The sequence below is a fragment of the Urtica dioica genome, chromosome 12, assembly GCF_054948205.1.
Source record: "Urtica dioica subsp. dioica isolate 48M chromosome 12, U.dioica_male_clone48M_v1_H2, whole genome shotgun sequence".
Classification (NCBI taxonomy): Eukaryota; Viridiplantae; Streptophyta; class Magnoliopsida; order Rosales; family Urticaceae; genus Urtica; species Urtica dioica.
Window position 1 is genome coordinate 19,258,119 of NC_142767.1, and position 70,643 is coordinate 19,328,761.

The window sequence follows — 70,643 nt, forward strand, 5'->3', positions numbered from 1 at the left end:
GCTCCGATGGTTTTTATGATCGGGAAAAATCCCACATAACACGTTTCTTTCTCAATCTCTAGTCTCACCAGTTCAATATCTAGTCTAGTCCATGTATATAGAAATGTATAAACATGCAATTCCGGATTCATAACAAACAAGATTATCAATCTCTTTAATATTTTCTATAAATTGGAATGATGCGCATTTTACATTTCATGACATGTCATGACGGAGTTAGAAATTGTTTTCAAAGGGGTAAATTTATAAGATATTCAAAGGGGCAAAATAAAATAAAATTCATATAAATTTTGGGATACAAATAAAAAAAAAAATTGATAAAATTTTAAAGGTAAATAATTAAAAAAAAAATTAAAAGTTTAGGGTAAATTTCCTCCCCTTTCTCCTTAGCTTGCTCCACCAATTGTGACATGTGTCATTCCAATTTTTTAGTAACCATCTCGTAAGGTAAGGATTTGGACGACTGTTTCTCAAAAACTCTCTTGTTGAAACCTCATAAATTAATTTGGATGACGGTTAATTCTCATATTATTTATTTTGGACTGTCTTTTATAAAAACCGATGTCTAAACATGTTCGTTTTTGGAGATGAGGAGAGAATTAACGGCGATAATTGAAGAACAATAAAATGATTTCAACACGGAAAAACTCATAGGATTCTGGAGTTCGACATGGAAAAACCCCAGCGGCTTCGAAGGGTTCTGTGATTGATCTCTTGCATCCACTTCTAGTCAGTAATAATCGCTTCTAGTTTAAATACTTTTGTGTATTGAATCTTTGGTCTTTGTGTTTAACTAATTTATATAATGCCCACGTTCCTAGTGTGGTCATTCTATATTTCTTGGTTTGATTCGTTGCACTCTATTCAATAATAAGTTGTTTATGTTCAAGTTTATTTGGTTTTAAAACCGTTTTGGATTGAAAAAATTATCCTTCAAACGTTGGACGTGATTTCTTACCGTCGTCAAACCCTCTAACTCAAATTTGTATCTTCATTAGCCGTAGCTCAGCCACAGCTAAAGCTCAGAGCCTGCTATTTTGGCTGACAAGCTTTAGAGGAACCATACCTCAGCCCAAGCCCACTTATCAGTTCAGAAACAGGCCAAATATAAAAAGGATTATTCCAAATATGACCAATATTTTTTTTTTGGGTATCAAAATCCATTAATTGTTTCTAATTCCGAAACTATGCCAAAAATTTTCAATTAACACAGTTATTTATTGACATATTTGTCAATAGAGATAGTTATGTATTGACTAGTTTGCTCATAGTTTAGATTTTTGTCAAAAAAAATATTTAAGTGGTCATAGTTCCAATTAAATTAGTGGCTGCTATCCGCGCTTATAGCCACTTATCTTCAAAGTTCAAACAAATTGGTTATAAATGTGTGTGTGTGTGTGTGTGTGTGTGTGTGTGTGTGTGTGTGTGTGTGTATGTGTAATGGTATACATATCGTTGTCTTTTTTTCGAAGAAAATAATTCAGTGTCTTATATGTACGTTAAAAAGTATGGGTGAACACATGGTTCGGTTCCAAATCGGAGTGGAACATTTTAAATAGTTTGAAAAATAAAATTAGATCGCACTAAGCTAAATATAAGATAAATAAACAATATGAGACCAAACCTTTTTAGGTTATTGGTTCAGTACAGTACTAGTTTGATCCAATTTTTTACCGTTATAATAATACAACTACATTTCTTCTCCAATTTAATGCAAGTTGTATTGTATATGAACGTTGAATTATGAGCTTTAGTTGCATAGTGGTTGTTTATGGTTATGAATCACACATGTTAGAAGATAAAAGTAGAACTAACAAAGTTTATAAGGTCATGTGTGATTATTATTATTATTATTATTGTCACCTAATTTGATATAGAACTCCATAATATTGTATATGGTACGAAAGCTTAACGAAATTCAAACCCGATCCACTTGTTGAAATTTGGTCCCAAAGTGAATGAACGAAAAAAAAAAAAAAAACTACCTTAATAGCGAGTAGCGACATGTTAGAAATCTCATATTAAACAGAAAGGAAAACGAATAAATTTATATTATGATGTTATTTTTCATTCTTAATTAATTTTGAGATGAAATATCATGATACCAATCATAAACATATCAAAATTTTAACGCAGACAACAAAAGGCTCTCTTACGCTATTGCTAGCTAGGTATTATAAGAAAATGACACGTAAATAGATTAGCATAATAATAATAATATATCTAGGGTGGAGATCGATAATCAAGCAAGCAACATTTAGTTTCGTGTGCGGACAAACAAAATATCGCGACTTTTTACGTACGGTTCAGTAAGCACATGTACGTAGCTTTGAAATGAACAATAATTAACCACACAAACATATGCCAAACGATCAATTATGTGGCCTAGCAAACTGTAAAATATACATTTTTGTAATGTAAAGAACGTGCGAGAGAGAAGGTGGTGAGAAATTAGGATTGTGTACTTAATGGCATACATTTTATGGGCAAGTTGTGGGTCTTCAGATTCTGTTTTGGCATGTTTTGCATCCTCTTGAGGGGACATCACAGCTGTACTAAATGGGTCACTACACTTTCTTTTTTTTTACAAATTAATTATAATAGTATATAAATGTATATGTATATGTATAGACTATGATCACACGTATGGTCTTTATATAGTATATATGCGCATATATTTTTTGTGTTTTTCTCTTGACTTTGAATGAATCTTGTATGTTTATGTGTATATGAATCTTCACGTGTGCATGTGTATAGATATGCGTTGGCGAATATTGAAGTTTGAAAGATGGTATATGATTGATTTGGAAACAAATGAGTATGTTATGATTACATTGATAATCCCCTAAAAATGCAATTTATGATGTACACATCATATATGTCGTATGCAACTGTTTGTTATATATAATGTTTTATATTAATGAAACAAATTCAGAATCTGTTAAAAAGAAATTGGAGATATTTGGTAGGTATAGTTTGTTGAAAACTTGGAATTGAATGTTATATCTTTGGTGGGTTTTGTCTGTTCGATTTCTTAATTTTTAACCTTTAAAATATTTTAACATTTACATTGTGAACAATCAAAATTCGAATAATCTCCAATAACAAACATATCGCTGATAGGTGTTGTAATATTGATATAAATGATAAAAGTTTCACATCAATGGGCCTCTCCTTTTAAAATGTTATCTTTATTTGCGGTTTAATTATTTGGCATATTAGTTTTGTTTGCTACTAATCCGCAATTAAAGTAATTAAGAAGAGTAGTTGTTCATCAAATCAGTCCTTGATCATCTATAGTTTTCGGTAGTGGTGGCAGCTCATCTTCTTGGAAAATTACTTTTTTCTCTTTATAATTTATAACCTATTTTTTACGTTATCTCTAGATTCTTTTTATTATGATATTCGTAGCCCTTTTTTTTTTTTTTTTTTTTTGAAAATTTGAAGATAAAATTATTTGTTTGATTTAAGAATTTTCAGTACGTATTTAATATCTTTAATGATTTTATAAAATTTAAACTATGTATTTAGAATATTATTTAATAATTTAAATGAGTTTTATTTGTAATAAATAATGTTAACAACAATGACATAATAATAATTAAATACGTATATAAGTAGAAATTAATTACATTTCGATTTTCATATATAGTACGATCTAACTCTTTGTACAATTTCATCACATGCTTCGGTAGAGATTCTTTGTCTCTCTACAACACCACATGTGTGTATATATATATATATATATATATATATATATATATATATATATATATATATATTAACATCCCAAAAACCAGCTCAGCAACATGATTCACCATTTTTGCAACAAACCCCAAAACTAAAACGAGATGAGATGAGACCAGCTAATTAATACTTAACCCCTAACATATAAATAAATAAAAAACAATCCTATGCCCTAATCTGCGTTCCACGTGGCGATCTGACCCTGAACACATGCTCTTCACCGGTACATTTGTCCACTCTCACAACCCAACTATGAGAACCGGACGATGATCTGATCTTTCCATTTTTATTATTACCAGCCCCACTAATCACCCTTGTGGCTTGATTATTATTATTGTTAATCCTAGTCACCAAAAGGCCTTCTCCGATGGGCAAAAGCTGAGTCCTCCAACCCAAGACGGTGTTATTGCACCTCCAAAGGCCTCTTCTCATGGCGTTGTGTCCGACGACTACGGTGACAGCGCTGTCACTCTTGGCCATCTGAACCGCCCTAATGATCCGCTCGTGGTTGTCCAGGTGGCAGTCGACGAGGACGAAGTCGGCGTCCCCGTAGTGGGTCAGGAGGAGCGTCTGGGCGTCGCCGATGACGAACTCCACGTGGCACACTCCCAGGCCCAGAATGAGCTCCTCGGACCGGTCAAGCTCGTCGGAGCCGCGGAGAATGCACACCACGCGCCCTCCGGTCTGCTGGGCCGCCGCGACCAGGCCCAGTGCTGTGGGGTCCACCGCACCGGAACAAGCCGCCACCATCAGCTGAGCGTTGTTCCCGGCGGCTAAAGCCGATATGAACTCCACTTCGTCTGGCTCGTTTTGTTTGTTTCCCTATTCAGAAAAAGAAAGAAAAAAAAAAGATTAGCAAAAAGCTATACATAAATAAAAATAATAATAATGTAGGGTTTTATTGTACGTGACGAGCTAGAATATAATAAGAGAGAGACTTACCATTTTTAGGGTTCTGAGGTAGGCCTTTGTGGCATTCTCGGCAGACCATAAACCAGCCATTTTAGATATATGTATTTCTCTTTTCTTTTTTTAGATTTCTTCTTGTTTTTGGAATGAGAGAGATGTAACAATGAAATGTGTGGATTTTCTCTTTGAGTATGTGCTTATTACTTTCTTAGCTTTGTTTGTTTGGTTTGGTTTGGTTTTCTTCTCGGAGAGAATGGGGTTTATATATATGTGTGCGTAAAGCTATTAGACAATCAAATGACGGATTGATGGAATTTGTTTTTAGAAACGACACCAAGCAAGCTGTCTCAATCCAACTTGGCCATGTTTTATTAATAATTTTATAAGTGAACCCCATTTCAACTAGCTAGATATGACAATACAATATTTTTTTAATTATTATTAGTTTTTATATAAATATATTTTATTCTAAAAAAATGGAAAATTATTAAAATACGGATTACACTTTACCTGGAGCTCTAAATATTTTTACATTTCTGGACAAATTTCAATTCTATGCGAGCTTCCAGGAAACACAATAGCGTATTATTATTTTTAATTATCGAAAAGTACTTTTGTGCTATTTTATTCGTAAACTAATTATTGAGATATCATTCAAACTGGTATAAGTTTAGCTAGAAAGGTACCGTATGAAGGCTCCACGCAATTAGTAAGCAGTAATAAGTCAGCAAAGATAAGCTGTACTTGTCCAAATAGTTAATGACAACGTCGTATAATCAAGTCATTACTGTTTTATAGACAAATAAATCAGGCCCGCTTGTTAGTTGAGGAACACCCAACAAACTTGTACTATATAATTCTTAATAAAATGAAAATGAGAGAAAAAAAAAATAATTTAGATTAGGAGTTAGTCACGCGTATATATTATTATATATATAAAGAGAAAAAAAATTACACACATATATTGAATTTTGGTTTTCTGCTTTTTTTTTAAGGAGGACTTCTGCTTATATATATATATATATATATATATATATATATATATATATATATGTGTGTGTGTGTGTGTGTGTGTGTGTGTGTGTGTGTGTGTAGGAAAGAATCATTAATAAGTGAGAAAAAGATAACCATTATTAGCCGTTACACAAAATTTATAAATGGGACATATATATTTCTTTCAGCTAAATATTATAATGACCTTAATATTTAATTTGTCTCAAGCTGTATTATGTGTCATGCAGTAAAATTTTCAATATATGGCACGAATTTTTTAGTTTTTTAATAATGTAAGAGTATAATTTGCACAAATAAAAACTATTATTCGCTTATAAATTCAAAATGTTTAGTATTATCTTGCGGAAAGTATTAACTTTAAGAAAAATGAACGTACAAGATCTTTTTGTGTAGTTTACCCATTTTATATAAATACAACTCTTGCAAAGAGTCGTTATCAGCACTAAGTACATTCTTGCACAGCTGGTTGAAATTCAATAATGATAATAATAGCTATAATGCATTATTAATCGTAATATTTAAGTTGTTAAGATATGTTTTGGTGCATTATATGAATACGATGTTAATTAGCTGGTTACAATATTTTAACTTCTGAGATTGCAAGGTCTCATCTTTGCCTCCTAAAAGATTAGCACAGATCTAGATCCGATCCCAGCTTTGTATAAAACTTAAACGCATAGAGACACGAAAAGACACGATACATTAATACATTTGTCCCACGGTCTCTCACTTGTGCATTAATATAATGTGTCCCATTTTCTCAAATAATTATTGTTATTATTATTGAGTTATCAAATTAAGCAAGTTGGTCCAAACCCATTGACGTCCCACTAATCTCGCATCTTGATTATTACGTGTCTTGTAGCTTTCATAGTTCCTCTTTTATCCATTGGATGAATTTGATCACTTTGCATAAAAAAAGAAAAAAAAAAGCCACGAACAAAACTGAGAGAGATAATAACGAACGAAAAGGAAATGAGTAATAGGGAATGTACGACATCGAAAGAACAAGTTGTGGGCCTTTAGATTTTATGTTGGTTGAATATATAGGTTCTATTCTTTGCATGCAAATTTTCTTATCCTCTTTTTTTTCTTCTTCTTCTTTCTTTCTGTGATATGAAGAAGATTTTCAAGGATGGTTTAAACTTATCCCTTTGTGATCAACAAAGACTGAACATTATGTTCGACCATACCTTGACATTTATTGTACAAAGTTCCAAAACAAGAACAGTGTGTTTTTTTTCTCTCCGTGATTCATGCATGCATGAGTGGACTAAAATATCAGTATATATATATATATATATATATATATAATTGGCGAAAATTTAGGTAGTATATTAATGCTTGTCTAATAATGTAGATGTAATGGCGTTTTCGCTATAATAATATTGCTTTTGATATACGATGTTACATTGTGTACTAAGTTCTACTTTTTACGTATAACATAACGCCATTGATCACCATGTGCTTCTGTGTATTAACGCAAAAAATATCTCAGACTCAGATATATAATTGCATAAGCGAGAGGGGCTTCATCTATCTGATCAATATATTATATACTGACAAAGTTGGTTCGCAATAATGTTACAATAATTGCTCGATAAAAAAAAAATAAATAAATAAAAAAAAACCCACTGTAGCCGAGAAAAAATGTTTTAGTTATGTGAAAATTTTAGATCGAGCTCTCTGTTAACAGAAGAATATACCTTAGACATAAAATAAGTCTAGAATCGATGTCGATAAGTGAGAATTTCTAATGACTAATTGTGACTAAGAGCATCTATTTTTCTTCGCGTGATTTGTTTTTATAGTGGTGATTAATCGTGGATTGATATCCACCGTGGTTCCAAGCTTGATCTAGTAATAATTTCATAGCCCCACAATATGAGGTCGTGGGTTCAAATCTTCAAACTCCTTATTAACCTAAAAGTACCAATGTCTTATGGTTTTTTTGCGAGGTAATTGTCGAGCTCATACCTTTGCGCGATTTCTTTCTTTTGCGAGAACATTCTTTGAGTAATTTTGTTTAACCGCCACCTCTCCTTATCACAAAGACTTTGATTTATGGTCTAGGTCAACAAAGAATATTTTGATCTCCAATCTATGTTCGTAGATTTTGGCCGAGTTCATCCAAATTTTTTTCTAAACTATATATTTGTGGCCATCATTAATTAATTTGGTACTTAAACCAGCCATCATCGTCTCCACCACTGCGAGTCTGTCTTTATTGTGTGAATCAGCATCGATCTACCGCGTCTCTAAGTAAAATATCTTCTTCCTTTTTCTTCTATTTTTTTTTTCTTGTTATTCTGTATTTAATAATCCAAATTTAGATAATTTTTACTGCCGACCCTTTGGTGTAGTTTTAGTTCTATCCTTTAGACCGATAAGTTCAAAATTATTATTATAATTATGATTATGTTTGTGAACCCAAATTTTTTTTTATATATATAGTGGTGATTAATTTTCCTTATTAATGATGGTTGATAAAAATCCACTACTACTTGTCGAGTTTGTGACTTCAAGTTATTTTTTTCTTTTATGGTCACATACATTGACTAGTATTGTTTAACTGGCGTCTCCCCAGTTCTCGTTCTCGGAGACTCATCTAGACCAACAAAAACACACAACTTGTAGGAAAGTATTGTTTTTTCCTTTCTCTGTTTTTGTAGGTTTTGGCATGAGTTCATAACTCTTTGCCGTTATTATCCGAAAATTAGAGCCATCGTTGTTCCCACCACTACTAACCTGTCTTCGTCGTGCGGATAGTACAATTCGAAATTGAAGTCACATGGGGCAAATTTGAAAACCAAAATTCAGACTCGGCAAATTTAAAATAATTATATAAATTTGGTCTAAAAATATAAAAAATGATAAATAATTTAGGGTATCACATAGCTCCGCCCTTGGACGTAGGAAGCATTCAGCACACTAAGTCACTAGTAGGTGGGTTTTTTCTCCATCTTTTTTCTTTTTTTTTTTCTCTTGTAGTTTTGTCTTTCAATAATCGAAATTTATATATGGATTTGATCGATGTAGATCTAGTTCCATTCTTTACATCTAATCTCGGATCGGAGAAATGGATTCTTTTTTACGTGTGTGCAGGGGCCGGCCCTGACCTAAGGCCGGTAAGGCTTGTGCCTTGGGTCCCAAAAAACAATTATTTTACACTTTTTGTTTATTTTTAAGAAAATTTACATTTTTTATTCTAAAAATTTACATTTTTGGCCCATTTTCTAACAAATTTACATTTTTTATCCTGAAAATCTAAATTTTTATCAGTATTATAGGGCCCCAAAATATTGAATCGGCCTAGAGCCCCAGTGAGTTTGGGCCAGCATAGATCATACTCTTAAAAGTTTCACAGCAACACAATCGCAACATCTAAGGCATAAATGTTTATACGTGTTATTTGAAAGATTTGTAATCAATAATATGTTTGTTGTAATAAAGATTTTTGAAGTACTTTTCTTCTTTTTTATTGAGTTTTTTTTTTTATTCTCTTTTAAATATATATGGTTCATTTTTAGTTTTTATTAGTGTATTCTCCAACTTTTATTAAGAAAACATACAGTTATATATATATACAAATATATATACTTTTTTTTTTTAAGATTCATATATGCTTACGATGGAGATATTGCTATCGATCGGAATGAGATTTGATGGGAGATATTGATACGTGTGAGAAATTGGATCAATATCAGATGAAGAAGGGAAATGGCCCCAACTAGTGATTTGGAAAGTTTGGACCAAAATGTTGTGGTCCATGTTTTTGGACAATTATAGTACCAATACGAGGAGAGATAAATCTTTGTTACCCTCTTTGCCCTTTAATTTTTAATTTTGTTCATTTTAATCCAAAACTTGCTCATAAAGCCAAAAAAGTTCTCACCTCTCACAGCTCTCTCTCTCTCTCTCTCCTCTGTTTTTCTCTCTCGTTCAGGTATGTGTCGTTCTAGGTTTGTTGGTGCCATTACCCGCCGTCTCTGTGTTGTTTGTTGCTGGGTTTGTTTGTGTGTTGTTCTTCGTGTTTTTGGACATTTGAGTTTTTTCTGCATTCTTGAATTGTAGATATACATGTCTACAATCTCTGAAATTGTAGACTGTCCCCATCATACGTCGTTATTGTAATTGTAGATATACATGTCTACAATTCTTGTAATTGTAGACATATAGGTCTACACCTTCAGCTGTTGTAGACTTATTAATCTATAACTGCTGAAAGTGTAGACCTATATGTCTACAATTACAAGAATTGTAGACATGTATATCTACAATTGGTGTAAATTGTAGACATTGATGTCTACAATTTTAGTGATTGTAGATATTGATGACTACAATTGTGGTGATTGTAGATATCTACTGTTTACAATCGGTCCACAACTATAGACACAGCCATATCAAAACAAAACCATACAAAAATATAAACCAAAATATATAGCAGTTTTAGGTTCGTTAACACGTCCTGAAGCGTTAACACTTCCCGAGACTCTACACGTCCTGAAGCGTCGAGAAACTAAAACCTGAAGTTGAAATCTCATTAGTCAATGATTCGGGAGAAGCTGACGAGCTTGATTCACTGCGAGTCGGTTCAGGGGTTCGAGAATTTAACGAGTCTTAAATAAATTAAATGAATAATCCGAAAAATCATACAAACCGAGAATTCTGAATTAATTAACCAGAATTTAAATTCTCGAACATTCTTAAATAAATAATTAATAATCCCTGAATACAATCTCAAATCCAAAAATTAAAACTCGAGTCTAACGCTATAAAGCGATAAACGACTCACGAGTGAGATCGAGCTTTAAAATCTTTTTCTGAATTCACTACTCTTCGGCTTCGACGCGCTCAGTTTCCGCCGATTTTCGCTCGCTTTGACTTGATCTGCGAGCTGTGAAATTCAGAAATGAACATCGAGTCAATTTCTAAATTACTTAACTCGTCATAAAAACCACATTTCAATATCAGAATTAACTAACAGAAACCTGAGCCCGAACGAAATATCAAATCTCAAATTTCAGAATTCCCGAGGCTCGGATTTTCTATCACAAGACACTAAACAACAACAACAACAACACATTTCAGAATTCCTAGCCAAAAGAACCACATGGCCAAAAACAAGCAAACCAAGCTCACGGCCAAAAACACACAAGCAAACCAAGCTCACGGCCAAGACCCAATCCAAAACAACACTCGTCCAAAACCAAGAACAAACCCATAATCACAAGAATCATCACCGAAAGCAATTCAAATCTTCAACTAAAATCATCAAAACACATTCACAACCAAAACCCCCAAATCAAAACCTAACCCTAATCAACATGGATTCCGATCTGAAGAAATCTCCTCACCTCTCTATGTTCCTGAAATCCGGCCTCCTCCACAAGCTCTATCTCCCTCCCGGCGTTTCTCCTAGCTCGCGGCGGCGCACACTTCACGGCGGTCGAGCGCTCGAGGAGACTCGGTGGTCGCGCGCCTGGGCTCGTTCCTTGGCAGCGATCCACGCGAGAGAGCTAAGCAAGGAGAAGATGATCGGAGTGGTCGAGGTGCGCGTCCAAGCTGGGCCTCGGCGGCAGCGGCGTTCTCCCTTCTCTCGGCCGGCGCGCGCACGGTGGAGGATCGGTGGCTGTGAGTCGCGCGATGGAGGAGACTCGGTGGTGGCGCGCGAGAATAGGAAATGAATAAGGAAGGCGAGGAAAGGTGACGGTGATGATTTTGGGTGGCCGGCCGGGAAGAGAGCTTGGATGATGTGGTCTGGAATTTTTTTTTCCCTTGCTCTGTTTGCTCTCCAATGTCACGCGGGTGAGGAGAGAAGAAGAAGAAGATAATGTGAAGAATGAAGAAGAAGGGCAAATATGTACTTGCTCACTTAAGCAACTACTAAAAGTGTCCAAAACAAGAAACCCTATTTTGGTCCAAATCATTGAATTGAGTAGTAGATCCGACTATTTCCCGATGAAGAATTGGGCTGGTGCAAAAACCCATTAAGAAAGGACAGAGGTTCCTTCAATCCGTAGTTATTAAATAGTGAAAATTGCTTTTGGTAGCCATTTTTTGTACTTTATCCAAAAAATAACGTGTTTTCGTAATTTTTTAGTTATACATAGTTAATTTTCTTGATGTTGAGAGTGTTGCACTATCGTCCCCGATAAAAATGAGTGAGCATTCACAGATCTCATCCCATTAGACATAGGACGATGAGAAATAAGATCCTCGTCTAAACACTGGTTAATGCCCTCGTTGCTCGAGAAAAACTTAAAAATTTACCAACATGTTTACGAACACGCGGGAGATCTTGACCGACGATCAACATGCTCAACTAAGCAATTCGATATTATTTTCGCAATGAAAGAAGTGAAAATTATGCTAAAAGAGGTGAAAATTATGCGAGTTAGCTTGCTTTTGAAAAAAAATAACTTAATAATACATAGAATATCTTGTTTTAGGTGTGCATTTTTATTAAGGTGATATAACTAAATAGTCAATTTAAAAGTTATGAATTTGTAAAATAGTCATGGTTTATATTAATTGAATGAAATAAACAAAATGTGCAGAAAATTAGTTTCAAAAAAAATTTTGAATCCAATATTAATTTTTTTTAAAGTAATAAATTGCTTATAATAATTGTAAAAAATTTTAATCTTGGCTATCAAAAAATTTTTGTAAACGTAAATTTTACTATTTTACTGAAAAGTTGAAACCTTTGTTATTATGTTAATTAATAAGTTTCAAATGATTTTGTACAAATTTTTTTTATTATACCTTCAAGCCTTTGTGTCTCTGCTAAAAACGATTTTTTTTTATTTATTTATTACCGTTTGGGGCTATAAATAGAAGATAGAAATAAGTGTTAAGTATGATCTCAGTGATTTTTTTGGGATGAATTCCAAGAATAATTTCAAAGCTGAGGTATTTAGAAAATTGAATGTCCATTTCGAAGTTATCTAATTTTCCAGAAAAATAAAAAAATAATAATAATTTTTAGATTAAATTGCTTTAGGAAGGGAAAAAGAAGTGATTGTAAAACTAGACTTCCATAAATAAAAATTCAAAATATAGATAAAAACAAGAGCATAAAATCGATAGATTCCTTGGTAAGCATATAAGTGTTCGTAAAGAGTTCATAAGTAATATAAACAATCCATAAGAATCCACACAAGCTACCAGCACAAGCAATCCATGAACACTTCACAAAGCCACAAAAACAAACACGATAACCAAAAAATCAACAATCAGAAGGCACAAGATAAGATAAGAAGATTTTAACAGTACACAACATAATTACACAAAAATAGAACGCACACAAACAATACATACAATGAGAAAAACACAAAACAAAACCGAGAGAGAGAGAGAAAGAGAGAGAGATCTCGAATTTGAGGCTGTTGTCGAAGAAAAGAGACAACCTTTCCACGCATCTGCAGTTATGGCTGCACTCATATTTGAGCTGTCTACATACTCTCTCTCTCTCTCTCTCTCTCTCTCTCTCTCTCTCTCTCTCTTCTTTTTTAGAGAGAGAGAGAGAGGGATCAAGCCATTGTAGTTCATATATCGAGACACGAAAAGTAAAATACGTTAGAAATCAAATGTCAAAACAATATATAATGTCAACAATACATCAACACAAATCTTATGATCCTCAACTCCAATCTCAAAAATTAGATTCTTCGGTAGAAATTATATTTGTGGTATATAACAATGCATATTTTCCAGCAAAAAAAGATATACACATAGAGTTTTATTTTGAAAATCAAAGAGGTTGATTATGCTCCCTCAACAGTTTGACTAACAAAAAAAAAAGGTTTAAAATTTGGGCCGGCCGGCACTTAAAAATAAAAAATAAAAATTTAAAGCCAGTCAAACAAATAAATGGGAGCATAACCAATCATTTTTTTATTATATATAAAATAAGATAGCCAGAAAGAATATGCAAAGTTATTTTCCCTTTTGTAATCAATTTGGGAATTTCATAAAAGAAGTCAACGTTGAGAATCCTAAGATTATGCATCGAGTATTAATGTAGAGTTGTTAGTAGAAGATAGCAAGCACTATACCTAATTTAGTGGTCGTGGCCCGTGGGTTAGCTCATCGCCACATTAGAGCTTCATGCATAATCCACGCCCGCTGAAGAGCATTGATCTGTGGTGTCCCATGGTGCTTCCTAACCAGAACGTTGCTGGGTTTAGATAGTAAACATCCATTCTCAAGTTAGGGGGGGCAAATTTGAAAAAAAAATTAGGGGGGACAAATTTGAAAAAATCATATAAATGTGGGCCAAAAATATAAAATAAAAAATAGGGTAAAAATTGCAATTTTTAATAGTTCAAAGGAGCCATTGGCCCTACTTGAGCCTAAGGTGGCTCTGACACTGCTTAAGACTACTAACGTTTCAAATGGCCTACTCCGTGAGATTTTCTAAAATTTATTGATCAGTTAATTTTAACTGATTAAAACATAAATTAACTTAATTTTAAGCAGATAAAATGCCCACCTTTAGTTACAACGGCGCCTGAGAGGAGGCGGAGGCCAGCCAGATGCGGGACTTGAAGTGGTTGCTCGCCAAAGACTGAAACAACAATCAAATGAGATGAGATCAGACCCTAGTCTCATATCACCACTCAATCATATATTGTATATGTCAAATCAAGTACCTGTTTTCTCGCAACGGAGCGGCGCTGGTGTCAGAATGAGATCTTCCAGAGTGTTCCTGATTAGTGCAGGCCTTCATTAATGCAGAGCAGAGCAACATTAATCATCAATGCTTGGTTTTTTAAGTGTAGAAGCAGAGAAAATAGACGGCATAAAGTCTTTTACCAATGAAAACAAATATTATTGAGCTAGCAAAAATCACAGATCAAATTTAAATTCTATCTTCCCTTAATTTCAGACTAAACCTTAGTTTAAAAAAACAAGCAAACAATAGATACTAGGACTTGCTTTCAGCCATGTTTATATAAAGAGACTTCTTTAAAAACAAAAAATAGATACTAGGACCTAGTAACATATTGTTTTAATCAATGGATTTTCATTTATGTTCATAAGATTGAAACATTAGAGGTTGATAGAGGGTTTCTCCGATTTCACGGGCTCACAAGTGAGTTTTCAAGAGACTCGAGATAATATCTAAAAGTTCTTACAGAGAAGTGCTCAATAGAAAATTGCAAGGGAATTCAACTTTACCTCTGATGACCCACCACCTCTCAATCGGGCACCAGTAGCAGACCTAAACATAAGAAAAAACACAAGAATGGCTCAAATAGAGGTGACCAAAATCCTTTAGCTTTAACAAGATATTATGGTTTGAGGAAGCTGACCCTTCAAGTTATTATAAAAATAACCTGAAAAGCATTAAACATGAATGCTAATTTATATGCGTGGAGCAGAGAACCGATACATAGCATTAAGACTAAAAAGAAAATGAAGAAATCACAAGAACATAAATAGAGGAGCCTGAACATCCTTTTATTTACAAAAAAAAAAACAACAAACAAAGAATTTATAGACTGGTATGAAGTAGACAACCATGGAAAGTTCGAGTGAGCAAGATATTATAATAAGGATGAACAGAAGTCTTTTAGTAATAATTAAAAGAAAAAAATCGTTAAAAAAAAAAAAAATTAAAGAAGTTATTGGAGACAGACCGTTACCTTTTGGGAGAGAAGGACAGACTCTATGAAGACCAGAGATCAGGGCAAGGGAATCGATTCTATCGTTGACGAGCAAGGACTTTCGCCTCGAAGGAACTTGAGATCTTTTCAAAGGACCTTGAGTCAGAGTTCAAGTTCAGATACTAAGGACCACATGTTAGTTATCAAGATTATGCATATACTATTCCTGAATTGGCATTAGGAAAAGGCAAGCGTTGTACCTGATTCGCTGGTGTTGATTCAGCGCACGTTTCCCCACCCGCTTATGACGAGCACCGATCTATGGCGTCCCATGCATCTGCAATTATGGCTGCACTCATATTTGAGCTGCCTACATACCCTCTCTCTCTCCTCTTTTTTAGAGAGAGAGAGAGAGAGAGAGAGAGAGAGAGGGATCAAGCCCTTGTAGTTCATATATCGATAGGACATGAAAGGTAAAATCTGTCAGAAACCAAATGCCAAAACAATATACAATGTCAACAATACATCTACACATAATCTCAAGATTCTCAACTCCAATCTCCAACATTAGATTCTTCGGTAGAAATTATGTTCGGGGAATACAACAATACACACACTTCCAGCATAAAAAAATATACATATAAAGTTTTATTTGAAAATAAAAGACGTTGATCATGCTCCCTCAACAGTTTGACTGAATTTTTTTTTTTTTTAAATTTGGGCCGGCCGGCACTTAAAAAAAAAAATAGAGCCAGTCAAACAAATAAAAAGGAGGATAACCAATCATTTTTTTTATATATATAAAAAATAAGATAGCCGGAAAGAACATGCTTGTTATTTTCCCTTTTGTAATCAATTTAGGAATTTCATGAAGGAAGTCAAAGTTGAGAATCCTAAGATTATGCATAGACATAAAATTTAAGTAAAGGGCATTAGTGAAAGAGCAAGCAATGTACCTGATTCAGTGGTCAGCTCATTGCTACATAGCTTCGCACAGAGCAGATGGCATGTGCACCGAAAATACCCTAAACACAGGTGCAAGTGTTATCATGAGACTAAATAAAGCATTTAAGAAGAGTGTTTTCTAAGGAAGACAACAACCCATCAAAGAAAGAATAATACCAAGAAGAAAAAAGAGGCTGTTTATTTACCTTCATTCTCATTCCGATTTCCGTTGCGTGCGTAATCCAATCTCCAATGGACCATTGCTGTCCTTTCGGGCAGAAAACCTTATAACCAAGACGAATAAAAATGTTAGTATTTCATTTCACAGATGCGTTTTTTTATAACTAATATAATACAACAGTGCTCATTTTTTTTAGAACTACAACAATACAACACTGCTCATTTTATTAACATGATGTTAAACATATAAAAACCTCTCATTTTCTTTGCTGTCTTTGGTCGGGGTGGAGCGTGATGAAGAAGGCATTGTGGCTCTCCTCTACTACGTACCTGAGACAGAGAACACATCATCAAATATTATTTTTGGCCGATTCACAGACCACCGACCACGGAAAGTGCGATTCACCGCCAACATGGAATGCCTCATTGTCTCTATAACCTTGTTCATCCCCAAAGGCACTGCAACAAAGTAACACGCCTAGTTATTATTCTTACGAACAAATTCAGAAAAAAAGTGCATAGTCAAAACATATTTAGGGCTTGCTTAATTTTTTACATGTTTATAAACAATACTGTTTTTTGGTTTGGCTCAGCCCGGGTTCGCGTGCTCGATTGGCGTTGGATCCGGGGAGCAAGCTATAAACGTCCCATCTTTTGTGTAAAGTGGCTTTCGCCTTTTCAAATATATATAATGAAGTTATCGTTTCAAAATTAAAAAAAAATAATACTGTTTTAATCTACTTTTCTTACAATCCTTTTAAACACTCCATAAAATAGCTCTGAACCTGTGGTAAATCCCACAAAAACCTACAGATTCATGTAAACCTACAGATACATAGCATAAAGACTAAAAAGAAAATGAAGAAATCATGACAACATAAATAGAGGAGCCTGAACATCATTTTATTTATAAAAATAAAAAAAAAAAAAAAAAAAAAAAAAAAAAATTAAAAAAAGTTATTGGAGACAGACTGTTACCTTTTGGGGGAGAAGGACAGACTCTGTGAAGACCAGAGATCAGGGCAAGGGAATCGATTCTATCGTTGACGAGCAAGGACATTCGCCTCGAAGGAACTTGAGATCTTTTCAAAGGACCTTGAGTCAGAGTTCAAGTTCAGATGCTAAGGACCAAATGTTAGTTATCAAGATTATGCATATACTATTTCTGAAGAGGCATTAGGAAAAGGCAAGAATTGTACCTGATTCGCTGGTGTTGATTCAGCGCACGTTTCCCCACCCACTTGTGACATCATCTGCAATTATGGCTGCACTCATATTTGAGCTGCCTACATACCCTCTCTCTCTCCTCTTTTTTAGAGAGAGAGAGAGAGGGATCAAGCCCTTGTAGTTCATATATTGATAGGACATGAAAGGTAAAATATGTTAGAAACCAAATGCCAAAACAATATACAATGTCAACAATACATCTACACATAATCTCAAGATTCTCAACTCCAATCTCCAACAATAGATTCTTCGGTAGAAATTATTTTTGGGGAATACAACAATACACACACTTCCAGCAAAAAAAATATAAGTATATAGCTTTATTTGAAAATCAAAGAGGTTGATTATGCTCCCTCAACAGTTTTCTAAAAAAAAGGTTTAAAAATTGGCCGGCCGGCACTTTAAAAAAAAAAAAAAAAATTAAGTCAGTCAAACAAATTAAGGAGGGGATAACTAATCATTTTATTTATATATAAAAAATAAGAATGCCAGAAACAGTATGAAAGTTATTTCCCGTTTGTAATCAATTTAGGAATTTTGTGAAGGAAGTCAAAGTTGAGAATCCCAAGATTATGCATAGAGGCATTAGTGAAAGATAGAAAGCAGTGTACCTAATTCTGTGGTCATGTTCCACGCCAACGACCCCACCGCATGACGAGCACCGATCCGTGGCGTCCCACCAAAACCACAGTTAGTGAGATTTGAGTGCATATCAATCGTGTGTGTCTATTAGCAAATCAAAGAGATCAGTTACAAAGCTTGTATTAAAATATTAAAATGATTCAAGTTTCAAGCAATCACCTCAAACATATTCAAGTATCTAGCGAGAGCATAGGTAAGAAAGACTCCCAGTCAATGAAGTTGTAGTTCTTTATGACACTGACTATTCCAATATTGGCGATTCCGTATAGACTCCCACAGATCCACGCATTCCTAGATAAATTCCTGCGATGCAAACAGGAAATTAGTTTTTCTAGTACTTCATGCAAAAAGCATAACATAGGGAGTTTTGCATATGAACTCCTACTCTGTAAAGAACTCCTGGTTGTCCAAGTTAATTGGAAGAAAGAGTCTCACAAACCCTGATTCCTCAAATGATGAATTATGCCCAGGGTTTCGACACTTAAGACCTGCATTAATCATTAAACATTATCCAAAAAATTGAATCAAACCATCATCACCGCTATAACAATTTAAAATATGCTTATGTAACTATCGCAAACCACTACCTTTTGGGAGAGATGATAGACTCTGAGAAGACCAGATATCAAGGCAAGGGAATCGATTTGATCGTTGACGAGTAAGGACTTTCGCCACAAAGGAACTTGAGATCTTCACCTAACATCTGCAATTATGGCTGCACTCATAATTGAATGTCCAAAGCAGCTTCCAATCTGTAACAAAGTTGAATGTCCATTACTGCTTGTTCATACAAAACAAGTAAATTTGAAAAAAAAAATATAAAATAAAAGTAGCCGGGACATATGTTTCACCAACTCACCATACACAATGTGTAAGCTACAAGTCAAGGAAAAGCTCGATTGTGGCTGCACTCAGAAACAACATTTGACTGAGTTGCCTACTTACCCTTTCAGGGATCAAGCCACTAGTAGTTCAGAGTAAAAACATTTGGGTGACCTGCAAAAAAAAAAAGAGACAGTTTATACAAACCATTTGAATATTCCAACGTCTTTCCTATTTCTAGTGCTACTTGTATCCTATTCCTAAGTACCCCGCAAGATCATGAGACGGTACCTGCAAAAAAATATTAATAATAATGACCACATGGTTGTACAACCACTAAAAAAAACAGTTGTACTAATTTGACAACTGTAAAAAACGTATAAAAATTTGTACCTGCACCAACTGATTCACGGTCAAACTAGCTATCTACTATCTAAGACTACCAAGCTCCGTCTCTCCCCAGGGAAGAGAGACGAGCTTACTGCGAGATTCTAATACTACCAAGCTCCGTCTCTGCCCCGGGAAGAGAGACGAGCTTACTCCGAGATTTTAATACTACCAGCTCAATCTCTCCCCCGGGAAGAGAGACGAGCTTAATACGAGATTCTAATACTACCAAGCTCCGTCTCTACCCCGGGAAGAGAGACGAGCTTAATGCGAGATTCTAATACTACCAGCTCAATCTCTCCCCCGGGAAGAGAGACGAGCTTAATACGAGATTCTAATACTACCAAGCTCCGTCTCTACCCCGGGAAGAGAGACGAGCTTAATGCGAGATTCTAGTACTACCAGCTCAATCTCTCCTCCGGGAAGAGAGACGAGATTAATGCGAGATTCTAATACTACCAAGCTCCGTCTCTCCCCCGGGAAGAGAGACGAGCTTATTGTAAGATATAAATATGCACCTGCAAAAAACTAAAGAAAAAGAAAATAGCAGAAGCACAATTTGTACAAACCGTTATGCCGCTTGTATTCTAAGTATACGGACTAATCCTAACTAGTCCCTCACACATTCTATTGTTATCGTTAGTAGACTAATACTACCAAGCTCAATCTGTCCAGGGAAGAGGGACGAGCTTTTCTGTTAGATGTAAATATGCGCGTTAGAACATAAATGAAGTAACACATGATGGAAGAGCATGATAGAAGTGATAGCAACTTTACCTTATTTGGAAGTGAGTCAACGCACTGGCGAGAGTAGGGTTGTGAGAACTAGCAGCAACGACCATCTTATCAGCGTCTAGCATCATTAGTGCAGTGCCCGAAGGAGTTGCAGATTCCCAAGCATACTCAGAAGCAGCGTAGTTCTCCCAAAAAGCATACATGTGTGTTGGTACATAAAAAATACTCTTCATCAGACTTCATAACAAGTTCAGTAAACGAGAAAAGTAAAAAAAAAAATAAAAAAAAAAATAAAAAAAGTAAAAAGACTCTGCTTGAACTAGTCTCTACACTGACTTTGGATCTGAAGCCAAGACTTTATCTATGTCAACCCCAATGTTGACTGGGCTGTGATAACAGACTCTAGAGCAGTGTGTTTCCCGTCAGGGCCAGCTCCAACGAGACATGTCTGACATTGAAAAAGATCGATAAAAATATAACCAAATTGAACATCTCCATAATAATAGGCAGAGAAGGTAAAACAATATACCACAAAAGCAAGAGTGGGCGATAGAAGCAGATCAAGAGAGACATACAGTCGATTTGGGCGATGTTGGCTTCGTCGGTGAGCAGGGCGATGATCCTTGGGACGACGTCAACACGATCACTGGACATTACCGATACTGACAGGTTTATTGATCGACTCACAAAAGCAAATGGCAAAAAAAAATAATAAAAATAAAAATAAATACATCAAATCATCATGGATGTGGGACCTGGTTGTTGGCTAGGCGGATTCGTCCACAAACCGTGATTCGGCGGTCCTGAACATCTGCAGGGCTGTCATATCAAGCAGAGTAACCACCATATTTGGGGCCGCCTAAGAACAACCATTTCAACGAGTAACCAAAATTTGAGTATGTTTGTTTTTGAAAAATCGAAATTGAAAACTAAAAAAACTGGATAAAAGAGTGGCAATAAGGTTTTCATTACCTTTTGGATTTTGTTTTGTAATCGACTAGCACAGAGCGAGATAGGGTCGGGTTGTTGACTCGGCGGCTCAGATTTCTGAGATAGGATTCGTCGCAGTAACGAGGCAATGTCTGTTGTGCGGGAGCTTCTATGCCATGTAGTCCGTCCTTTGTGTCTGCAAGTAAAGAATGGCTGCACTCGGTGATCGAGCTGCCTACATACCCTCTCTCCTCTTTTTAGGAGAGAGAGAGGGATCAAGCCTTTGTAGTTCATATTTGAGGGGTAGGATAAGAAATAAAAAATTTGTTAGAAATTTCATGTAACATGATAATTGAACAGTAAGTATATGTAACTTCAAATAATTCTTACCCAAAAAAATATAATACATATAATTTTATAAGTATTTTTTTAATTTTTTAAGAAATAGGTATTGATTAACACCCCCCAAAAGCTTTGACAGACTCTAAAAAATAGACGCCTAAACACTCGGCCGGCCCAACAACCTAAACCCTCTACCATAAAAAAAAAAAAAAAAAAAAAAACCCTATGACAATTTTTTAGAACCAGCCAAAACATTTAGGGAGCGGTTAATCAATAATTTTTTTTATAAATAAAAATAATAATAGACCTTGAAAATACATGAAAGTTGAATTCGTTGAGTAATCCATGAAAATATCATCGGGAAATAAGCATACCTTCAGATTCGAGACTCCATTCCCTTGACAACTATGTCAGTTTGAGGTTGTGCTCCCACAGAACAGAGTGAGCGAGGTTGGGTCCTAAGAACCATTCGATCACGATCTGATCCGGAACTTCTTCTTCGCCTCAACGACAGACCGGGGGAACAGCTTGACTGCGAGGCACTCGACGAAAGAGCGTAGGCTTCGTGTCGTGGCAGAGAGAAGAAAATGAAATCGTAGGTAAGAAGAAGTGTATTTATAGCAGTATACACCACAACATTCGATTGTGGTTGATTCTTGATAGTAAAAAGGGAATTACTTACCATAACATCAGATGGTGAAGATCAGCTACTCCAAGAGGTTAAAGTACTGGCCGTGGCGGCAAAGTAGAACAGCATCTGTGCAGTTGAGAACAATCCAGAAGAAAAAATCACTTAATAAGAAAACCTAAAGATATCAATCAAATCAGGAGAGAGAGAGAGAGAGAGCCTGAAATTAGACCTTGAAAGCCGAGGCAGTGCTGGGTAGCTGTTGTTTTAGCATAAAAACAATCTCTTTTAGTGTTTTTTCCATACATCTGCAATTATGGCTGCACTCATATTTGAGCTGCCTATATACCCTCTCTCTCTCTCTTCTTTTTAGGAGAGAGAGAGAGGGATCAAGCCCCCTTGTAGCTCATATATCGACAAGAAAGACCAAATATAATCTGTTAATAATTTACTACAAAACAATACACAATATATCATCTTAATCAATACCCTCAACTCCAATCTCAAAAATTAGATTCTTCGGTAGAAATTATTTTGGGGAATATAACAATGCACATTCTTCCAGCAAAAAGATATATATTATACATATATAGTTTTATTTGAAAATCATAGATTGCTTATGCTCTCCCAACACTTTTGACTGAGACCAAATATTTTGGGCCGGCCGGCACTTTAAAAAAAAAAAAAAAAAAAAAATTGGAGCCAGTCAAAAGAGCTAAGAGGGAGGATAACCATCATTTTTTTATATATATAAAAAAAAAAAAATAAGAAACCAGAAACAATATGAAAGTCATTTTCCATTTTGTAATTAATGTACGAATTTAATCAAGGTCAAAGTTGAGAACCCTATAAACTATCTATGTAGAGGTGTTAGGGACAGAGCAATTAGCGTACCTTCTTCAGTGGTTCTGGGTCAGCTCATCGCCACATTTTTCTTTGAACGCTGCCTCGGTCAGAGAAACTCCAGCACCATAAGGACCTGAGGCAAGAAAAAAAGAGTAAACTAGCTTCTATGATGGCCAAGACTCATGGACTATTGCTATCATGAAGACTAAAAAGAGTAAGATTGTACTTACCTATCTCACTACTTGTGATTGCAGAGTTTCTTTCCACTCTGACTCGCTTGTTATCAAACAGATATCGGAGCTGCTTGGGACAGAAACCGCTCTGTCCAACACCCTCTCAATGCAGCGCACAAGTCTTTCTTCGAAGTATTGAAGCAAGGTCGAGCACAAGTCTGTGTGCGATCCAAGAGCCGCTGACGGGACCCATATTCGGTTCCCTTAGCCTTTACTCTCAAGTTTCACGTAGGGGAAGATGGTTTCCGCGTTGTCTGAAACAATAATAAAGAAAAGTTGACTCACTAGTTTGCAATGAAAATCAACTCTAAAGTAAAATACCTCAAGAATTTAAATGCAAATACACTCACTAGGCAAGCTGTTTCACAATTGAAACTACACCAAAAAAATAAAAATAAAAACAGGAACTTACCTCAACAGTACTCCGCATTCGTCAACTTTCTGAAGTCGAAAGAGTGAAGGTCTTTTTTTTTTTAAACAAGAATGGTTATATTAACAGGCTGAAAGCCACTTTACAAAAAGGGAGTGCAAGGTCTGAATGTAAATGATAAATACATGATGAATAAAGAGCTAGGGAATTCAGTTTCTTGCCAAGGAAACTCAAGACTACACACCCTTATATAAAAGTTCCTTGTTTCCCAGTTTGAATCATCCGCCATGAAAACCTCTTGTAGATGAGTTTCACAGAACACCCTCCACTTCAGCAGTTCAAAAGTAGCCTGGCCTAGGTAGACATCCTTGGTTTGACCTTCATAACAAAAAAATGAAATAACTGATAATGCATCGCACACTACACTTTTGTTTGCTATTAGAAACTCGAAGAAAACCTGAAAACGAACAATGTATTTCATGCAACACTATCAATTTCGGACTACGCACCTGTAGTGAGATTACATGACCAAGATGAAGCTGGTCCCACCATATACGTGAACCAGGTGCCCCCACCATCCGCAACCAGGTTCTGGTCCAACTTCCATTTCTCTACGTACACACACACACACACACACACAAAAATCATAAACACTGTATAATAAAATGATTTCAAACTGTTGTATGATTGGTTAGGTCATTCCTTACCATAAAGAGAAGAGCAAACAAGCTTCTCAGAAGCCATAATTCTCCGGGCCCCTCTCAAAACCTACAAAAATCAATACACATGAATGCAATGAATTAGAAGTCAATGGGGTTGTGAGGCGGTGGAAGACCCGCACCTTATGAATCCCTGAAGAGGGTCGAGAGGCCACATTCATGCAGACGACCAATGGCTACTTCGCAGTTGACAGTTGAAAGCTTCTCTGCCGTTGTTCTCGAGCTGCATGCAAAAGGGTCATGAATGAAAAAAACACATACACAAGTGTCGCTAGTTTGCAATGAAAATCCAATTCGAAATAACACCTAAATAACATACCTTTAGTTCCCAAACTCGCATAATCCAGCAATTTTAGCCAATTGAGGATTCGGGCCCTCATTTTCAGTTCCTCACAGTTGTGACGTGTGTTTTTTCCTTCTTCTTTTTTTTTCTGAACTCCATGGGAATAATTAACTCCCTCAAATCTCACTCACTCCCTATCACCAACACACACTCACACACACGCGCTCTAATCCTTCTAAATCTCTTCCACACACACGCTCTAACTCATTTTTACACATGCTCTAACACACACACGCGCGCGCGCTCTAACCCATAAACATGTATGCTCTAATTCTAACTCCCAAGCACTAAATACTGAAAATAAAAAATAACACAAATGAGTTGACTTATCTTGGTCCTCTGTAGAATTTATGTTAGAACGTGCCTCCTGTGACAGTCAAGGCAAAACTCTGACTTCAGCGACTGAGGCACGAAATTGTAGATCAGCAGGGTCGGCTTCGGCTTTGGCTTCAGCAGGGTCAGCAGAGTTGAAAGGAAGCTTAAGAATACCTATACATCGTCAACTCATCGCAACGTTGGAGCTTTCTTGAGCGCTAAAGCTTCAGGTTCCCTAAGCCCGTCAACCGTATACATCATCAAAAGGGGCTAAAATTAGCAATTATTTTGGGCATTAACAAATAATATTAACCAAGAATATGCTATTAAATAGTAGTACGAGATTCAATACCTTCTTCATTTAGTTGGACAACTCATCCTCCATGTACCTCGTCAAAAGTTATAAACTAGGATAAGCAATTACAATGAGAGAGTATGATATACAATAAGAAGCGCCAATACAACTAATGGTTAAGTAAGTTAAATACGCAGGCTACGATAGTTATAAACACTAATTTGGTTCTCCAATTGTTATGGCAGCTCTTAGGTACATAGAGTGAAATGGGGAACTGTGTTTCCCAAAAAAAAAAAAAAAAATTCCATTTCTACTAAAAACCTCATTTTTAGTCGGTAAGCAAACCTTGCAAAAAAGATGTTATGCAAACAAGGTTAAAATCACTACAAGTCTTAAGAATCTATGCTATTACATGATATATGCTTTAAGACAAATATAAATTGCGTACCTTTCTTTTTGCGGGACAAGCTATTTAATACAAAAGGATTCCTTTCCATGTACCTCATTAAAAAAATAGTATTAGTAACTGTAATTAACAATGTAATTGCAATGAGAGAGTATGATTGTTTCATAAGCAACAACAATCACCTAAAGCCATATTAAGTGTGCTCACAGTAAAACAATAACTCAAGCTTTCTTTCTTTATTTATTATTTATTTTAGAGGTGACTTACACACACGTGACTTTTCTTGTTTAATTTACGTGGTAGCCCTCCCTCTTTATTATTTTATTTTAGAGGTGACTTACACACACGTGACTTTTCTTTTTTAATTCACGTGGTAGCCCTCCCTCTTTATTATTTTATTTTAGAGGTGACTTACACACACGTGACATTTCTTTTTTAATTCACGTGGTAGCCCTCCCTCTTTATTTATTTACTTTAGAGGTGACTTACACACACGTGACTTTTCTTGTTTAATTCACGTGGTAGCCCTCCCTCTTTATTTATTTATTTTAGAGGTGACTTACACACACGTGACTTTTCTTGTTTAATTCACGTGGTAGCCCTCCCTCTTTATTTATTTATTTTAGAGGTGACTTACACACACGTGACTTTTCTTGTTTAATTCACGTGGTAGCCCTCCCTCTTTGTTATTGAAGCAATTTGGTTTAAAATTTTACTGCGAGCACACTCTCTTATTATAGACTCATGTTATTGACAAAATATTTAAAAACATTCTTATTATAAAACTTCATAAGATACACAGTGAAAAGGCAAGTATTTGCCCAAAAATACTGTATAGCTATCATTTCTAGTAGAGTAATCAATTGAGTAGTTCTTACCCTGTTAGTGATGAAAATGACTTCATTAAAAGCTGAAACCTGAGATCCATATGCCTTATCCTCCATAACTGCAAGAAAGAAACAGCAAATTAGAATTAAGAGGGCCCACAATCAAGCAGATGTATTTAGCATCTGAGACCTAAGTTACAACATTTGGCAATAAAAAGATAGAAGGAAAAAAATTACCTTTGAGATTGTATGTCAGTTTGAGATTGTGCTCACACAGAGCGAGCAAGGCTGGGTCCTGATCGGCGGCGAGAACTTCTTCTTCGCCTCAATGACGGACCTGCAAATAAATAGCAACATGAAGCTCGCCACCAAATGTTGCTGAATATGAAACAAGAAAAAACATGGTCTGTCCAAGTCACCCACCATAAACTTTTTATTTCTTAAACAGAAACCTTTTTGCGACTCAAAGCACACAACCACATAGTTGCGACTGAAAAAACAAGAACAATCTTGTCAGGAATATAATCGAGTAGTGACGAGAATATTGTAACTAACCCACAAAAAACTTGAAGAAATTATCATACTAAGCCTAAACGGTTCTAGTTTCAAAGAGCACGATACGCAGTTTCAGATCTAATTAAAAGTCCTAGTCCAATAATTCAACATCTTGAAACGAACGAGTGAGTCGCGATTATTAAACATGGAATAATTATCCCAAACACACGAAACTACCAGATATTTCACATAAAAAAAAAGACGTACTGCTTCTGAGATTGTGCGAGAAAGCCTAGTTGACCGCGGTCTTGGCAAAGTTCTTCGACGTTCATGACTTTTCACTCCATACACCTCGTCAAAACAAGAGAAATCACAAAAGCTATGAGAAAGTGATAAAATAAGAAAAAGAATAAGCACTTTAATCACGAATTCAATTTAAGGCCATCATTATTTTTTTCTTCTTCCAAATACTGGTTCCATGTTGTCCTGGCAGCCTTTATATACACAGTGGAATGGGAATCAGATTTCACAAAAAAAAAAAATGTATACCTAAGAACGGCCATTTCAACGAGTAACCAAAATTTGGAGAAATTTAAAAAAAAAAAAATCGAAATTGAAGACTAAAAACTGGATAAAAGAGTTGCGATTAGGGTTTCGTTACCTTTCAGGATTGCTTTGAAGTCGACTTGTTGAGAGCGAGAGCGACTAGAACAGAGCGAGAGAGGCTCGGCTTGTTGAATCGGTGACTCGATCGGACCAACAACGCTCATGGCGACCAACCTTTTCTCCATCGTCGGAGCTCTCTTCCTCTTCTTGGATTTTGCAGACTCTCTTCTTCCGAGAGAATTCTCTATTTCTTTTTCTCTCCCTCTCTCTCTCTCTCTAGAAACCTTATTATTTTGGCACAGAATTGAAAAGAAAAAAAATCATTGGCAGTGAAGGTTGAAAGATTTGATCATATTAGTTGGGTAAATTTAAAATAAAAAACATTGTAACCATTACTTGCATTTGATCTATTTATCAAAAAGTCTGAAAGGAGAGTAATCAGTTGAGTAGTTCTTACCGTGTTAGTGATGAAAATGACTTCATAAAAAGCTGAAACCTGAGATCCATATGCCTTATCCTCCATAACTGCAAGAGAGAAACAGCAAAAGAAAATGTATATAGCATCTGAGACCAAGAAAAATTACCTTTGCAATAAGTACACCAAGAAAATGGAAAAATTGGAGATCTTATTCGTATATCATTCCTGACCCAGATGATCAGTTTGCTGATAGGGACCACATCAAGAGTTAGTAGTTAGAAAAACCAACGTAAGAATCAGAAGCCAGCCCAAAGCTACTACTTTCACATCCTTCATAAATCCACATAATAATCTTTCTATCCCCTTTGTTTCTACAGGTAATGGTTACATTGATTTTGTGTCTAAACTAACTATATGTAGCTTCAAGAAGGCTGTGACATATCTCAGTTTTAAAAAGGATCACGTCACTAAATTAATTTATCAGAAAAAAACAAACTTTTTTTTTTAAGAAACAGCTGACTTTATTAAAACCGCGGCAAAGCCGGAAAATCCAGAACAAGAATTACAAAGCAAAACAAGAACTAGACCAATCCCTAGCCAAGTCCGCTAAAGAAAAAGACTTGAACTCGTTATAACAGGAAAAAATCCAAAGAGCGATACAACAGGAAAAACAAACTTTTTAGATGGAAATAAGCATACCTTCTGATTCGAGACTCCATTCCCTTGACAACTATGTCAGTTTGAGGTTGTGCTCACACAGAGTGAGCGAGGTTGGGTCCTACGAACCGTTCGATCACGATCTGATCCGGAACTTCTTCTTCACCTCAACGACGGACCTGCAAAGAAATAGCAACATGAAGCTCGCCACCAAAGGTTGCTGAATATGAAACAAGAAAACACATAGTGACGAGAAAATTGTAACTAACCCACAAAAAATTTCAAGAAATTATCATTATAAGCCTAAACGATTCTAGTTTCAAAGAGCACAATAGGCAATTTCAGATCTAATTAAAATTCTTAGTCCAATAATTCAACATCTTGAAACGAACGAGTGAGTCGCGGCACTGAGTAATTATCCCAATCACACGAAACTACCAGGTAATTTACATTAAAAAAAATGCACCGCTCCTGAGATTGTGCCAGAAAGCCTCTGATCGACCGCGGTCTCGGCAAAGTCCTCGACGTTCATGGCTTTTCACTCCATGCACCTCGTCAAAACAAGAGAATTAACAAAAGCTATGAGAAAGTGATAAAATAAGAAAAATAATAAGCACTATAATCACGAATTCAATTTAAGGCCATCATTATTTTTTTCTTCTTCCAAATACTGGTTCCATGTTGTCCTGACAGCCTTTAAATACACAGTGGAATGGGAATCAGATTCCACCAAAAAACTGTATACATAAGAACGGCCATTTCAACGAGTAACCAAAATTTGGAGAAATTTAAAAAAAAAAAATCGGAATTGAAGACTGAAAACTGGATAAAAGAGTGGCGATAAGGGTTTCGTTACCTTTCTGGATTGCTTTGAAGTCGACTTATTGAGAGCGAGAGCGACTAAAACAGAGCGAGAGAGGCTCGGCTTGTTGAGTCGGCGACTCGATTGGACCGAGACCGCTCATGGCGGCCGACCTTTTCTCCGTCGTCGGAGCTCTCTTCCTCTTCTTGGATTTTGCAGACTGTCTTCTGCCGAGAGAATTCTCTCTCTCTCTCTAGAAACCCTATTATTTTTCTCTCTGTCGAAGCCTATATATAGTCTCCGATGAAAATCTTTGCCAACGGTACTCTTCGCTGATTTGGTTTCCATTTCCCGATCTCTCTCTCTTGCTTTCCTTTTTCTTGATTTCCCGCTCTTTAGGTTTCATTTTGGCGCTAAAAGACTGTTCTTCATAAGAAGTGGACTGGACTGGCCTAATGGCCCATTAGCATGATGGGATTATTACGTACAAATCAAATAAGTCCTAAGTCCAAATTAATTCAAATCCACTACCATCGTATTTTTACGTACAAAAATACCTTAAACCCAAACTCCTTTTATTTTTTTATTTTTATGGACTTTAATTTTTTTTATCTTCTCTCTCACTATCATGTTCTTCTCGCGAGTGTTTTCTCTCTGTCTTGTCCTCTCACTCGTCCGTATTTGAACAAGATTTTATATTTTCAGCGGCTAAAAATCTCACGGAGTTCGTGCATTTTTGTTCACTTTTTTCACTTTAGGGTTTAGAGCTTTCAATGAAAAAGTTTTTCGTTCTATTGGCGTTTTTTCGTTAAATTTATTTGCCTGATCAATTCGCTTCCAGCATGTTTTGTAGAATTGCACGACTAACAATTTTTCGATACTACATTTCCAATTTAACGTTGATTTTATAACATATCGAAACTCTTGTTTTCATATATTTTTTGGACAACCATACCCTTCTCTAGCGCATCAATCATCACAAAACGTTCTCCGGCTTACCAACGATCTCTAATGATAGCAAACTCCAACTTCGCACGATTAATTTCGGCTTCATAATAATCTCCGACGACGAAGAACTTTGTCTTCACAACGATCTTTGACTTTACGACGATCTCTGACGATGAAAACGATCAAAATCTTGCAAAGCGTAAACAACATAGATTTTGCTGGTTGTATATTGTATACTACATTTGATCTGATAACGGCTGAGGTAGGAGTGACTCAACTCTTCATGCCACTTACAATGGGTTTGGGCTGAAAATAACTAGATTCGTTCTTTTCTTTTGGATAAGACACAAAATAGCTTAACTTGTCACGAAGTGTCCTAAAATACGTGCGTTAGATATTGAAAATATTTCTATTGGCATTGGCCCATATTCTTTGTGAGCCCAAAATGTTTTTCAAGGTGAATGACAAAATCCAACACCAATATAAATAGTTAAATTTTTTAATCATTGTAAAAAAAAATTATAATACGATCTATTAACCGAAAAATGTAAAATTTTGACTATTTTAATAATCGTTCATAATGCTATTTTTTAATTTTTCACCAACGAATTTTGCTTGCATAGATTTTCAAAGCATCAAATACTTTTCCCAAACTTAGATTACTTTTGTGGTGGACAAAGGAGACCGATTTAGTTGAGATAACTCAGGAGTGCTTAAAGATACGTTGAGGTTTTTCATTTCCATTGCTTATCATTCCATACCATTATTAATGACGGTCACTCTAGTTTGCTATAGATTTCCATTGAATCTGACTACATAGCTAAAGAAAGGTAAAAAAATCACTTTGCAATACATCTCACAAAAATTTAATAAAGACTACCAAAATGTCAATGTTACTGTTTTATCATAGAATGTCAAAAAGGGAGGAAAAGCAGGTCTAGTAACTCAAAATAAAATACATTTTTACATCACCCACTAAGTTTTAATTTTGCTATTAATATTTTAAATATTATGTCCATACATGTCTCTTTAAGAAGATAGAAAAATAAAGGATATATGAACATTGCTTGAGTTCTAGAGTCTAATTTTAGTGTATTTAAATTTAAAGATACATGACACTTACAAGAATACTACTAAAAAAAAAAGAATAAAGAGTCCACTCCATGTATAGTGTAGAAAACAAACAATGATCAACTAAGTTTGGCACTTATAAGACCTTGAAGAGAACCAACCAAGCCAAGCACCGTAATAAGGAAGCAAAAGCAGCTAAAAGCCCTAAGAACCATCCATTTGGAGGACCAGCGCTAAATCTTATTTTGTACAAAGTACATCTCCACCGGAAAATATATGGCCAATGGCTAGAAATTCAGAGCCCCCAAGTACGGGAATAACATCGCTATTCCCATGGTTGACGCCACGTAAGCGGTTATGAAACAAAGGCCGAGAGGATTCAGCTGAAACGCCGGCAAAAACGGAAGCTTTATTATGTGGAAATTGTTGACCAACGCATTGTCCGGGTATTTCCTAATGAACCATCTTTCGACCACCGCGAACACGGGTTGGCTATAGATCTTCAGGGGAAAAAAAAGTTAAACAAATACCATTTATGACTTTGATCACTTTTTTATGCAAATGTTGAGAAAGAGTGTGTGTTGTGCACTTGATATCCTCCGACCAAATGAAGGACAATGCAAGCATTGGCAAAGTCAATGAGCCAAAAGGGCTCGTAGAAGCCGAATCCGGTCAAGAGATTCCCGGGAGTGTTGTTCCCAAAAGCCGCGTATCCGAAGCATCCACAACAAAGGTAGAAGAATGTGGTCACTATAATCGCCGTCATCGAAGCCTTCTTCATCGTCTTGTTCTCCGCCGTAGGATATTTCAAAGTGTCCTTATTCATACAAAATAATAGAAAAAAGACAATTTTTTTCAGCTTATATATGTCTAATAATAATTTATGCACATATGAGCTTGTGAAGGGAATGAATAAAAACCTGAATATCAAGAAGAATGATGGAATATGGATATGCAAAAGCAATGTAACGCCAACCACATCTTGTCGGCCACGCTCGAGACCGGGACCCCCGTTATGCTTCCGTGAATCGTTCCGTTCTCTGCCCACACAAAAAAAAAACAAGATTACTAATAGAATCATAGCAAAGAAAAACATGTATAGATAAACTTCATAGGGTTGGTCTAGTGATATAGGCGATTTTTGGGATCACTGAGATAGTCTCTCGGTCGATAATGTTAGTGACTCGTGAATTTTTTAAGTCGGGTCTAACCCGAACACCATGATTATAAAAAATAATAATAGAAAAATATGTTGTGGGATAGTATTATACCGACGACTTTAGCGAATCCGAGGCCGAATCCGATGAAAGCGTAAGTGAAGGACATGATTGAGGCGATGACAGAGAGCCAGACCATGTTGTGGCAGTCGGGGATCTGCGAGACCAGAATCTATACGGCTCCGAAGATGAGCATGTACAACGTGAGTGCGAACATGGAGCGTCATGTCCTTTCTCATGGTAACAGTTTTCGTGATAAATTAATTTTTTTGAACGTGATAAATTACTTCTAATAATCGTCAAAAAATTTAATCTTCGTTGTCAAAAAAATATTGAAAACGTAAATTTGGCTATTTGACTGAAAAGTTAAAACATTGACTATTTTGCTAATTAATAAGTTTCAAATGACTATTTTGTATAATTTTTTTTTTTTATTATACCTTGAAGCCTTTGTGTCTCTGCCTAAAAACGATTTTTTATTTATTTATTATCGTTGGGGGCTATAAATAATAGAAGATAGTAATAAGTGTGAATTACGATCTCAATGATATTTTTGGGATGAATTCCAAGAAAAATTTCAGAGCTGAGGTATTTAGAAAATTGAATGTCCATTTCGAAGGTATCTAAATTCCCAGAAAAAGAAAAAAATAATAATTTTTAGATTAAATTGCTTTAGGAAGGGAAAAAGAAGTGATTGTCAAACTATAGACTTCCGTTAAAAAAAAAAAAAAAAAATCCAAAATATAGAAAAAAACAAAAACATAAAATCGATAGATTCCATGGTAAGCCAAAATGTTTCCCCACCCAATCCCAAAGTCGTCGCGTATTTCGGGCTAAATTAGTAATAGCTTAAAATCTGCCGCCTTTCCGTGGAAACTTTCTCTTTTACTCACAGAGACTCAATAAACGAGGAAAAAAATCTTCATAACTAAATAAATAAATAAAAAATACAGAGAATTGCGAAAAGTACAAATTCACTGGAATCAATCGATCGGTCTCTAAGCTTTTGATCAATGGGAAATTCATGCTGTTTCTTTTGCGCGTGCGTTGAACAGTCCAGCATCGGCGTGGTCGAGCGATGGGGTCGGTTCGATCGCCTGGCCGAGCCGGGCTTCCATTTCTTCAACCCCTTCGCCGGAGAATGTCTCACCGGTCTCATGTCCACAAGAATCTCCTCTCTCGATGTCTGCGTCGAGACCAAGACCAAGGTTTATTATATTTCATTTCTCTCGACTTTTTGGCTGCTGAGGGAAAAACGAGCGAAAACTAATTCGGAGTATCTTGTTTGTGGATTTGATATTTTCAGGATAATGTGTTCGTGAAATTGATGTGCTCGATTCAGTACCGTATTGTGAAGGAAAACGCCGATGATGCGTTTTACGAGTTGCAGAACCCTAGAGAGCAGATTCAGGCTTACGTATTTGATGGTAATTTTAATTTTCTCTATTAAATACATACGAATGTTGTGTTGTTCGTGCGATCATTGAAATGATATTGTTGTGTATTAGTTGTTCGAGCTGTTGTTCCAAGGTTGAGTCTCGACGAGTTGTTTGAACAAAAAGGCGAAGTTGCAAAATCTGTTATGGAGGAGCTTGAGAAGGTGATTGTAATTTCTACATGAAACTATGTCTGTTTAATTTGGTTGCTTCTTTTCATCGGTCTTTCTTGATGATCTTGCTTAGATAACAATTTTATTACTTTACTTGAATCGAAAATATTGGTAGATTTCTCTAGGGCTACAAAGTGTTTGCTTTACTACCCTGATGTTGTTGTAGTTTGATTGGTTATTGTTAAGCGGTTTATAAGTTTTTGAAATATTACGAGCTCTGTACGTATGAAGAACGAGTAACAAATCTCAAGAGAAGTTATTATTTCATTGGCATGTTTGTAGCCGCGTGCTTTGTTACCGCTGAATTCTCACATCATTACTGTAATTCTTGATTCTTTGATCAGGTTATGGGGGCATATGGGTATAACATAGAGCACATGTTGATGGTCGACATAGTGCCCGATCCTCATGTCCGACAGGCCATGAATGAAATTAATGCAGGTGATCATTTTCGTCCCTTACCTTCTGGATCAAATTTTTCAGTCCTGAGGATAAATTAGTCACCTAGAATAGTGACAAATACATATAATATATATATAAATATATGTGTGTGTGTGTGTGTGCGTGCGCGTGTGTGTTTAATCAATGCTTGTGTTAACCTACTGCAAATCCGCGATCTATATTGTGTGCCACTCTGCTCCTATCATCTAATTAAGTTGGGATAAATTGTCTATTTGCCCCTTGATTAAAATTATATATATATATATATATATATATATATATATATATATATAAGTTTCAGAGAATAATCTGTTGTATTGATCTTAGCCGCAAGGCTGGAATTTATAGATACAAGTGTAACAACTAAAACATAAAAATAGGAACAAATTAACAAACTAATCCTGATATCTATCGGTAGAAACTGACTCCTAAACTAACTCCTAATCTGCGGAACTAGTAATTTACAGAACTAATTTCTATTTTCTACACTCCCCCTCAAGTTGGCGCATAAATATCATACATGCCCAACTTGCTTACAAGAAATTCAAAAACTGGCCTAAACAACTCCTTTGTCAAAATATCCGCAGTCTGCTCTTTAGTGGTGACAAACGGAGTGCAAATGATTCCGTTGTCAAGCTTTTCTTTGATGAAGTGTCGGTCAATCTCGATGTGCTTTGTCCGGTCATGTTGTACCGGATTCTGAGAGATGCTAATCGCAGCCTTGTTGTCGCAAAACAGCTTCAGAGGCAGATTTGCCTCCTTCAAATCTTCTAGGACACGTTTAATCCATAATAACTCACAGATTCCATTTGCCATAGACCTGAATTCTGCTTCCGCACTGCTCCTCGACACAACACTTTGCTTCTTGCTTCTCCAAGTGACTAGGTTCCCCCATACATAAGTGCAGTAGCCTGAGGTAGATTTTCTGTCGCCTGGTCCCGCCCAATCAGCGTCTGTGAATGCCTCTACAGTTCTGATGTCGGTTTTTTTGAAAAACAACCCCTTTCCGGGACAGCTCTTCAAGTACCTGAGAATCCTGTACGCAGCTTCGAGATGTTCCTCATACGGATGGTGCATAAACTGACTTACAAGGCTCACAGCGAAGGCAATGTCGGGCCTAGTGTGTGCCAAGTAAATCAGTCTACCAACTAGTCGCTGGTATTGCTCCACGTTGACAGGAGTCCCATCTATGATCATTCCGAGCTTCTGACTTGGATCAATTGGGGTATCGGCTGGTTTGCAGGCACTCATTCCCGAATCTGCAAGTAAATCCAAGATGTATTTTCGTTGTGAAACTACGATACCTCGCTTGGATCTTGCAATTTCCATACCGAGAAAATAACGCAATTCTCCCAGGTCCTTCACTTCGAATTCTCTCGCCATCTTCTTCTTTAGAATCTCCAGTTCCTCGTGATGATCTCCGGTGAGGATTATGTCGTCTACATAGACGATTAGAATAGCAATCTTTCCTTCTCTTGAGAATTTGGTGAAGAGGGTGTGATCGGACTGAGCTTGACAATAACCTTGTCCCTTAACGAACTGCGTGAATCGCTCAAACCATGCCCGAGGTGATTGCTTGAGCCCATATAGAGCCTTCTCTAGCTTGCATACTCTGGAATTGAATTTGTCCTCGAACCCGGGTGGAGGTTGCATATAAACTTCCTCTTCTAGTTTCCCGTTAAGGAACGCATTCTTCACGTCGAATTGTCTGAGGGTCCAATCAAGATTAACTGCAATAGATAGCAAAATTCGCACAGTATTGAGTTTAGCAACAGGGGCAAATGTTTCGGTATAGTCAATGCCGAATGTCTGTGTGAATCCTTTCGCTACGAGTCTTGCTTTGTATCGTTCAAGAGTACCGTCAGACTTGAACTTCGGAGTAAACACCCATTTGCAGCCGACAATAGGTTTCCCTTTTGGCAATTCTTCAATTGACCACGTCTGATTCTTCACAAGAGCCTCCATCTCCTCGTGTACAGCCTTCTTCCACTCCGGTTGAGATAGAGCCTCCTGAATACTACTTGGAACAACCACAGATGACATGTTTGTGATAAAGGTAGTGTATGAAGAGGATAGGTTTGAGTAAGAGACAAAGGCAGAGGTAGGATATTTTGCACAAGTTCGTTTTTCTTTTCTGAGTGCAATAGGAAGATCAGGGTCAAGAATTTCCTTACCTTTTTCTAGGTCTGGCTCCGGTTCAGACTCTTGACTTGCTGGTGTTGTGGCAGGCTCTACATCTCGATTTGGGAACTTCCTCTCGTAAATCTTGTCAAATAGAGGACTTGCCCGATTTTTATACATTTCCATTTCTAGTTGTTGAGATTTATTTCTTGTTTCGTTAATACTTGGCTGATCTTCAGGGACAGTACCTATCAGCTCAATATTTCCGATATTTTCATTTATTTCCTGAATATATTCCTGATTTTCATTTATTTCCTGAATATGTTCCTGATTTTCATTTATTTTCTGAATATGTTCCTGATTTTCGGTTTCACTTCTGTTGGACAGATTTTTATTCCTATTTGTCAGATTTTCAGAAAGCATTTCAGCATCATCAAATAACAGTTCATCTTCTAATTGATTCTCCCCCTGAAGATGAGACGTAAAATATGGTTTTGACTCAAAGAATTCAGTATCCATTGTGACAAAAAGTTTTCGAGAAATGGGATCAAAACATTTATAGCCTCTTTGAGTAGGGGCTATTCCTACAAAAACACATTTTTTTCCTTTTGGATCTAACTTACTGGCAGTTCGATCTGGATTTTTTATGAACACAGTACACCCAAAAATTTTTAATGGCATAGAATGAAACACACGAGATGTGGAAAATTCCTTTTGAAGAAGATCAATTGGTGTTTGAAAATTTAAGACCTTTGAAGGCATTCTATTTATCAAATAAGTGGCATGAAGAACACTTTCTCCCCATAGATAATTAGGATTTTTTGTTGAAAACATTATTGCTCGGGTGATTTCAAGTATATGCCTATTCTTTCTTTCGGCTATGCCATTTTGAGGGGGTGTATCAGTGCATGAACTTTGGTGAATTATCCCATTTTTTTCAAAAAACTCATTCAGTGATCGAGTAAAATATTCTCTTCCATTGTCACTTCTTACCATTTGGACTTGTGAGTTAAACTGAGTTTTAACCATGTTATAAAAGTTTTTAAACACGTTCTCAACTTCAGATTTTTCTTTTAGCAAAAATACCCAACTTACCCGTGTATGATCATCAATTAAGGTGACAAACCATCTTTTTCCAGTATTCGTTGCTATCCTAGATGCACCCCATATGTCACTGTGAATTAGTGCAAAAGGTTTGGTCGACTTATATGGACGTGATGGGTAATGATTTTTATGGTGTTTTGCTAAAGCACATATTTCACATTGAAATGAAGAAGGATTTTTATTAGAAAATAAATCAGGGAACAACTTGTTCATATAATGAAAACTAGGATGACCTAGACGGAAATGCAATAAATAAATCTCTTGATTACTAGAATTGGTAAAAGTCTGTAGGCAAGAACTCTCGACCTTCTTTATTTGAGTGAATCCCTTCTTCCAAGATGTAGAGACCGTCACATTCCCTAGCACTGCCAATCATCCTCCCCGAGTCCAGTTCCTGAAAAAGACAGTGTGAAGGGTAAATATTAGCTTGGCATTTTAGATCTCGGGTAAGTTTGCTAATGGAAATAAGATTGCAAGCTAAATTGGGAACATGTAGGGCTTTAGATAGGGTCAGAGAAGGTGAGACATCTATGTCACCAAGTCCGGCAATGGCAGTATAGGATCCATTGGCAATTCGAACTTTTCTGTTTCCTGCACTAGGTTTATATGTGGTAAATGAGCTAGAATTTCCAGTCATATGGTCAGTAGCACCTGAATCGAGGATCCAGGTGTTATGGAACTTAGAACATAGAAAAGTAGCAATAAACAATTTTCTACCGTCTTGTGCAAAGGAGCAGGATGGGATAATAGGCTTGGAAGGCTTTTGAGTGGTCTGTAGTAGATTCAAGAGTTGCTCAATCTGATCCTTTGTGAAGGTCGGTTGACTCGAGTTGACTTGTGATTCTTGTGGATCTTCAGCAGCGGTCTGGTAGGCTCTCTCCGGTTTCTTCTTGTCTCCGGGTGGCTTTCCATGAATCTTCCAGCACGTTTCCCTTGTATGCCAGAGTTTCTTGCAGAAATCACACCATGGTTTCTTCTTGTTGCCCTCCTGTCCTCCTCGAACAAATAAGGCCGAGGTTTCATTCACCGGCTCGGCAGATTCATTTGTGTACATGATCTTCCGGCGATTCTCCTCCAGTCGGATCTCAGAGAACACCTCTCGGATGGATGGTAGTGGCCTTCTCCCGAGGATTCTTCCTTTTACCTCATCAAGAGTCTGATTGACCCCAGCGAGGAACATGAAGACTCGATCGTTTTCTTCACGTGTCTTGAACCGAGCGTAGTCAGCCGGGCTTTCCCACTCTTCATTGTGGCACTGATCGAGTTCTTGCCAAATTGCTACCATCTCGTTGTAGTACACCGTCACAGCCATGCTTCCCTGTTTTGACTCTCTGGCAGATTTCATAAATAGATGAGGTTTGGCGATTGCACTGTCCATGGAGTTGAGGAGCCACGCTGTCACGAGTGAGTTCTCCGATCTCCAGTGGTCGTAGCCATCGTCGTCTTTCTTTGGTGTCTTCACTTCTCCGGTGAGATACCCTAGCCTCCCTCTTCCATCAACAGCAAGTTTTACCGATTGAGACCACTCTAGGTAGTTGCTACCATTTAGTCTGTGCACTGTGATGTGCATAGACGTATGAGAGGTCTCACCACTGATAGGAGATGGTTTTTTTGGGTTGGTTAGAGGGGTTTTTTCCATCGTGAGAGTTGGTTTTGGGATTTTCGGGATCTGTGTTTGGTCGGCTCTGATACCATGTAAGTTTCAGAGAATAATCTGTTGTATTGATCTTAGCCGCAAGGCTGGAATTTATAGATACAAGTGTAACAACTAAAACATAAAAATAGGAACAAATTAACAAACTAATCCTGATATCTATCGGTAGAAACTGACTCCTAAACTAACTCCTAATCTGCGGAACTAGTAATTTACAGAACTAATTTCTATTTTCTACAATATATATACATACATATATATTTGTTTAATCAATGCTTATGTTAGCCTACTGCAAATCCTCGATCAATATTGTTTGCCACTGTGCTCCTATCATCTAATTAAGTTGGGATAAATTGTTATTTTCCCTTGATTAAAATTGTCCAGAATGGTCCGTGTTAGTTATATACTACACCGGTCTAGTCCTGTTGTTAAGTTCTTAGTTAAAATCTAATCAATCCAGAAGTTTTTATTAAGACTTTGGGGTAAAGTTTTGAATTTTGTGACCGCAGTTGAAATGGCATCGACTGGAATGTCTTAGCCGTCTAAAATAATAATAAAATATTGGTCATTTTTAGTAAACTAACAGAAGGACCTAACTAATATCTAATAAGATTGAGAACTTATGAGGACCATTTTAACTATGTTTTTTCATAGACTAAAGCGACACAAGCACCACTAATCAGGTGGTAAATAGACAGTTTATATTTCTGAAAAGAAAGACAGTTTATTCTTAGTTACTTCTCATGCTCTACATCTCCTTTTTTTTGGTGCTGATGGGTAAACTCGAGGCGAGGCAATTTTTTTTATCCCAACCGTGGTTGAGTGTGTGCTAATGATATAAGTTCCGGTTCTCATGTTTTCGCAGCTCAAAGGCTCCAACTTGCGAGTGTCTACAAAGGAGAAGCAGAGAAGATACTTCAGATCAAACGAGCTGAAGCGGAGGCCGAGTCCAAATACTTGGGCGGAATCGGGGTCGCTCGGCAGAGAAAGGCAATCACTGATGGATTAAGAGAGAACATTCTGAACTTCTCTGACAAAGTGGAGGGCACATCGTCTAAGGAGGTGATGGATCTCATCATGGTCACGCAGTACTTTGACACCATTAAAGACCTCGGAAACTCGTCAAAAAACACCACTGTCTTCATTCCCCACGGCCCCGGTCACGTTAGGGACATATCCGATCAGATTCGTAATGGCCTCATGGAGGCAAAAAGTGCGGACCTCTAAGCACCAAAGAAGTAAGTTTGCATGTTTCTTTACACGAAACGAGTCACGGATATAAGAATACCTCGTACAGTTTTGCTTGAATTGTTTTATTCATTGGTGTGTACACATGGGTTACAGAGGAAGATTTTCAGGAAACATAAAATGTCCGAATGATTTGTGTGGATTTCATAACTGGGATTGTGGATATGATATAGATACACCAGTATATCTTTTCTTATTTTGTTGAGATTCAGGTCCTGCGTTATCTCATCGCTCTTTGCCTTAAATGAGACGATCTGCTCTTATCATATCTGCAAAAGGAAAAGCAGGATAAATTGTGGGGTATTCAGGAAATTAGTCCCCAAGCCAACGATCTAGGGAAATAGACTAAATCAGACACTAAATTTTCATTTATTGTTATGTTCAGAAATTTGTCTGGTTAAAAAAATTAGGTTTTAATAAGAATTCAACAGTTCCAGCAAATGGAATTCTCTGTGTGTGAGGTTCTTTGGAATCTAAAATCCCAACCGGTTTTTCCAGTGGAGTCCTATGAGAAAATTGCAGTTATGTAAATGGGCTCATTCCGTTGGGGAAAATAAGCATGCCAAAGCTGGGAAACTTTAAGGCAGAGTCCACTATTTACATGTCCTCTCAAAGCTTCATGATCGAACCATCTTGGATCTTCCAATGGCAACGACTAAAAAATTGACCATGAACCGACTTCGAGGACCGCAAAAGGTACGGGTTGTAAAAGCCCCGGGATCTCAAACGTTATCCAGATAGCCATGAATTCTTAATTTTTTATGAGAAATCTCTATCAACAATCATTTTGCAAGCAAGCAAGCCAGGATTCTTCCAATACCGATGCTACTCGATTTACAACATATCTCCCATGCTATTCTGTGTTGGCTTTTTATTCTGCCATATCCTCCCAAAAAGAAGCCTCTCTACCATATGTTCAGAATATAGACATGTAGTGTTTCGGAAGTACGGCTAAGACGATACAAACAAGAGTCTATTACTCATAATAGAGTTGGGGGCTGGGGGATCATATGCACCTTAAACTTATAAAATTTGTTCTTTACCCGTGTTTACTATAGTTTTTTATTTTTACATTTTTAGCTCAAAATTATATGAATTTTTCATACTTGTCTCACTCATGTCACGTTTTTTAGTTCAAATTCTGGCTATGTCACTACACCGCATTTGAATTTTGAAGAGTAAGCTCATCTTCCATCCGATAAGTCGTTTAAGGACGTTAGAGTTTGGCTGTTCTGTCTTCTCTCTTTGGCCTCGGAAAAAGCTTTTACCCATCCCGCCTCTATGGGTCTCCTTCGCAGACCCCGTGCCTCGCCGGACGTCCTTGTCCTCGCCGGAGTTTCCTGCAACAGCCATGCTCTTCATCTTTCTCCGCTGCAGATGGCAGACTCTGTCTTTTGCAGGGCCATGCGGTTTGATTCCCAGATCTGGAGCTTTCGGTCCCCGAATCCAGCTCCTTATTTTGGCCTTCCTTCGGGAGATGCCGTCCAGGTCGCCGCCAGCCCCGTCGGCCCGCTGTTTCAGATCCTTCTCGGCGAGGATGCCTCCGTTGCGGATCTTGTGGGGTGGGATTTCGAGGGCTTTTTCTTTGGACATGTTGAAGACATTTTTAGTTTAGATTCAAGTTTTAATTTCTTAGTTATAGATTATGTTTTTTATGTCTATTTCTATATATTTTGCGTATGTTGTTTAGGTGGGAGGATTAAACTAGGATTTTCAGTTTTAGACCTAGTTTATTGTCTTACCTTGTTATCTAGTCAGCCAAATCCCTCTTTCTTTATTGCGAGTTTTTCCATCGAAGTTCATCTGCAACTTCAGACGCGCGGCAGAGGAAGGGTGGATGTCGGGTTGGTCGCCAACCTCAGGCTTGCGAGCTCTCGCTGCGAAGGTTCGCTTAATCTGCGGGAGTGGGGTTTGAGGAGGTGGTCCTCCAGTGGGAGGATGGAAGGTCTTTGGGTGGGTGTTGTTCGGGTGAGCGGCATCCTTAACCTTGGCTACGTAGGAGTTTATCTCCGTCTGAGAGACCGGGAAGTGCTTCGGCAAATCCCAAGAGACAGGGAAATGCTTCGGCAAATCCTAATCAGGCCATGTCCTGTTTGGTTGTCTCGGGTATGGTCGTCTCGTTCGTTCTTAGGCGACACTTTCGGTTTGACTAGTCGGTTTATTATCTGTGTTTTTCTGCTCCTTTGTAATTTGCTCATCAGTAGCATTTTATTTTGAATGGATCTCTTTGATGCCAAAAAAAAAAAAAAATCCGATAAGTCGTTTAAGGACGTTAGAGTCTAAAAATATATTCATCACAAAATAATTTCAAGTTATATCATTATGTAATTTAATACAAACGTGGACATGGCTGTGGTCTTCGACACTTTTACTGATTACCATACGATTCTATATCAAACAGTGTATTTCATATATCATAAAAAAAAAAAAAAAAAAACTCCCGACTGCTTAAACTATTCCATTAGTGTTAAGATATTGCTTAGGGTCAACATTGTATCTAAGATTGTCTGGCTTAATGGGTCACACTAACTCGCACAGAAGTTTGTTTTGTTGGACTAACCAAAGTCGAGACCACCAAACCAGCAAAGCTCTTTTTTCCATTCCCTCATTACGTACTCCTTTTCAGTGCATTTATTATTTGCAAGACTTAAAAGTATCATCAAACGTAATGGATGAAGAAGACGACAATGTCAAAGAGAGGTAAAAACACAAAACCCCGGTTAAACCGATAATTTAATTGATTTGGAACCCAAATTTAGTGTCGCGTAATCGTTCTGGAACCAGATAACCAATTGTTTGGATAATTAATTTCATAACTTCAAAATCGCTTTTCAAAATTTGTCTTCGAACTAGATATCAGTTTTTATTATTTCAATTTCGGTTCTGGATCAATTTAGCTCGACTATTGGTCCAAAATATCGAAAACCAAAATTTGGTCCCAATTCTTAAAATGGACCAACAAAATCAAGCCGAAGCTGTTTCAGCCTAAGATTGAGCACTTTGTATTAAATGTACTTTCTTAAATTGGTACACCAGATCTAATACATTTTTTTTAATAAAACGGTTCGAGGTTTTTCCATGAGATTGTACACCAGATCGAATACATTAAACACGTATATATTGAAACATAGATCCTATATAAAGGTACCATTAAATATATAGACTAGAGTGTATATTCTGATGCATTGATGAGTAGCACATAACGTTGTACGGAACACTTCCACTTAACGTCATGGGAATGGGATAGTCTTTATGTTCTCAGACAAATCTTCAATGTTTTGCATTTATAATTTGCCTTTATCCTCTGCCTAAAAGTAATTTAATTTTATGATGGTAGGTCACATTACTATGCTTAAGGACCTTACATTAGATTTAGACCTACACTATTTTATGATTTAGAAATACAAATGATATCCATTCTGGTAACATTAGGCCCACTAATTTCTAAACAAGCGAAAAAGCACACCTAATGAGTCTTTCACAAGTCAATTTAATTTCTAATAGGAAATACCTTTTTTTAAGCTGGAAGAATAGAGTAGAATAACATGTTTTGGGTAGATATTTTTCTAGTAGTACATAAAATGTTATGATTGAGGTTGAAGAAAATAAGGTGAGAGTGTATAATTAGGTTTTTTTTTTTTTGGGAAATGATAATGTATAATGATTCATGACCACTATATGAAATAATGGAAGTTTATAAGAGGCGTACTGTGTTTTTGTTACCTTTGTGGAATTTGTAACTCGGTGACAAAATAAATAAACAGCAAAGGCCAACTTTCTTGACGTTTGATGGAACCAGAAGGCCATGGATTTGACTCCATATTTGATACACAATATTTGTAATAATTCTGTAATCTTGTTTGTAATTTTTTTTTGGAAGAATTTGTTGCAATTATCTAATTTTTTAATTTTTTTTTAAGATTTTAATCAAAATTTCATTTTATTAAAAAAATAATCCATTAAATTAAATTAATTTAATTCATTTCGATAAGTTATTTTCTTATTAAAATCAAATTTTAACTATTTTTTTAAATGAGCTAGGCTATTAGAGTACTGATTTAATTGTCTACGCTCAAATGGTGGTTGTATTTAGGGAACGGAGATTCATTGCATTTATGTTGACCAGTCACAGTCCAAACGCTCGTGGCATTCCTTATTCATTTATATAAGGGTTATACGGCTAAATGGCCGCTGAAATTATAACCAATTTGGATTTGGCCACCATTTGGTTAATTTCGTGTAAATGGCCAGTCCAACTTATTTACACGCTGAAAAGTACCATATAACCCCTAACCTGTTCCCGCCCACAACATTAATGAAATAAAAAAAACATTTAAATCAGAATATTAGATAATAACTGTCCCTGATATCGAGGCGCATCATAAGCTTCGGTAATTAATAGAGCTGACACGCACAATCTCTCTCTCAGAAGAAAATTGGAAACACGAGCAAACCCAAATTTGAAACCCAGAAACCAAACGCACGGCCTGGTTCGTAGAAATCTTCATCTTCTCAACGTCTGGTAATTTTTGGGCGAGATTAACAAAAAAGACAACGAAACCATCAATCCCGACGACGAAGAAAGGTATTTCCAGGAAGACAACGCCGGCGCACCAGCCTGGCGAGCCGCCGCGACGCGCTTGGCCTCGATGGGATCAATGGAGTGCGTTTTCGGTCTAGTGGGCGACGCGTTCGCCATCGTGGTGGCGGACACAACGGCTGTGAACAGCATTCTGGTTCACAAGTCCAACGAGGACAAGAACATGGTCCTCGACTCCCACATCTCGTCGCCGCCAGTGGCGAGCCCGGAGACAGGTATCGCCGCCGAGATCTACAGCCTCTCGATTTACTGGATTGCTTTTTTTTTTTTCCTTTTCATTTTCGCATTTCGTCATGAAATTTGTATTTCTAGGGTTCAATTCACGGAGTACGTACAAAAAAACGTGTCTCTGTATCAGTTCCATAACGGAATTCCGCTTACCACCGCCACGACGGCGAACTTCACTCGCGGCGAGCTCGCCACCGCCTTGAGAAAGGTCTTCCCTTTGTTTCATTTTTTTGTTGCTAATTTTTAGGGATTTCGGTGCGATTAGTTCAAGGCCTTTTCAATTCTAGGTTTATTTTGGGGAAAAATACAACGATAATGGTGTCGAATTGAATGAATTCGTTGTAAGGCAGTAACTTTATGTTGAAAAAACATAGCTGCAAAATGTTGAATAACTGTAAATATTTTTTTCAGAATCCGTACTCGGTGAACATCCTTTTGGCAGGCTTCGACAAAGAAACGGGTCCGTCGCTGTGGAAGAGGTGATCCACATCGATCCCACCACCAGCGCGCTTGGCCTCGATCCCGCCGGCGATTTCAAATCTGAGAAGGACGCTGTGGAAGAGGTGACGCGGGAATGGCGGTGGACGGCGACGAAGGCGCGGGACATTTTGGGGTACGCGGCGATGGGCGTCGTGGGGCTGCTGCTGATGGAGTCGTTCGGGACGCCGACGGTTGTATTGTAAATAAGCTGTGAAATCAATTAACATCAGACAATATGCTGTTAATCAATTAACAGACAATATTACAAAAACTTATTTACAGTTTATTTGTATTGTAAATAACCTGTCGAATCAATTAACAACAGATGTAAATTGATGTTAATGGACAATAAATACGAAATTTATTTACAGGTTATTTGTATTGTAAATAAGCTGACAAATCAATTAACAACAGATAACGTGCAAATTACCATTTACACGTCCAGACTCTCAGGGAATCATTACCATTAATGCCGATATACAGACCAAAACACACGTCAAACATAACTACAATGCAATAACTGCTTTCCGAAAATAAAAACCATTTACAGTTTATTTGTTTTTTTTTTTAATTTTAAAAAAACTGCCGCATATAATGAGTAAGGGCAAATAAGTAACAAAAAAACAGTTAATATCCTGCCACGTAGGCGCAATGGCCATTTACAAAAAATTAACCAAATATTGGCTAAAACCAAATTACTAGTGTTTTAGATGGCTAAACAGCTAATTATTTGTTTATATAATTGTTGGTTTTATTTAATCAGACACTGCTTTATGGTGTAGCAATTAAATCAGTAGAGTAGATACGTATAACTAGGGGTGGCAATTTGGGCCGGACACGAGACACGGCACGGTTACGACACGGTTTAAATGAGTTTGGGTCGACCTTAAATGGATCTGGATCCATCCGTGTCGAACACGATTAACACGATTAAATAACGGGTGAACACGACACGAACACGACAACCCATTGGGACCCGATTAGACACGAATATTAAATGGGTAAAGATCAAACCCGTAATGACCCAGTTAAAATATTAAAAACAACTATCAAATTAAATTATAAGAATAAATATTATATACAATACAAATTATAAGTGAAGTGTATCCACTTTACATAGAATAATCTCTAGTTAATGATCTGTTGGAGATATATACACTGCTTTTTGAAAGATTGTGTTTGAACTTCTCTTTTGTATTGCAAATATTATGTTGGTGGCTTAGTTGATTATATGGAGTATTTTTATTAATTACTTATTATGACTAATTTTTTAATTAATTTGATTTAGAGAATTTTAATATTTTGAAATAAACATGTGTAAGGGCCTAAACCGATTCACGTGTTCAAACGGGTTTAGTGGTCTAAATGGGTTTGTGGGTCTAAGTGGGTTCGTGGGTTACATGGTCCATTAAGACACGATTAATAAATGGGTCTTAATGGGTTGGGTCTGGGTTTGGCAAAAACATAGTGGGTCGGGTTTGGGTTTTGCTCCTAGACACGATTAATAAATGGGTCGGGTTTGGGTCTGTCAAAAAATACATGAAAACGAATAGGACACGACACGAACACGACACGTGACCCGAATTGCCACCCCTACGTATAACTTAGTCGGCTAGATTTTTGTCTGGGTTGATTACAAGGGCCAATGACACGCTAATGTGTATTATAAAGAAAAATTATACAAAATTAATTCTGATTTAGTGGGGTCATTACATAAAGTTGACCAATTGAGGCAGAGTTTGGTGAGAAACTTTTGTTGGGTTATTTTTACTATTTTGAACAAACTTATATTGAAAGGGAAAAAAATAGAGGAAAATCATGTGATGCAAATATTATTTTGTTACCCTAAAACCAGCCAATACACATACCTATATATCTCAAATTTCAATTATATAATGTACATTAAAAATCATGTCCTTGATAGAGATCTCCCCTAATTTATATTGTAAGTGACTTCTTCTGAGGAGATGATGGTTCAAAGTTCACCAAATGTCAAAAGTCTTTTATATTAAAGTTTACATATATTAATTTCAGTAATGTGTACGTAAAATGCAGTTGATTGTGTACTATTTTATGTAATATTAAAAAAAAGGATATCTCTCATTTTCAACCGGGATCGTGTAGTAACGCAATGTATAATATAGCATCATTGAATTTATTGCAGCACTGTATTTTGGCGTTTAAAGCTCAAGCGTAAATTCTATTAAGCCTTTTTCCTAATTACTTTATTTTTCTCCTATTTGCCTTCAAATTTAAGCTAAAGAAAAGTATAAACAAATAACAATAATTTATAATAAAGTATAAGTATCCAATGAAATCAGCATCGCTATGTTTTTTCCCCTTTAATGTAGTATTATATAATTTATTATCAATCATATTTCTACATACATAGGGAATTTGAAATTACAAGCAAAAGTATATTCATTGATTAGTTCGATTGTTGCAATACTACTGGAACTATAAAATGGTGCACCAATCAGTAAAACTTGCACCAATTAAAAAGTACTACTATATCATTTACTAATAATTTTAGCTAATACACTTACTTAAAGAAATGATTAACAATCATATGTCTATATACATATAGAATTTGAAATTTAAAGCAAAACACTATTCGTTGATTATTTCGATTGGTGCAATACCATTGGAATTATGAAATTTTAGTGCAAAAATTAGTAAAACTTGAACCAATTAAAAAGTAGTATGGGAGATGCCTTTAAATGGATTTATATTGAAGTAACTGGTAACCATATAAAGTGTTACAGTTTTCTTTTCCCCAGCAATACCTTTTGCCAGAAATGACAAAGACTTGGATTTGCAGCAAGTGATGGCTGTGTATATTTTTCTCTCTTTACTTATTTATTTTATTTTCAGTTCACCTTTTTGCTGAAAATGATTGCATATCGAGCTGAGCTAATTGGAACTGGTATATTAGACTTATACTACACAATGCATCTTTCACCAAAAATAAAAAAAAATAAAAAAAAATACGAGTCTTGAAAGTTTATAGGTTTACCATTTGCTTTGAGAAATTTCATATCGGTTAAATTCGGTTTTTATGTCTAAAATTACAAAACTTTAGAACTATATGCATTTTTACTAAATTATTTTTACCACTAATGATATTTTCTCATTGCGGACATTTTGTAAAGAAAAAAAAAATGGGCATATCTACGAGTTAATTTAAATATATTTTTTTTCAGTAAAAAAAAAAAACATATATTTCACGTTGTAGCAACATTATCACAAAAATGATTATTTTGTAACAACGTTGTCACAATAATTGAATGTTTCATGACAACATTGTCCTTTTTTATTTCAGAAAAAAAAAATTATTTCTCTCAAATAATGTACTTATGTATATGGCCATTATCCAAGAAAAAAATGTTACATGAGATTGCCGTGAGGGCATTGCATGATTTATTCTAAAAATATATTTTAAGGATAATTTGATTAAAAAAAATCGCATTACTTCATAGTTTATAATTATATACAACGATCATAATAACCAAATTCCGCTAATCACTACACATGATATGAAATTTCTCCTTTCTTTCCATTGTTTCTTCCATATGCTCTTTGTAGTATATCAACGTGAACTTTGGTTCTGGTGATTCTTTTTTTATTGCACAAAATGATATCAATACCAGAACCAGCACCCATAAACAAAAGCAACAAAACCTATCTATTGTACCAATTGAGTTTAAATGGTCATTTAAAACCGTTAAAAAAAGTAAAGTACCACAGTGGATATAACAGGCTCAAAGATCAATGACATTACTTCCATTTTGATGTACGATCAACATTATTGTCTTGAACTTCAAAGTTCAAACTCTAAATTCCAACGCCAACCAACCACAATACCAAAACCCTAGATACACAAATATAGAATTACACACATATTTATTCTTTTTTAATACATACAAAATTTATCATTATTTTACCCTAGACAGAATTCTGAAGGAGATATAATACAAATCCTGACTTGTCCTTCGTAAATTCACTGTGCAAATCGTTTTTGCTGATCTCTGTTTTCTTTCTTTTTTTTCGTGGTATCTAGGATCATTAAAAAAAATAAAGATAAAATAAAATAAATATTCAAAACCCATTATTGCCAGCACGGTTGTATCACAGTATGAATAAGCTGAATGATTAAAGTTAAATATACTCTATCTAGTACTGTAAGGTAAATCCTCTAGTAATAATGGGAAACTATTGAAAACAAAAATATCAAAGAAAGAAAGACACACAACACTAGGACAATGGCAATATGGCATATATGGGTGAATAGGATAAAAAAAATAAAAAATAAAAAAGGAGTGTAACTGTGTAACTATTATTATGGGAAATAAAGAAGAAAAGGCAATAAAAAAAAGATGAGATGAGATGATGAAATGATGTAGAAGAGAAGAGCTAATCATGGGGTAACATTGAAAGTGTGAAGATTCTTTGTATTGTGTCTCGTAGTAATCATCATATCTACTTTCTCTTTAACTACAACCACATGAGTGGGTTTTCACAATCAACACATACTATACCTATACACCCGAAATTACACACCAAAAAGAAGAAGAAAAAAAATTATTTTCTTTTTATTATTTTTCAAGTTGGTAAGTAGTCGGTATTGCCTGGCCTTGCCGACAAGAGGACTATGTATCCACCGAATTCAATAGCAAAAAAGCAAACTTGAAAAGCTAAATTAAGAACCAACTCTCTCACCTCACAATAATACTCTCTAACTCTAACACCTATATTTATATGTTTATAAATGTGGTATACTTGTATATATTCTTCCATGTTTTGGGTATTAGTGAAAAAGAAAGGATATTTCCTTATTAGTATCCTATGATGATAAGCGGGTATATGAGATTGAGTTTTAAGTTATTGGAAAACTAATGATGACCAAACAAAGAGTAGTTCTTAAGTGTATCATGTATTCTTAAGACTTGTGAATTTTTTTGTTCGAGTAAAGTACTTGAAAGTAACATCAGTTTCATAATTATAATTTTGGGGTTTCATGACAAGTGATATTAGCACCAACCTGATACAAATTAGTCAAGATTGTCTGTTCGTTGCATACCTTTCAGCCATCTTGAGTTGACTTTATATTCGAGTCGATATGCCTTTTGATCTTTTGCTTCAGCTATGCTCAAGCCTTTTTTTTTCGCAAGCAATCATGGTGAGGCCCTAATAATCAATAATCCTGCAAAAGAAAAAAGAAAAAAAAAAAAAAAAAAAAAACGTTTTAAAACATCAGTCCGGATTTGGAGCCAAAATTCTTTTACAAAATTATTGGAATGTTTTACAGATGACAAGTTACCAAAGATGATGGGACGTGAGGCCAAGGAAGAGCCATGTAGAGAGGCTTTTTTTTTTTTTTTTTTTTTTTTTTCCCTGAGAGAGTGATGAAATGATAAAATGTCCCCACAATTCCTCTTTTTTCTGTTGACTGTGACAATGGTGGGGCTCTCAAGATCAGTAAGAAAAATGAGTTCATTTGGCCACAAAGATTCTATCTTCTTAGTTTCTCCGAGGTTGACCCAATTTGGTGATAGCTCTACCCTGGTTTTGCTCATCCACCAACAAGGTCAAGCAAATTCTCTCTGCAAAAAAAAAAAATCCCCAAAAGGAACAAAACAACAGTGTCATGTTCTCATATGTCTATTAGCGAAATCTTATTATTGAACATGGTCCATAAACAGAGTAATTCCACGCAGTTCCAACGTGCTTGTGTTTCCGAATCATCAGTCGCCCTCATCGTAGTACAGCCAAGCAAACATGTTGCAAATGAATCAGATAACCAAAATTACACATCCGATGAGAGATTATCAGCTTAGCGCAAATCGAATAGCTTTTTTTTTTTTTTTTTTTTTTTAGTTTTCGGGGTCTGAAAAAGAACAGCCAGACCAAATAATTTTGAATTATGACAATATGATTTTTATCATGAATCTTTTACTCACAAGAGATGTATTTTGCTGATGGGGTCACTCAGGCACATCACATGCCACAACAATTATACAAAGAAAGATAATGGGAAATAGTTAGTTGCAAGTTGTCAAACGTTGTACCTAAAAGTTCTTGTCTGTCACCATAACTTTCATTTCTATTTGGTCTTCACAAGCTCTAGTTACCTCTCTGATCTTAGGATTTACCATGAAATATCTGAACTGTTCACTCACACACATAGATAAACATAAACATACACACACACACACACACACACACACACACACACACATCTCCCAATTTTTACTAATTCAATGTCCATCAGAAAGTTTAATACAACCTCATTTGTCCGTGTGGCAAGGCAACAGCTAAAGTAGAGGAGGAAAACTCAGAGAAGTTCCATGATAGGAATTATCTAGCAAAAGCAGTTACACTTTTTGTCAAGGTCAAGTAAGACTTATACTATAGTGTATACAATATAATAATACAAAGAAATATCTTAAAAAATATTTCAGAATTGCTCAGGCTCTCAGAAGGGGTAAAAGACTCTGTCTTTGATTTAGAAGCATATATATGACATGTGAATAATAGAATAGACATCTTAAATGGTTTACATTATGAGTTTACACTTCCTTCCAATTAACCCAAAGTGATAGCATAGTCACATATGATATAAGAATAATATATTCAACGATGGTCACAATCTTGCCAATGATGGTAACTCTCCAACACAGCCTTTCCAATAATGAGAAGTTATTTATTTCATAGTACTATCTTCATACATACATAAATATACATTATATTATATCCAGCACTTTTACTACCTTTCTGTAAGGTGGGAAAAAAAACTGACATTGATATTTATATATACATGGACCAATTAACTTGCTTCAAGGTGACCATGTTGAGCACAAAGCAACCCCAGTGCATTTAATTGAGTAGCTCCATTAAATACAATAAAATGAAATACAAGCTCTGTTACAAAGGAAAACAATATGAAAGCTCAAATTGACCCAAATAAGAAGGGTATCACATAAAGCAGAAACGTCATACTCTACTAATATATGTTGACAAGGGAAAGAATACATTCTGATAGTTTTCAAACTAGGCAACTGCTAAGAAGAAAAATATTATAAGGTTGGTGAAAAAGCAATCCGAAAAAAAAAATAAAAAAAAATGAGGTCCTTCGCCAGAAAATTCATTCTCATTTTTCATCAGAAGATCAATGATGCAACGAATCACCGTGAAGCAAAGGTTTTTAAGGTAGTGGTAATAGAAGTAGTAGTAGTAGTAATAATGATGACAGTGATAATACATTCTGTTCAATCCTCAAAACTCTAACTACACTTGAAAAAAAAAAATAAAAAAATCAACATAGGAATTTAAAAAAATAAATAAATAAATAAGAAGACATTACACTGAGTGCGCATCGGCAAAGACGTCGTTGAGGATATCGTCGTGATCGGCTACGGCGAAAAGCTCGGCGTCTCTCTCGTCTTCGCTCGAAAAGTCTTTCCTGTCGAGCTTGGCGTGGGCCGCGATGAAGAGCATCTTCTGAGCCCTCTCGAGGCCGACCCTGGAGTGCCTGTGGAGGCAAATCCAATTCGCGAAGGACCAATTGCACTTGAACCCGATCGAGGTGGCTTGAAGGAAGACGAGCCTGATCGCGACTCTCCCGAGAGTCTTGAGCTCGCTCAGGCAAGTCTCCCAGACGAGCCTACTGCTCTGAGGGTTGGCTATTCTCATCTTCCCTGTGGCCGGGTCTCTCTGCTTCACCTGAACCGCCTGCACCGAGTAAAGGTGGGTATTTTAACCGGTTAAAATTAACCAGTCAATTCATTTAATCAAGCTGTTAATTTTAATCAGTTCATTCATGGTTAGCTTGAGTTGTGGTTAACCAACCACTGATAATAAAAAAAATACATTGAAACTAACGGTTAACCGTTTAAAATGGTTAAAAGTTTAACCAGTTAACCATTTTGCCGACCTATACCTGCGCGTATAGAGGGTCCAAACCCTCGGACCGCCATTTCATGAGCTCCATGAGAGCAATGTGAGCTTCTTCTCGCCCGACGAGGCGAGTCACGAGCCGGTCCACGTCTTTCTCTTGCTCGGCGGTGAGGAACTTGAATGGAGGGAGGTATTTCCCTGCGCTGTCCCTGGTCAGGTTCAGAGGGTCGAGGATGAACGCGGCGGCCATGGCCGGGTGGTAGTTCTTCTTGAACCGCCGCTCGATGATCTTCTCGACCGTGGCTGAGTCGGCGGGGCTGGATTTCGAGGACCAGTCTTCGGAGACTCTTCTCCGGAGATCTTCCCAGAGAGGGAGGCTCTGGCCGATCAAGGGCCGCTCGGTCTCGACCTCGCGGGCCGTGGCTCGGACGATCTTCGCGAGGGTGTAGACCGAGTCGAGCTCGTTCCAGAAGGACTCGCTCTGGACCATCGCGGCCACGTCGCGGCCGGTCTGGCTCTCGGAGAAGACGAGCTTCAGGGACTCGTCCATGGCGGCCATCTGGAGAGCTCGGGACGAGCCGAGGAAGTCCTCGAGCGAAGCGGCGTCGCATTTCCCCGGGAGAGGCGACCGGAGGAGCTCCCGGGCGCGGTAGCGGTGGAAGGCTCGCCGGAGCCGGATGTCGGAGTTGACGAACTCGGCGATCTTGGAGCAATTCTCGGCGACGATCCTGAAGAGAGGGAAATCGCGGTTGAAGTCCTTGATGAGAGACGTGATTCCTTTCAACTGGCAACCTAAATTGACCATCCATGGATTCCTGGCCTCCAAATTCCTCATAGCCTTGTTTTTATACTTATCGGAGACGATACCGACACACCTCTCTGCTCCGCCGCCACAAATCTCCTCCACGGTGGTCCAGAGAATCTCCTCCGCGTGCTTCGACGAGACCGGCCCTCCGGTGACGACAGATTTCTGAAACACACTGCTCCGATTGGGGAGATTAACGGTAAACCTAACCAGGCTCTCCTCACCGCCGTCGGTCGCCCAGCCGCCGGAGGCGACCTGGAAGAACACAGCGTCGTCGATCCTGGCATCAGACTCAGCCTTAGCCTCGCCGAACTTCGCGTCGAGCCGAGCGCCGGAGAATTCCGTCCTAGGAATCGAAGGAAGCCCGACGCGAGCAAGGAAAGCCCTAAACTTAGGGCTGTCCAGAGCAGAGAAAGACACAGAGCCAAGAGACTCGTAAAACCACTCGGCGAGAAGGTCCACAGCGGAATCGATTTGGTCCTTGGTGAGCGACGACGACGGAGAAGGGCCAGGGCTCTTCAGCCGCTTCACGGAGCTCTCGAGCATGGCGAGGGAGGTCAAATCATCCCGGCCGCCGGAGAGCGCCGGAAGAAGAGCGAGGGATCGGATAGGCTCCGCTTCGGAAATCCTCTTCCGGTGATGGTGATTCTGCTGCGGCGGCGGCGGAGGCGGAGGTGGCGGAGGAGGAGGGAGAGAGGAGAGAGGAATCGGAGACGAGACGGTGACGGAGACGGAGGCGATGTTGGGACACGTGCCGCGCTTGAGATGCTCCGTGGCGGTGCGCGAAGGGTTCGAGGCGGAGAAAACGGCGTCGCATAGAGAGCAACGGAGCTTAACGGCTTTGGGGAGATCAGTGGTCGGGTTTCGGACGAGGATGGGCTCCAAGTGGGCCCAATACCAAGCCCCTTTCCCCTTCACCGCCTTCGTCCGTACAGTCACCAGTCCCTCGTACCGCTTCTTCGCCGCCTTCGCCGCCACCGTGTCCTCCGCCGGGAACGCGCGGAGCTCCTCCGCCGACGGAGTCGAGTTCGTCGTCGTCGTCGTCGTCGTCGTCGTCGAAGTCATCTTCTTCGTTCTCGCCTTCGCATTATTTAAGTGCCTCGCGTTCGTGTCGTTTTTTTCTGTGCGATTGTCGTTTTCTGACCAAGCGAGAGTTTCGGAGTGTGTTATTTGGTTTAGATTGTTGTGCAAGTTGAGCTCAGTTTGAGTTGCATGATGTGAAGAGGACGGTGAATAGAGTAAGTTGGAATGAGAGAGTGAAAGGGAGGGACTTGACTCGCAGAGAGAGAGAGAGAGAGTCAGAGAAGTAGAAAGAAGTGTGTCATTTTGTCACCTTTTATTTGGGTTTTTTCTTTCGGACGTAAGAAATCATTTGTGAGAATTGCATAGTATATTGGGAAATATTTCGTTTTGACTCCAGTCCTATTAAGGATGTGATTTTAGGTAATTGCTGCTGGTTGTTACACTTTATTTTTTTTTATAATGTAATTAAATTTTTAAAGCGATAAATTATTTATATATAACGTCCAACATTTTAAAGAATAAATAAATTGACAATATAGTGGTAACTAGCTTGGTTTAGTGATAATCTCACACATATCTCGACGAATAAGTCATGGATTCAAACCTCATGGGATGCAGAAATGCATGTCCCATAGGATTTATTCTAAACTATTTAATCTTTGTCAATAGTGTCACCTAGTATGTAATCTTGATCAATAGTGTCATATGTGTTTTGCACTGTTAATAGATTTTGTAATCCTGACCGATAGTGCCCCTATTAAAAAAAATTGACAATATAACTTTGAGGAAAATTAAACTTAGACTATTTTACTAATTAATACATCTTAAATGACTATTTTGTATATATTTTTCTTAATTTTTTATTAATATTAAATATAATTGAAATCTAAAAAGTAATTAACATTGATTAATTAGAGTTTGCTTTTTAAATACATAAAAAGTTAATTTTTAAAAAATAAAACAAAAAACAAAAAATTAAGTAACTAGCCAACCAAAAATGTTGGGATTACTAAATAACCAACGTTTCGTAAATCTTAGATAACTAGCCAATCATTTTTTAATAGGTGATTTTAGGCGTGTAAATACATAGACGTGACCATTTATCTAAGATTTACGAAACGTTAGTTATATAGCAATGTGAAAATGTAAATATGGTTATATAACTAATGGACCCATAAAAAATGGTTAATTATGGTTAAAAAAAAAATTGCTGTTAAAAAGCAGTCAATGTTACCTCAAAAAAAAAAAAAAAAAAAAAAGCAGTCAATGTTAAATGTTTTCATGTATATCAATATTAAGATTGAGAATCTAATATGATGTTTGGTGATTACGACTTAATTTTAAGGTTTGAAAAACTTAATCGCGTAACTTGTTTATCATGTTTGGAATTTAATTTTTAGTTAGTACCCAATTATGAATGTATGCAAGTCTTTTTATGGTGCATTGTGCAATAGATTATTAATTATTCTACAAAGAGAGAAGGGAAAAAAATACAATCAAACTCATAAAACCAAGAAAAAGTTAATTAAAAAGTGTGTCAATTGCAAACTTATGTATTTTTTTTTTTTTTTGTGCTTCATAATGCAATACATTTTCTTACGGGGAGAACGTAAAAAATACAATCAAAATTATAAAACCAATTAAAAAATTAAGTCTATACTACAATAAAAACACCAAAATTTAATAATTATAAGAAACAGTTAGAAATAGTCTAATAAACCCTTAGAGCCCAATTATTCAAATATTAATAAACTATAATAAAATTCGTGTATTTCTTGTAGATGTTTAGATATATTTCTTAATTATTAGATATCTAGACTATTTTTTTAATTATTAGATAATTAGACTTGAATTTTAACGTAAGGACTCTGGAATGGAATCTGGATAAGCCTTTTTACTAACGATAATGCAATCAAATAGTATAATGAAAAAGTCATTTCATCATAAGGAGGGCTGAATGTTAAAATTAAATTTTGTAAGGATGAAATTATAATATAAATTTTAGGGGTGTTCGAAATCAGATAAGGGATAGTTTTAACTTACGTTATTTAGTAAAACCATAAATAAAAATTAAAATTTTGGCATAAGTCCGTGAAATTAACTCTCTTTTTATATCGAAGGTGAAATAAACTAGATATTAAGGTATGTATTCTTACTCAACGTTGCTACACCAAAGGGGCACGATGATGATTGTCCAAGTGGATTCCATAATTGATAGTCTATAGATAGATAGTATTTTTGTAGTTTGTTACTAAATTTATTACAATTTAAACAGTATCTATTCATTAAGTGAGATAATATCCCTCTATCCACACTAGTTTAAGGTTGTGAACAAAAACATGGACTAAAAATGTGAAACATGATAATTAGACTCTTTTTTTTATTGATGAGGAGGAATAAATTTTAAGAAAATAGAGAATAATAGTGTAACATTATTTTCAAATTCCTGTTTTTTTTATGTTTTTAAAGATTTATGATATTTTATATATATATATATATATATATATATATATATATATATATATACATGTATATATATATATATAAAAGGCTCCTCGTATAAATATGTTGATAAAAGTTGTTCGTTTAGATTATAAGAATAGCGCGAATGAAATTCAAAAATTTCTACAACAAAAAGATGGAAAGTGGACCACAAATAATCAAAAGTACGACAAAATAACATGTGAGTTATTCGTCTATACAGGTAACCAGTCATTATCAGATTATTACACGAATCACAAGCGAAAACGCTGGTCTTCGCCTGTTGCAGATTACAGCCTTACGGATCTTCCCCGAGTGAGATCCACGTCAAAGAAATCCATAACTTAAATCTGAGATTTAGATCTAAAAATATATTTAAAATCACTCCGATTAAAGATCGGACGATACAAAAGCAATATCTAATAAATTTGGATTACTGAAACACAATAAAAAAAAACAGATAAAAAAAACACATTCCCTTAGATCGAGAGTCCTCCAATGGTCGATACCACAAGAATCTTCTTATATCAAGAAAGACGACGACACCGGATATTGAAAGCCCAAGTCTTATTTAGGCTAAATCATTTTATTGGCGAGGATAAATAAATTTCAAGAAAAAATAGAGAATAACGGTGTAACATTATTTTCAAATTCCTGTTTTTTGAAAATAAATTAGATAATTAGCCAATTAAAACGTTTGAAATTGCTATATGGCAAACGTTTCGTAAATCTTAGGTAAATAGTCTTTTTTTATTTCAATGAAAAGGTAAATCAGGCATGTCACGTTATCATTATGGTTATTTACCTAAGATTTACGAAACGTTGACTATTTAGCAATGTCAAACTGTAAATATGGTTATTTACCTAATGGACCAATTTTTTGATGATTCTAAAGATTTAGGCTAAATCTAGATTTGAGATTTACTAATATGATACGTGCTCAATTGCTTTGTAATTATGTATATTATTTTTTTCTCTATATTTGGAGGATTTATTGCCAATGAATTCTCCAAGGAAAATATCGTCAACTTTAAGTTTCAATGCTTGTATGACACGTGATAGTACGGACAAACAACTAAATTCTAATACATGAATTATTTAATGTGATACACTTTATTAGTTGTCAAGAAATATGATTTTAATAGCAATAAATTATTTCAAAAAATAGCAATAAATTGTTGTCCTTTATTTACACTCCACACACGTTTAATTTATGATATTTAGCATGATTTTCATGGCACTAATTATACAATTTTTACATGGTAGTTAGCTTGGTTATTCTCACACATATCTTGACCGAGAGGTCTTTGATTTGAACCCTCTAGATTGCAGAAATGCATATCCCCTTAAAATTTATCTTAAATTATGTAATCTTGATCAGCAGTGTCATTTTTAAAAAATAATTATACAATTTGATGGTTAAAGTTCAAATATTATCTCTCTATTTTCAGTATATATGTGTATATATATATATATATATATATATATATATATATATATATATTGATGCCGCCACCGCAGCGAGTTCCGACCTAAGGGAGCCCTGTTTTACTATTATTTTTGTTTGTTTGTTTCTTTATTTCCATTTCATGAATAAATCTTCTCTCTCACCGTAGTTCTTAATCATGTTCATACCTTATTCTGGTGATCTCTATGCCTCTCTGTATCACTACATCCTCGTTGCTTTTCTCCGATCGTGCTGGCCTCAATGGGGGACAACACTTATGCCTCTCCTCCATCCTCTTTGGTATCGAGCGGGATGTCTGTTGTTCTATAATTAATTTTTATAATTTTCTTTTCTACGGGGGTTGTGAACTCTTTATGTTATTGTTCTGCGTTGGCTGATTTGGTTTGGATTGGAGACAGATTAGTCATCGTTCACTATCTTGTTTTGGGGTCTCTGTTAGATTGTTGTCTATACAGGTTGATGGTATATCTTCTTCATGGTCATCGGATCGCGGTTACATGAATTTTTTCATCAACCATTTTGAAAGAGCCTTATTATGTGTGCTAAATTTGTGTTGTGTCTTTTCTGTCTTTCCGTTGTCGAAAGCGTACAAAAAGTGAGCGAATATTGACTTCGATTTAGGTTTATGGCGCACCTTGCACTTAGATGTTTTCTTCCTATATTGATAGATACTTTACGATATTATCAACATCTTTCTTAAAAAAAAGTTCAAATATTATTTATTGTTGTTATCATGATATTATAATTTTGATTAATAATACATCATAATATAATATAAAAAACGGTGATGTAGCTAAATAGCCAATTTAAAGTTATTAATTTACAAAATAATCAAGGTTTGTCTTAATTTAGTGAAATAGTCAAAATGTGTAAGTTGTTTAAAAAAAAAAAGTTGAACCCATGATTAATTTTATTTTATAAGTGATAAATTGCTTATAATAATCGTCAAAAAAATTAATCTTAGCTGTCAAATTTTTTTTGAAGAATTAAATTTGGCTATTTTGTTGAAACGTTGAAACATTGACTATTTTGCTAATCAATAAGTTTCAAATGATTATTTTGTACAATTTTTCCAATAAAAAATTAAACAAAGCCGATTTTGCTTGATTTTAGGATATGGTAGAAAATAGTTAAGAAGATTTTAATATAAAATTTTAGTTTTTGGTAGGAAAATTTACAAATTATTTTTTAACTAAGATATAAAAGTAAAAACGTGGGACTAACTATTATTCTCCATCTCAAATATGAAAATAAAAGTTATGCATATTTGTAATTAACAATTAGGCATAATTTTTTGTCCGTCCATTTATTTTTAAAAGACAAAATATTACAAAATTCAATTCATAACATTTTGTATGCCAATCTAATACTTTCATTCCATTATATAAAACAAATTATAGGACTTTTACACCTAATTACTCGGTTGAAAAATTATGTTAAGTAGAACATCAACCCGTTGTCACGTTCCAAAAAATGCTCGGTTAAAATGAACTTGGAGGGACTCGTGGAGAACATACTTGTCCAAGTTCCCCAACTTTGATAATTTTATCGACCCGTTCAAGAGGGACCTAAACTTAAATGACTTTAAAGAATGTACCAATTCCATTCATTTTGGACCGTTTACATGCATTTCGTCATTCAAACGCCTGTGAATTAAATAAGTTAAGTGCTCATATATCAATAACTATTGGAACGTTCATGCCCTTCAACTATTACCAATGGTTCTTGCACCACCACTATAATAAAATGCCCGATTCAAGTAATTTCAGATCAAGTTTTGTTCTCATACGTAAATTTTTTATCACAAATTATTATTCATTCGAACTTTTTTAACATCCAAGCAAAAAAAAAAATTAAATAAATAAATAAAAATTCGCACTTTTTTAAGACGGTGAAAGAACATGCTTTGATGAGACAAAACACTTTTTAAGATCCGTTGCGTTGACACTTGAGTCCAACAATTTTATCGCTCCCTAATTTTCATGTACAACAAAAAGTAGATGGTTTAACTTTGATTTTAGATCTGTGGGCAGCATGAACTCTATTTTAATTGTAAGTACATAGTTTAATGTTCAAATTTTTTTTGCTCGGCAACCTTTAAGTGTATACACTTAAGTACATGCATAAAAAAAATTTTAAAAAATAGGCCTCCCAAATTTGGAGGACTAACCTAATATTAGGGTGAATATAAAACCGGATTGTGTTTGAAAGTGTGGAGGTCAGGCATTTTACAGTCGGCTGAAATGCCCTCTCTAAAACCAAGAGCCAAGCTGAAATGGGTTTAGAAGCTAATCCACATATAAATTTGTCCCAACTGAATTTGGGAGACTTGTAAGATGGAAATATTTCAAAATTCCAAATTACAAAATTAAAAATATACAGTTTGAAAGTTGCTTAGATACTTGTTGATTGACACTGTCCCGTTATATTGTTTTGCACTTTGCTTACTAGTATCTGTTGATTTCTTAGTACCCAAAGTCAAATGCAAGTATGTTTGTTAAAAGGGAAAGAAAATGAAAAACACAAATTTCCTGCTAGATTTATTATACAAATTACCTTATAAATTCACAAACTCATACAGTAATATGTAGCAATCAGAATGTTCATTGCAACAGCTAAAACCAGGGAAATACAAAAGTCACAAAAAGAAAGACGACGAAATCTCGAGCGAGCTCGAGAATCTTAACCGGGCCCAACTTTAGGGATGTCATAGTGCTCGCTCATGTTGGCGAGATATTGGTTGAAGTCCTGAATCCTGTCGCGGTGCGATTTATTAGCCGTTTTCTTCAACTTTTGGCTGTCGATTCTCTCTCTCTGTTCGATGTACCGTTTCTCTGCCGCTGTGAGATGGTGATCGTATGAAGACCCTTTCTCTCCGTCCCCTAATCTGTTTCCCTCCTCATCCTCGCCATTTATTTCTGCCTCTGTACTTCCTCCTAAATTATTTTAATAATCAAACAGACTGGTATAGCACATTTTTATTATAATTTATCAATAAATTAAATTTTGTTTCCTTGACATATGTACCTGCAAATACTGCCTCGGAAGAAAGAAAGAAAGAAAGGAAAAAAAAAAAAACCCTGGGAAGCCAAATTTATGAAAACCAATTATAGGGGGTTCACACATTTGTACTAGTAAAAGAAGTATATTCTTTGGGAGATTTGACGCGAAGATGGATTTCTTTTATATAAGTTGCACTTGACTTCGAATTGATCATGCATACGATACGCACTGATATTTTTATAGTAACTGAAATATAAATGGAACGGAATATAACAGGTGATAATATCGGACTTTTGAGAGGTCTGTGCTCTACCAATCGGAATTTCATACTCCTAATTTTTGGCTTCGGCCAGTTCTAATGAAAACTCCATGTTTCTTTAAACAAAACAAAAAACAAACAAGACTTTCATGCTATTTTCCTCCCATTTCCCTCTTAATCTCTCTCATTAAAATACCATCAAACTCCTAGGTCCTAACAGTATTGATGATGCACTATAAAGGGATTTGAGAAATGAGAATTTTTTTTTAGGACGTTAGGTAAATTTGCTTGTTTTGGGAATTCCCATGTTATCCATGGATTCAGATAAACCTCGTATGGAAATTAAAAACCAAAACTATATATCTGATCTGTATACAAGAATTGAGGAAAACTCTGTACATTCCTAAGTTGGGACTTAAATTTTTTATTACTTCTATGAACTTTGATTAGTGATAACAAACAGAAGTGCCATGCAAATATATATATCATAAGAAAGAGAAGAAAAAGAGTAAAGCCTACCAGCTGAGACAAGTTCATCTTCTGAGATCAAGGATTTCTGATCTTGAAGAAGCTTTTTTTGTTTCTTTTTCTTCTTCAATCCACTTCCAGATTTCACATCCAACGCCTTGCCTTTAAGCTTCAACTTCCCACCAACAACATTTTCATATGAAGACATTTTTTCCTGAATATAATTATGACACCATCAATCTCGTTTTAAACTTTTTTATTATTATTACTAAAACCTCAGTAAGCTAACACGACGTTAGGCGTTTAGCTAAATTTCCCCTAAATAGTTGAACCAGTTCAACAAAACAATTCAGTCCGAAGAACATTACTTCATTGAAAAAAAAAAAAAAAAAAAAACCGATCTTGAAAGAGTAAAATTACAAATCAAACTCGATACAGTTTGCTTGATGAATACTGTACAAAAATCAACCATACTAAATACACAGACCAACAACATCAAATTTGACATACATAATCAGTGCTTCAAAATAATTCACAGATTTACAACGCGATCGCGTTTCTTTTTTCTATAGTGTCTGCGAACATAAAAATATAACAGAGATGAACTATACATCCAGATAAAATTTCAGAGCTGCATTGATCACATCCGAACATTACAGTCTATAGAGAAACAGAGAAAGGGGAAGAGCTTACAGACGAACTCAGAGATCGCCGGAGAAGAAGAAGCGAGTTAGGGGTAGATGAGTTTAGGGTTTCGTTTCGTTTTTTATGGATTAATTACATAAATTCTCCCTCCACTTTTGCACGATTCACAACTTGCCCCTATACATTTTTTTTTTCAACCGTTTATTTCGAATTCCTTGTTTGATTCAAAACAGGTCCTTCCCTTAAAAAAAAGTTGCAGATTTAGGTAAAATCCTCAAATTTGAGACTTTTATTTTATTTGTAGTATTATATCTTTTTTTTAAAAAAAGACGTAAATACTTAAAAATCGGTTATCAAAAAAATACTTGCTTTTATATTTTTTTACCTTTTACTTTTATTATTTATTTCTTCATCTTTCTCAATTTATTTTGCCTGGAATGATCGGATATTGGCACAGCAGCTACCCTTGTTCATTTCATAAGGGCAATTCAAATTGGCCAGTTCATAATTATATATCCAGATTTTTCCATAAAACAAGCGTATTTTGTTGTGGGTATTTGTTATAAGTTCAATATAATTTGAAATTTCTATATTTTAAATACGCTTGTTTTATGAATATTTTTTTCTACTCACACGATTTTAACAAATAATGTGAAAAGTTAATAGTATCTTACGAATTCTTGGATATAAACAAAAAAAACTTCATTTCTAACACAATAACGGAGGAAAATCGGCGCGTGGCATAACAAACCAATAACTCGAAGGAGGGTTAAAACGAGAAATTTGTGAACCCAAATGAAATAGAAAAGAGAAACTTGATAAACCAAGCATTTTGTAACACCACATTTGAAAATAAAGCCATGTTTTGGTATTCTTAAGAAAACCAAGCATTTTTACTTATGAAAAGTCAAAAATACCCTTAATTGAAACTCTATCCTCTTATCCTTACCTTCCTTCTTCTTCAGTAACGTTCAATAAAATCAAAACAAAAACGTGGAGCAAAACCCAAAACATCGAGAACGGAAGAAACCCACGCGAAAGCTCAGCGCCCAAGCCAGCCACTTCATCACGAGTCAGTCCAGCCCTCCTCGTCGTTACACAGAGCGCCCAAGCAGGAACGACGAAGCAGGAACGGACGATGCCCACGCCCTAATTCCTTTAAACTCAAATTTGTTGGGCCTTCTACGTAGTTAACTACTTGAGAGAAGAAAAATGGGTAAATTTCGATCCCTAATTCGATGATATTTTAACTTCTTAACAAGTCCAAACGTTAATATATGTTATTTATTTGATGGTACTTGGGTGAACAAAGGTATAAAATGAAAATATACTGATGAATCGCGATTCAGACTTTTCAGTTATTTTATGTCGTGGATTTCAGACATTTCGGTTCTTTTATGTCGTGGATTTCAGACATTTAAGGTATTTTATGTAATGGATTTCATATTTTTCAGTTATTTTATGTCGTGGATTTCAGACATTTCAGTTCTTTTATGTCGTGGATTTCAGACGTTTCATAAAAGACCCTCCGGCGAAAGAATCTGTCCGCGTCTATAGTAAGTTCATGTTGATTTCAAACTGTTTTGCCTATATTTAATGGTTTATTTTCTCAATTTCAAAGTTGTTTGTGATTTTTAATTATTTTATGTTGGAATGTGTAGTTTCGAAGAGAAGGAGCAAGCGGCCCATACAGTATGATATGATTACACTTCGTTGTACAGAGCCAAACTGAAAACAATGAAAAAGGGGTGACGAAAATTGGATGAAAACAATGAAAAAGTTTGTACTGTTTTTGGAGACTAGTTTTTTGGATGAAAATTGGGTTTGTAATGTTTAATGATAATTACTTTGGTAGTTTTGGTAGTTTAATGAAATCCCTTACATAAAATTTCTGAAATGTCTGAAATCCACGACATAAAAGAACTGAAATGTCTGAAATCCACGACATAAAATAACTGAAAAGTCTGAAATTCATTACATAAAATACCTGAAATGTCTGAAATCCACAACATAAAATAAATGAAATGTCTGAAATCTACGACATAAAATAAATTAAAAGTCTGAAATCCATTACATAAATAACTGAAAGTTTTGAAATCAAAGACATAAAATAACTGAAATGTCTGAAATCCACGACATAAAATAACTAAAATGTCTTATCCGCCCGAGATATGTCTTTCGCTAGTGCACGCAGTTCGAATCGTGATTCATTAGTATATTCCCATTTTGTACCTTTGTTCACCCAAGTACCATCAAATAAATAACATATATTTAAATGTTTGTACATGTTAATAAGTTAAAAAGTATACATTAGAAGTCAAATCTGTACAAGTTAAAAAGTTCGAAATGCAATCGAAATAACAACTATAAAGTTCGAAATTACAGACAACAAATTCAAACTTTTTCCTGGATCCAAAATAAAATGACGAACACAAACTCAATTTTTTCAGCAAATCAAACAAATCTCTTACAAAATATCATCGAATTAGGGATCGAAACCTACCCATTTTTCTTCTCTCAAGTGGTTAACTACGTAGAAGGTCCAACAAATTTGAGTTTAAAGGAATTAGGGCGTGGGCATCGTCTGTTCCTGCTTCGACGTTCCTGCTTGGGCGCTCTGTGTAACGACGAGGAGGGCTGGACTGACTCGTGATGAAGTGGCTGGTTTGGGCGCTGAGCTTTCGCGTGGGTTTCTTCCGTTCTCGGTGTTTTGGGTTTTGCTCCACGTTTTTGTTTTGATTTTATTGAACGTTACTGAAGAAGAAGGAAGGTAAGGATAAGAGGAGATAGGTTTAATTAAGGGTATTTTTGACTTTTCATAAGTAAAAATGCTTGGTTTTTCTAAGAGTACCAAAACATGGCTTTATTTTCAAATGTGGTGTCACAAAATGCTTGGTTTATCAAGTTTCCCATAGAACAAAACGGTATACTAATTTTTTTTAATTAAAAAAAGAAAAGAAAAGATGAAACATGTGGAAGTTGAACTACGGTTACAATAGCGGAAATTGCAGTTCTGTGCAAAAGTGAAGACCTAAACTTAAAAAGAATTTAAAATAGGGGGATCCAAAGAATAAGAATGGGAATAGTAATGAAGCGCAAAAAAAAAATAAAAAAAAGGAATGATCAGATATTGACACAACTATTTTGTTCATTTCATAAGGGCGAATCAAATTGGCCCGTTCATAAATATATATCCAGGTTTTTCCATAAAAACAAGCGGATTTTGTTATACATTCAATGATTTGAAATTCCTATACTTAAAATAGGCTTATTTCTCTACTCACACGATTTTAACAAATATTATGAAACAAAAAATTAGCAAAATAGTCGACTCAGACGTTGAGATTGGCTAAATAACCATTGTTTTGTAAATTTAACAAAATAGCCAATTCAAACTTTAGAAATTGCTAAATAGCAAAAGTTTTGTAAATATTAAGTAAATAATCAGCAGTATTTAATTACCCATCCGATTTTACTATAATGCCCAAATAATTTTCAAAACTTTGATTATTTAGCAATTTCTAAGGTTTGAGTTGATTATTTTGCTAAATTACCCATGATGAAAAGCCATACACCGATAAAATGGGACCATTAAATTATTTTCATTTTCATCATTTACTATGCGTATGCATATAGATGATTTTCTAAAGACAATATAATGATGCCAACATGAAGGGTATAACTCTATTAATAGCTGCACTAATCACTCCGGGTGTCAAACACTATCATTACTAAAGGACTAAGTTTATACTAAACTAATAGACTATAATCACGTGGCTCTAACAAAATTGCCATAAGTGGAAACCTATATATATATATACTTGATCATGCATTATTAAAGGAGTACTAATAATTTATACATGCATTAAGAACAGACCCATAATGTTGCAATGGATCGATTACAAAAAATTGCTTACAACACAATCTAACTTGCAAAGAGTAATTGAATCTATACATTATTTAGAACCAAGCACATTTAGATATCAATAACTTTCAAGTGCATAAAATGGTTGTCAAACACATACAATATTTATACTATTGCTTTAAATATTGGAAATTACTTTCGGTATATCTAGTGGTGTATCATTAATTTTAACATCTTGATTAAAAAAAAAACAATATTATTTCAGCTCGTTTTACTTTTTTACCGAGCTATACTGTCGGTATCAATATCTCTGATTTCTAATAAAGTTTAGTCACATAATGCATATATATCAAAAAAATCACCTGAAATGCATATGTCAGACTCAGAGTACTGTTTGGAAAAGAAATTCAAAATCTCCTTATCGTGCCACATTATATTTTGAGAATTTGGCGATATTTTGGCTCCTTCTTGATCTGGGGATATAAGTGGATAATTTCGAAGGTTTAGAGTTCTTTTTTTCAAGTTTTTATTTTGTATTTTTGTTTGATTTAGTGTTTATTTTTTAATAGGCGCTCTAGCTTACTAGTTTTTTTAAAACTTAAAATTGTGAAATAGTCGACGTTTTAATAATATTTGATAATTAACCGATCTTTGATGTAATAAGACATAATTACCCTTATTTTTTCTCCTAATTCTTTGTCAAAAATAAAATAAATGAAAATAATTTACCTATACCTAAACTCTTTCTAATTATTAATTTACCTATACCTAAACTCTTTCTTATTTATTAATTTCGAAAATAAATTATATTAACTAATTAATAGGGGTAAAAATGGTATAAACAATGTGTCACATAAGCAGAATGGCTAAAAATCAAAAAAATCTGAAACGTATGACAAAATGAAAATTTTAAGTTTGAATAATCTTAGTCAGTTATAAATTTTTTTTTAATTTCAATTATATAGTGATTATATGCAAATTTGTAAGCAAGAGCAAGAGCTTGTGCAATGTCTCATATTTTATTTCTCGTCACCCAACATTTAAAATGTGTGTTGATGTTTCCCTTGATAGTTGATACTACATATAATCGGATCTCCTCGACAAATTGTTATCCTAAATTATCAAACATCAGATTGACATAGTTATGAAAAAAAAAAAAAAGGATAGGCTTGTTTAGCCCTTTAGTTACCGTATAATCCGGTTAAGATTGGCATATATATACACTAGCTTAATGTTTTTTTTTTTAGATTTGTAAGTAACTAGGCCACTTTAAACATGTGATTTTGGATCTAGCCTATGTTTGACAATTTTTAGGGATATAGCCAAATGACTTATGTGGCAATAATTAAGGTCTGATTTGCCCAAATTTATTAACAAATTCGTCACTTTCTCTCTCCTATTTTTTTTCAAATAATTTTTTTTTGCATCAAAACTTCAAAAATTCGTATTTTTTTCATACGAACTCGAAATTGAGTGATTTCAGATCCTACAAATTCGTGGCGTCGAGATCTTCAAAAATAAACCCATTGTGTTTGATGAAAAATTATGTTTAATGCATCATAGTTACGTTTCCATTTATTTTTTTGATAATTTCAAAAATTTTCAGTTATTTCCATATTTCAGGTAGTAACATGATTTTTCTACATCTATGGTATTAAACATGATTTTTCATTGAACACAATGGATCTATTTTTGAAGATCTCGGCGTCACGAATCCGTAGGATTTGGAATCACTCAATTTTGAGTTCATATGAGATAGATATGGTTTTTTTGAAGTTTTTATGTAAAAAAAAAAAGTGTAGGAAAAAAGTAGGAGAGAGAAAATGACGAATTTGTTAATAAATAAGGGTAAATCAGACCTTAATTATTGCCACATAAGTCTGTTGACTATTTCCCTAAAAGTTGTGAAACATAGGCTAAAAACCAATTTCATAGTTTTATTTTGGCTATTTCGCTACAGTGCCTTTTTTTTTTTTTAATAATGAACTTAATGTTTAGTTGTATAGAAATCTATTTGATTTTATTTACTACTGATCAAAAGAGTGGTTAAGTTTGGTTGGAGACGTAGATAAGGGTTACTTTCTATTCTATATTATAATTAATAACTGTCTCTGTATATAAGTTAACTTTAAGACAACATAATATTCTATTCAACTAAGACAACATAATATTCTATTCAACTATGAAACAATAATGACAATTCAAAAGCTAAAGGAGGTTGTTACTTCTCACCAATAATTATAAAGGTTTTACTAAAGATCATTTTTTTTTAAGCATTTATTAAAGATCATTTTGGTGTGTTGTAATCAATTACTCCGTATTCCACGGTGAAAAAAATTGTATTTTCATCAATAGTCTTTGAAATTGTGACGTAAACGTACTTTGGTTCCTACATATATATGTTTTTACACTAGTAGTCCCTCAAGTTTTACATCTTCATATTTTGTAACTTGTTTGCTTGTATTTATGTTCAAATATGGTCGAAATAGTCACATGGCGAAATTAGGAACAAGGGCCATGTACTCAGTGGCGGAGCTAAAGATTCCAATGAGATG

General features: G+C 35.6%; 6 protein-coding genes, 2 long non-coding RNA genes and 2 pseudogenes across 14 annotated transcripts; 2 read left to right on the plus strand and 8 right to left on the minus strand.

Annotated features, from left to right (window-relative positions):
* Positions 1-3,645: 3,645 nt before the first annotated feature.
* LOC149379976 (uncharacterized) lies at positions 3,646-4,892 on the minus strand. The gene is made up of 2 exons (XM_089602426.1): positions 4,690-4,892; positions 3,646-4,569 (listed from the first exon to the last, which is right to left on the minus strand). Exons 1-2 carry the CDS (start codon positions 4,747-4,749, stop codon positions 3,913-3,915), a joined length of 717 nt encoding a protein of 238 aa, XP_089458552.1. The 5' UTR covers positions 4,750-4,892; the 3' UTR covers positions 3,646-3,912.
* A 10,735-nt stretch (positions 4,893-15,627) lies between these two features.
* LOC149379977 (uncharacterized) lies at positions 15,628-16,980 on the minus strand. The gene is made up of 6 exons (XM_089603553.1): positions 16,966-16,980; positions 16,816-16,868; positions 16,664-16,739; positions 16,436-16,513; positions 16,241-16,309; positions 15,628-15,725 (listed from the first exon to the last, which is right to left on the minus strand). The coding sequence occupies exons 2-6, from the start codon at positions 16,855-16,857 to the stop codon at positions 15,682-15,684; spliced, it is 309 nt and encodes a 102-aa protein (XP_089459679.1). The 5' UTR covers positions 16,858-16,868; positions 16,966-16,980; the 3' UTR covers positions 15,628-15,681.
* Positions 16,981-17,349: 369 nt separating this feature from the next.
* Positions 17,350-18,557, minus strand: LOC149379978 (uncharacterized). Its single transcript, XR_016294280.1, has 4 exons — positions 18,438-18,557; positions 18,248-18,362; positions 17,609-17,750; positions 17,350-17,504 (listed from the first exon to the last, which is right to left on the minus strand). It is a non-coding gene; the product is annotated as an uncharacterized LOC149379978 (long non-coding RNA).
* Positions 18,558-20,268: 1,711 nt separating this feature from the next.
* LOC149379979 (uncharacterized) lies at positions 20,269-21,626 on the minus strand. Of its 2 annotated transcripts, none has more exons than XR_016294242.1 (5): positions 21,195-21,626; positions 20,978-21,081; positions 20,798-20,868; positions 20,559-20,670; positions 20,269-20,449 (listed from the first exon to the last, which is right to left on the minus strand). It is a non-coding gene; the product is annotated as an uncharacterized LOC149379979 (long non-coding RNA). The 2 variants fall into 2 exon arrangements; XR_016294241.1 differs by having other exon boundaries at positions 20,269-20,459.
* Positions 21,627-23,002: 1,376 nt separating this feature from the next.
* On the minus strand, positions 23,003-25,436 carry LOC149379980 (uncharacterized). The gene is made up of 7 exons (XM_089603527.1): positions 25,301-25,436; positions 24,413-25,183; positions 24,279-24,339; positions 24,081-24,182; positions 23,816-23,949; positions 23,199-23,455; positions 23,003-23,101 (listed from the first exon to the last, which is right to left on the minus strand). The coding sequence occupies exons 2-6, from the start codon at positions 24,449-24,451 to the stop codon at positions 23,426-23,428; spliced, it is 366 nt and encodes a 121-aa protein (XP_089459653.1). The 5' UTR covers positions 24,452-25,183; positions 25,301-25,436; the 3' UTR covers positions 23,003-23,101; positions 23,199-23,425.
* Positions 25,437-31,563: 6,127 nt separating this feature from the next.
* Positions 31,564-32,877, minus strand: LOC149379981 (putative amino acid permease 7; annotated as a pseudogene). Its single transcript, XR_016294136.1, has 4 exons — positions 32,745-32,877; positions 32,394-32,513; positions 32,063-32,290; positions 31,564-31,973 (listed from the first exon to the last, which is right to left on the minus strand). The product of XR_016294136.1 is annotated as a putative amino acid permease 7 (transcript).
* Positions 32,878-33,529: 652 nt separating this feature from the next.
* Positions 33,530-41,083, plus strand: LOC149379982 (SPFH/Band 7/PHB domain-containing membrane-associated protein family). Its single transcript, XM_089602716.1, has 5 exons — positions 33,530-33,898; positions 33,997-34,117; positions 34,199-34,290; positions 34,644-34,740; positions 40,485-41,083. The coding sequence occupies exons 1-5, from the start codon at positions 33,704-33,706 to the stop codon at positions 40,844-40,846; spliced, it is 867 nt and encodes a 288-aa protein (XP_089458842.1). The 5' UTR covers positions 33,530-33,703; the 3' UTR covers positions 40,847-41,083.
* A 4,442-nt stretch (positions 41,084-45,525) lies between these two features.
* On the plus strand, positions 45,526-46,178 carry LOC149379983 (proteasome subunit beta type-2-A pseudogene; annotated as a pseudogene).
* Positions 46,179-49,929: 3,751 nt separating this feature from the next.
* On the minus strand, positions 49,930-56,240 carry LOC149379984 (uncharacterized). 5 transcript variants are annotated; one of them, XR_016294130.1, is made up of 5 exons: positions 54,115-56,240; positions 53,539-53,906; positions 51,496-51,778; positions 51,256-51,378; positions 49,930-50,231 (listed from the first exon to the last, which is right to left on the minus strand). XR_016294130.1 is itself a non-coding variant. In XM_089602680.1 (3 exons), the coding sequence occupies exons 1-3, from the start codon at positions 55,939-55,941 to the stop codon at positions 52,533-52,535; spliced, it is 2,199 nt and encodes a 732-aa protein (XP_089458806.1). In that variant the 5' UTR covers positions 55,942-56,240; the 3' UTR covers positions 52,518-52,532. The 5 variants fall into 5 exon arrangements, 2 of the variants coding, with proteins under 2 accessions (XP_089458806.1, XP_089458805.1); XR_016294131.1 differs by having other exon boundaries at positions 49,954-50,046; XR_016294129.1 differs by having other exon boundaries at positions 50,208-51,378.
* Positions 56,241-62,362: 6,122 nt separating this feature from the next.
* Positions 62,363-63,873, minus strand: LOC149379985 (uncharacterized). The gene is made up of 2 exons (XM_089602222.1): positions 63,630-63,873; positions 62,363-62,784 (listed from the first exon to the last, which is right to left on the minus strand). The coding sequence occupies exons 1-2, from the start codon at positions 63,784-63,786 to the stop codon at positions 62,531-62,533; spliced, it is 411 nt and encodes a 136-aa protein (XP_089458348.1). The 5' UTR covers positions 63,787-63,873; the 3' UTR covers positions 62,363-62,530.
* Between the last annotated feature and the right edge of the window lie 6,770 nt (positions 63,874-70,643).

Excerpts from the sequence above, each read along its gene's own strand:
- LOC149379976 (XM_089602426.1), bottom strand. The coding sequence starts at position 4,749 with ATGGCTGGTTTATGGTCTGCCGAGAATGCCACAAAGGCCTACCTCAGA. Across the intron at positions 4,570-4,689 it reads ACCTCAGAACCCTAAAAATG|GGAAACAAACAAAACGAGCC; the intron begins GTAAGTCTCTCT and ends TTTTCTGAATAG.
- LOC149379977 (XM_089603553.1), bottom strand. The coding sequence starts at position 16,857 with ATGAACAAGGTTATAGAGACAATGAGGCATTCCATGTTGGCG. Across the intron at positions 16,514-16,663 it reads GACAGCAAAGAAAATGAGAG|GTTTTCTGCCCGAAAGGACA; the intron begins GTTTTTATATGT and ends CTTGGTTATAAG. Across the intron at positions 15,726-16,240 it reads TGAGCTGACCACTGAATCAG|GGCTTGATCCCTCTCTCTCT; the intron begins GTACATTGCTTG and ends ATGAACTACAAG.
- LOC149379980 (XM_089603527.1), bottom strand. The coding sequence starts at position 24,451 with ATGAATGTGGCCTCTCGACCCTCTTCAGGGATTCATAAG. Across the intron at positions 24,340-24,412 it reads CCTCTTCAGGGATTCATAAG|GTTTTGAGAGGGGCCCGGAG; the intron begins GTGCGGGTCTTC and ends TGATTTTTGTAG. Across the intron at positions 24,183-24,278 it reads TGTTTGCTCTTCTCTTTATG|AGAAATGGAAGTTGGACCAG; the intron begins GTAAGGAATGAC and ends GTGTGTACGTAG.
- LOC149379982 (XM_089602716.1), top strand. The coding sequence starts at position 33,704 with ATGGGAAATTCATGCTGTTTCTTTTGCGCGTGCGTTGAACAGTCCAGC. Across the intron at positions 34,291-34,643 it reads TTATGGAGGAGCTTGAGAAG|GTTATGGGGGCATATGGGTA; the intron begins GTGATTGTAATT and ends TTCTTTGATCAG. Across the intron at positions 34,741-40,484 it reads CATGAATGAAATTAATGCAG|CTCAAAGGCTCCAACTTGCG; the intron begins GTGATCATTTTC and ends ATGTTTTCGCAG.
- LOC149379984 (XM_089602680.1), bottom strand. The coding sequence starts at position 55,941 with ATGACTTCGACGACGACGACGACGACGACGACGACGAACTCGACTCCG. Across the intron at positions 53,907-54,114 it reads TGGACCCTCTATACGCGCAG|GCGGTTCAGGTGAAGCAGAG; the intron begins GTATAGGTCGGC and ends TACTCGGTGCAG.
- LOC149379985 (XM_089602222.1), bottom strand. The coding sequence starts at position 63,786 with ATGTCTTCATATGAAAATGTTGTTGGTGGGAAGTTGAAGCTTAAAGGC. Across the intron at positions 62,785-63,629 it reads AGATGAACTTGTCTCAGCTG|GAGGAAGTACAGAGGCAGAA; the intron begins GTAGGCTTTACT and ends AAAATAATTTAG.